At 53.8% G+C, this 70,941-nt stretch overlaps 1 long non-coding RNA gene across 1 annotated transcript; it reads right to left on the bottom strand.

Moving 5' to 3' along the window:
- Positions 1-12,140: 12,140 nt before the first annotated feature.
- On the bottom strand, positions 12,141-44,633 carry LOC135306969 (uncharacterized). Its single transcript, XR_010367740.1, has 3 exons — positions 44,458-44,633; positions 15,110-15,287; positions 12,141-14,008 (listed from the first exon to the last, which is right to left on the bottom strand). It is a non-coding gene; the product is annotated as an uncharacterized LOC135306969 (long non-coding RNA).
- Positions 44,634-70,941: the final 26,308 nt, after the last annotated feature.

Below are 70,941 nucleotides of genomic sequence, written 5' to 3' on the forward strand. Positions count from 1 at the left end.
AGGCCCCTTCCAAAGGCTGCTGCCCCTTCCTGCTCCTTCCAAAGGCTCTTTCCAAAGGCTGCCTGCCACTTCCAAAGTCTTCCTGCTCCTTCCTCCCCTTCCAAAGGCTCCTTCCAAAGGCTCCTTCCTGCTCCTTCCAAGGGCTGCCTGCCCCTTCCAAAGGCTGTCTGGGGAGCACTCCCACACATTTCACTGAGAGTCAGGTGTGAATTGTCATTTCCCAGCAAACCAGGGCGGTCCCGGCTGTTTTGGACGGAGGGCTGTGCTGTCCCCGGCCCCAGCAGCGCCCTGGCAGGAGGGTGCAGCCAGCTGGGGCTGGCTCTGCTCCCGGGGGACAGCAGCACACGGCCTGGAGCTGTGCCACTGAGGTTTCCAGGGGAGACTGGGAGGATTCCTGCGCTGGCACAGCCTGCCCAGGGAGTCCCACCCTGCAGGGATCCAACAGACCTGTGCTGTGGCACCTGGGGACACGGGAACCCTGGGTTCTTTGATTTCAAACACACACCCCTTCCTTCTTTGATCTCTTAAAGCCACTTACCCAGAGCTTCTCATCCCAGATTTCCCTCCGGGGCTGGGGCTTCTCTGCTCACTTCAGCTCGTGGGAATTGAGGGATCCTGGGAGCCCACCACAGCTCCCTGAATGAAACCTCTCTAATATTTCCTTTGTACTTAAGCTCTTTCGATTCAATATTTTTGCAAGTCTAAAATTTGTTTTGGAATAATAAACTGAATACATCTGCAGCTGAGAATGTTTGGCTGCCAACGCTTACCCAGACTATTAAAGGAAGTTTTTTAAAATAACAGCTTTTTCTGACTTCAGCAGCATAATTACACATATGCTCTTAGCAGAGCTCACCTGCAGTGGCACCTGCTCGCAGCAGATTAAAGCTCTCAACCATGTATTTGAGAGAAAAGCCAGCCTAGCAGGGGGAACGAGCCTCCTGCAGGAACCAAGGGCATAAAGCTGCCTTCCAAGGAGCAGGGGGATGTTTGGGGCTGGGGAAGGGAGAGGAGCAGGCACGTGCCTGAGGAAATGCTGGCAGAGGCACCAGCAAGGTGTCTGCAAGAGGAGTGACCCCGAGATTAGAGTGAGATGGGAGATTGGGAATTGGGAATTGCTCCACTGCCAGAGGGCAGCCCTGGCACAGGGTGCCCAGAGCAGCTGTGGCTGCCCCTGGATCCCTGGCAGTGCCCAAGGCCAGGCTGGACACTGGGGCTGGGAGCACCTGGGACAGGGGAAGGTGTCCCTGCCAGGGCAGGGGTGGAATGGGTGGGATTTGGGGTCCCTTCCAACCCAACCCACCCCCTGACTCCAGGGATTCAAGGCTCAGCCTGACACCCCTCCCCGGGGCTCTGCCTGTTTGTGATGATCCTCGAGGTCTTTTCCAAGCTCCCCCATGGCAGGATTCTATTTTTCCCCGCAGAGACACCCAGGAGGAGGAGGCTGTGCCAGAACCCTCTGCCTTCTGCTGTGATTTAGTTGTGCAACAGCCCCGGGAGGAGCGAGAGAAATCCTCCCACCGCATTCCAGAGTTCAGAGCAGAGACATGACAACGAGGATAAACAGGTATTCACGGGGAAAAATAGAACCTCATTTTCCTTATCTCCCTTCAAAGTGGCAGCAGGAGCAGGAGAAGTGAAAGGATGCCCTTTAGAGCGAGCCCGGCCCTCTCCCTGCTCTGCAGCCGAGCCCTGACAACGGGAGAATAATGGGCTGCAAACAGCAACGTGCGGCTCCTTGCCATTTGTTCCTTTGAAGAATGGAAAGAGGTGGATGGAGAATTCTCGTCCCAGTCTGTTTGGAAGCTCTGCTCACCCCCTCAGCATTAACTCCTTTGTGTTCCAGCGCGGCGAGCACGCCTCCTTCCCCAGAGCCCCGGGAACGGCCCTTCCAAGGGAATTGGTGGATAATGTCGTCATTGCTTTCTTTCCCCTGAAAAGTTCAAAGTTTTCAGACAATCCTCGCTGTGTTTTTCTTGGCTGTGACATTTGGGTTTCTGAAGGCAGCCGAGACTGAAGATGTTGACAAACCTCCCCACTCATCACTTTGTACAAACGCTTTAACATAATCCAAGGTGTTTTAAGAGCTCCTCACAGGAAAACCCCCAAATCCCTGTTTGTCCTGAATCTCCAATTGCAGCTTTCCTTCCCCTTCACATGGAAAAGGCCCAAGATCTTGGGATGTCCCAGCCTGGCACCACATTTAACCCCTTCACCTCACTGGCCCTCCTCTTGAAAGCACTGGATGTGGCATATTCTAAGACAGTATTGGAGATTTTTTGCCACTCCATGGGCAGGAGCTCCCCCAGTGCCACCTGGAGCTGCTGCCAGGCTGTGAGGAGCAGTGCCACAGGCTGATGGATTACCCCCCAGGCAAAGCCCAGCTGGCTGCACACTCCAGAGCACTCGGGGGCTGTAACACGGTGCTGAGGGGCTGGAACTACACAGAGCAAGGCTGGAGTGAGGGGATCCCCCCTCAGACCCCTCCAGCCCCAGCCCGGAGCTGCCCCAAAGCCTCTTCCAGCCCCTCCTGGTGCTGTCAGGGAGCTCTGCAGCCCCAGAGCCTGCCCAGGCTCTGCCCGGGGGGCTCAGTGCTGGGCTGGCAGCTCGGGCAGCTCTGGGCTGCAGTCAGGCTCTGCCGCGGTGCCCAGGGTGGAACTGCCCAGGCCAACAAGGCACAGAGGGCCCACATGGCCTCTCCTGCCTCAGCCAGGGGTCAAGGCACCTGTGTCCCCCTGCTAAACCACGTTCTCAGGCGTTGGGATGGAAAAGGGAGAAGGTTCAGGGTGGACACGAGAGGCTCCTGGGCACTGGGCTCTGAGCAGACAGCCCAGAGCTGTGCCCTGTCCGGCCCCTGCCCACCTCCCAGCCCCGTGGTTCATTTCTTGCCTCCAGGTTCCACGGGCACGGCTCAGGTCCCTGACAGGGCAGGGCAGGTTTATCCCCAGCCCTGTGACTCTTTTAGCTCCCATCCTCTCCCCACCTCTGCTGGGTGCAGGGGAGCAGTAAATCCCTGTTAGCTGGGACTTGCTGGAGCGATGGAGTTCATAAATCAGCCAGGCACAGCCCCGTGCTGCATTATTAAAGATCGGTTATTACACTGCATTTCTGGGCTCAGATAAAGCCCACCAGGCAGCTGGGGCCTGTTTGCCCGGCGTTAGACTTTCTGATAAGCAAAGAAAAAGTGATATTAGAACATCTTGCTAAGAAATTTCTTGTAATGAGAAGATGGAGTAGCAGATAACAGAGCCACCATAAAGCATTTTCTGTGTATGGCTTTGGAAGTAACCGATGAAGTCCCTGATAGGTGAATCCCACCCTCCCCTGCACTGTTCCTCCCTTTTAAACCCCAGGAGAAATTCATGGAGGAGGCTGCAGAGTGCAGAGCAATCCCCCCAAGGAATCATTCAGCTCTGCCAAGCATCCTCAGCACAAACCCTGCGAGCTTATTGATGCAGTCTTGCCATCAAATTTCATTTAGCAGAAGTCAGATGGAAAAAATTCTGCATCTCTTCAGGCTGGGCTGCAGAGCAGAAGGAACAGAGCCAGAGGATGGCTTGGGCTGGAAGAGATGCTGTAAGGATCCTTTAAGGTCACCTACTCCCTGCCATGGGCAGGGACACCTTCCTGTCCCTCCATGCCTTGTCCCCAGTCCCTCTGCAGCTCTCCGGGAGCCCCTTCAGGCCCTGGCAGGGCTCTGAGCTCTCCTGGCTGGGAGTGCAGCTGCACAGCCCCAGGACAGGGAATTCACACCTGAGCAAGCCCTTGTTTGTCCTGCAAACAGCAGCTCTTGTTATCCTGGGGAGAGCAGAGGAGAAAAAACCAGCTCTGCTTCCCGGAGTGCTTTGCCATCCCTCCTGCAGCCCGTGGTCCTCCCCTGCTGGCTCCTGACCATTCCCAGCAGCAGGAAAACCCTGGGAGCTGTGAGCACGGGCTGCTGCAGCCCCAAAGGGGTCAGCTCCGAGCTCCACATCCCCATCAGCCCATCTGGGAAGTGTGGAAGGAATGGCAGGCACATGGCCAAGCTGTGCCTGGAAATGGGCTGACCTCGAGAAATCATGGAGCTGCTGCTGGGGCTGCTGGCACCACCCCAGTGCCCCTCCTCAGGATCCCCAGGCCCGGGAATGTCAGAGCAATGACCCCTCCACCTGCAGGAAGCCAGCACTTGCCATTCCCAGGTTTCCAGGGTGAAGGACAGCTGGAGATGGATTTTCAGAGCTGCTGTTCCCTCCATGGCAGTGCTGGATGTGGTGAGAGATGGAGCTTCCCACTCTCACAGCCAGGCTGAGGCTGGATGTGAAATCCATGGGCTGGCACAGGGGTCCTGAGCTCTGTCACTCTCTGTCACCATGGCTGGCACACGGTTCCTGAGCTCTGTCACTCCGTGTCCCCATGGCTGGCACACGGTTCCTGAGCTCCGTCACTCCGTGTCCCCATGGCTGCACACGGTTCCTGAGCTCTGTGTCCCCATGGCTGGCACACGGTTCCTGAGCTCTGTCACTCCGTGTCCCCATGGCTGGCACACAGTTCCTGAGCTCTGTCACTCCGTGTCCCCATGGCTGCACACGGTTCCTGAGCTCTGTGTCCCCATGGCTGGCACACGGTTCCTGAGCTCTGTCACTCCGTGTCCCCATGGCTGGCACACGGTTCCTGAGCTCTGTGTCCCCATGGCTGGCACACGGCTCCTGAGCTCTGTCACTCCGTGTCCCCATGGCTGCACACGGTTCCTGAGCTCTGTCACTCCATGTCCCCATGGCTGCACACGGTTCCTGAGCTCTGTCACTCCGTGTCCCCATGGCTGGCACACGGTTCCTGAGCTCTGTCACTCCGTGTCCCCATGGCTGGCTCCGTCACTCCGTGTCACAGGCCCTGTCCCCGTGCCCGCTGCCCACCCCTCCTGCTGTGGCACAGCCGGGTTGCCCACGCTGCCCCGAGCAGGGCCAGCTCCCAGGGCAGCAGCAGCAGCAGCAGCAGCAGCTCTGTGTGTGCCCGCGTGCCCAAGGACTGGTTGATTTGTTCAGCGCAGGAGTTCTGAGCGGCTGGTGGCTGCTTTCCCCTGACACAGGTGTGTTATTGATCTGGTTCATCCGAGTGCCTGCGCAGAGGAAACACTTCTCTTTTTTGTGCTGCTCATTTATGGCTCTCCCCAGCACGAGTGTGCTGCCTATTACTTTAATTGACTGAGTTTTAAACAAGTTTCAGTCTAGCTAGAACAAACCAACTTCAAAAGCCTTGATCAGCTTCAAGTTTCCTCCTCTCCCCCATTCCTCGCTCATTCTCACCCAAGGGTGACCTTGAGGTCCTCTCTTGTGAATTTGAGGGTCAGGCGATGAAACTGCCAACATTTGCACTGCCCTGCTCCAAGCAAAAGCTTTTTTAGATTTAAGTTGCCAGCCTCATTATCTCAGAGGATATTTTCCTGCTCCTGGAGCAAATAAAGATGCTGCTGCTGAAGGCAGAGCAAAGTCCAAAGGAGATGGTCATAAGTCTTTTAATCTTCATAACTTTTTTCCCTAACTCTGACGTATCAAAATGAACTCAAGCCTTTGGTGTCCCACAAAGGAGAGCTTGGATGCATTCTCCAAAGGAGCTTTTCCCTGTAATGAGGGGCTCAGAACAACCATCCACCAACAGAATCCAGCCCCATTAAAATCTAAAAGAGGAAGAGAAGACTGCGAGTGCTTTCTGAAGAGTAAAACAGCCTCACCTCTGAAGAGCCAGGGCTGGAGCATCAGGCACAGGGATCAGGATGTACCAGGGAGCTGCTCAGACAAACAAACCGAGTCAGAGCCCCTGGCACGGGAGCCACGGGAGCAGCAGAGCCTCGGGAGCACAGGGACCCCGTCTGGCATGGCTTGAGGGGGCTCATGCACAGCCCTGGAGGAACAGCCCCCTCAGGAGCTGCCACGGGAACACCAGACTTGGTCTGCTCCTGATTTACACCAGCATCAAGAGAGGATCCCACCCAGAGCCTAAACACCGTTAGAAGATTACCCCCCCCCCCCCCCCCCCAAAATAAATATACTTTCAGGAAAGTTTTATCCACTCTCAGGGGCGATTAACTTTCCTTTAGACTCCTACGTCTCAAAAATAGCGAATTTAGCATCAACCTTAGCACAGAATGAAGTGAGAACAAGGCCTTACGAAAAGACAAATGGAAGAGCCCTTCTGAGCTGTCCTGCACTTTCCCCTCCCTGACCAAAGGCTGCTCAGCCCCCAGAGCTGCTCCCTGGCAGTCCACCACACACACTCGGTTCAGAATCCGGGGCCAAACCAGCCCCAACAGCTTTTCTCTGCAAAGGCAAATCAGCCACAGGCCACACAAAGCGAGGCTAATTTATTTTTCCTTAATTAATCACCTTCCTATCCTCCCTCCTTAGGCTTAGCCAATGAGGTGTAAATTGCTGGGGCAGATGCACTTTCTGGGCTGAATTCCAAATGAGTGCTGCTCGGAAAGCAGGAGGCACTCAGCACATCACAGGAGCCCACCCATCCTGGGGGCTGTGCTGGGGGCATCCAGCCCGTTCCTTACCTGAGCACGCCAGATTTTGTTCCCGGAGAGCAAAGTCCTGAGCTGAGGGGCCAGAGCACTCAGGAACACAAACTGGGGCTTCCACTGGCCCAGGCTGCTGCGAGCCCTGCCCAGCCTGGCCTCGGGCATTCCAGGGGCAGCCAGGGCTGCTCTGTGCCACGGAGGGATTTTCCTGACACAGCCTCTGAACCCTCCTTCAGCTCAAGGCTGTCCACCTCATCCATCCCCTTGCGTGCTCTCCCAGGCTCCAGGGATAGATCAGTGGGGTTTTACTCCCTTCCCTACAGAACTGAGGGGTTCCCAGCTCACTTCCAGGATTATTTTTACAGCTGGGATCTCTGGGGGTGAGATGGATTCAGGAAATCAGCATTCAATGACCCAGAGGAACTCCAGGAACACACACGGACACAGCACAAGGCCAAAAGGGACCTCTCCTGCTGTGGCACAGCTCCACCACAGGCACTGATTTCCAATGACAGCCCCAGCACCGAGGGAATTCACAGACTGTCATTAATTGCAGAAAAACAGACTCGGAAGGTGTGGAGCTAGGCCAATATTTGCAGGAGAGGCTTTTGGAGAGGCCCACCGTGCTGGAAGCTCCATTATATTCAGCACAACCCAGATCAATGCCATATATTTGAATTAAACATGCATTAATACCCCTAGAAAGGACTGGGGCCATCCAGTCAATTTCTGGATTGTAAACACAGCCTTTGTTAATCTAGTAAAAAACCCCATTTCTCTGTCAGCCCTAACTCTGGCGGTGAAACTGCACCAAGCACAGCTCTTCAGTCGCTGCCATCCTGTAATTATTCATCAAACTGACAGCATAAAGATCCTCTTTATCCATCTTCTATTTCATCCAGAAACATTCCAGTGGTTTGTGAGCGCAGCCTCACGCAGGCTCAGGACGTTGCTGATGATATTGGCAATAAATAAACCCAGGCAATGCTGGCTGCAGGGGAAGGCAGAGCCTGTGCCTGTGCTATACATTACCCCTTCTGCTCATAGGGCAGGGGCTGTCAGTGCTAAATAATTCATCTTTTAAATGGATTCCCCAGCCCTACAAACTACCCAGGTGAGATCCTCACACTCTACAATATTTTACTTTTACCCAGCTCTCTCTAGGTGAGAGTTCTCAGAGTTGGGCAGGGTTTAACCAGTCCCGCCCAAGATTTGCTGAGCCAAAATGCCCTGGGCCAAACCCAGACTGGGCTGGAGCTGCACTAAGGGAAGAGCAGAGCAGGGGGATGAGGGATGGGGTCACCCCACATGGTCTGGGTTGGTTTAACACGGGGCAGGAAGGGACTGAGGTGTTGCTCTGGGACAGGGCAGCAGCCTGGATCCCTTGCCCTGCCAAACCCGGCCAGGTGCTCAGGATGGAGCTGCAATGAACTGCCTGGGAGAGCCTGGGGACAAAGAGAGTCAGGGATCATGGATGTGTTGGGTGGGAGGGACCCCAAACCCCACCCATTCCATTCCCTGCCATGGGCAGGGACACCTTCCCCTGTCCCAGGTGCTCCAGCCCCAGTGTCCAGCCTGGCCTTGGGCACTGCCAGGGATCCAGGGGCAGCCCCAGCTGCTCTGGGCACCCTGTGCCAGGCCAGGGTGGTCGTGGGACCACCACGGAAAACCCCGTGTGGGACACAGAGCAGGCTGGGTGACAGTGACATCCCGTCCTTCAGGGCAGCCCCGCTGAGCTGGCCGGCCAGGAGGAGCTCCGGGCTGATTTCCCCGTGCCCTGGGGCTGCAGGGCAGGAGCCGTGCAGGAGCAAAGAGCCAGCTCAGGCCTCAGATCCAGCACCCCCAGCCCGGATTGCCCAGCCCATCCATCTCGGTAATTGCCGAGGCCATTAGAAGCAGCAGGGGCTGCCACCTGACACAGCGCTGCTTTTATTTACCTGCATTAGAACGCCAAATTCAAATTACCTCCATTTGAATCGGAATGGGACGAGCGCGGATGGGCCGCAGGCAGCAGCAGGGATGTGTGGCTGCCGTGTAATTATCCTAATTGCTGTCTGGGAGAAACGGGATGAACTTTCAGCACTTGGGTGTACGGGGGCTGGACAGACCCCCAGCTAAAGCTTTTCTGACTCATTTGTCTGAGCCAGCTGGTCCAGCCTCAGCCCCAGAGTGCGATTCCCACAGTTCCCACGGGAGCATTATTCCAGCATCATTCCAGCCTCGCCTGTCACTAGAAGTGTTTTCCTGGTCTCCAGAGGTTTTACAAGCAGCTGCAAACCTCCCCTGCACATTTCTTTCTACCATTTCCCAGCCTCTGACCAAGCTTTGCCAGCATTACTCCCCTTACAGACAGCACTGAAATGGGACACACCAGAGCCAGCTTTGTTCCCACAAACAAGGAACATTTTAAGGACTTTTTGATGAGTTTTCCTTGCTGTGATTGTGAACTGGCAGCAAATGGTGCTCACCTAAAATTAGTGCCCCAAACCTCCCAATGGAACCCTGTTACTGCGCTCAGATATCACAGGATTAAATAATAGAAAACTCTTTTCAGAACTGCTACAGTGAGGATTTCATGTTAGAGAGGAAACCCAGAAACAATTGCTCTAGACCAGCTTTAAATGTCAGTACTAAGCCAAACAACATTTCTGCAAGACCTCCCAGAAAAGGTGTTGGCTAACTTGCAGAGCAGCTTTTTGTCAGATCACCTGGGCTGGAAATAACCTAAACCCAGGACCTCCTTCACCTTATTGACTGCCACAGGTCTGGGGATTTACAAAGTGCCATTACTTGACTTTATCTCTTGGCATCGATATTTCCTTTCTGTAATTCAGGGCAAGGAGAAGCAAATTTCCTACTTGAAAAACAAATTCCTCTAAGCAGAGAACACTTCTCTGCTGAAACCTTCTCCCAGTGTAACTGTTCAGTGTGGCACAATTACTTATTTGGCAGAGAAATTCAGTTTTGGGGTGGTTTCCACAGCCTGAGCCACCATTGTTGGGACGGGGAGCAGCGATCCTGCCCAGCCCCGTGTGTGTGAGGATGGAACAGGGAAAACCTACCCGGGGACATTGAAATTCCACCGTGATGGAGCGGGGTTAAACCTGCCCGGGACACTGGCATTGCCCCGGGACGGAGCGGGGAGCCCGCTCTTCCCGAGCAGCTCTCCAAGGTGCTGATCCGGCTCTCCAAGGTGCTGATCCGGCTCTCCAAGGTGCTGATCCGGCTCTCCAAGGTGCTGATCCCGGCTCTCCCAGCCCTGATCCCGGCTCTTCAAGGTCCTGATCCCGGCTCTCCCAGTCCCGATCCCAGCTCTCCCAGGTGCTGATCCCTACTCTCCAAGGTTCCAATCCCGGCTCTCCCAGCCCTGATCCCAGCTCTTCAAGGTTCCAATTCCAGCTCTCCCAGCCCTGATCCCAGCTCTTCAAGGTTCCAATTCTAGCTCTCCCAGCCCCAATCCCAGCTCTTCCAGTCCCTGATCCCGGCTCTTCAAGGTTCCAATTCCAGCTCTCCCAGCCCTGATCCCGGCTCTCCAAGGTTCCAATTCCAGCTCTCCCAGCCCCAATCCCAGCTCTTCCAGCCCTGATCCCGGCTCTCCAAGGTTCCAATTCCAGCTCTCCCAGCCCCAATCCTGGCTCTCCCAGTCCTCGATCCTGGCTCTTCAAGGTTCCAATTTCAGCTCTCCCAGTCCCGATCCCGGCTCTCCCAGTCGCCAATTCCAGCTTTCCCAGTCCCGATCCCAGTTCTCTCAGCCCCGATCCCGGCTCTCCAAGGTCCTGATCCCGGCTCTCCCAGCCCCGATCCCGACTTTCCAAGGTCCTGATCCCGGCTCTCGAAGGTCCCGATCCCAGCTCTCCCAGCCCCAATCTCGGCTCTCCCAGTCCCCAATCCCAGCCCATCCCAGCTGCCCAGGGTTGACCCGAGCAGGAGCCGGGCTCCAGGAGCTGCCATTTCCAGCTCAGGTCACTGCTGAGGCCGCGGATAAGAATAATAATAAAAATAATGATCAATATCAGGCTAAAGGCAATGAACACTCCGGAGAGCCGGGCTTTGGAACATATTGTGTGGCTCGAGGCTCAGTCTAATCCCCACACAAAATTGCAGCGCTGGCTTAGGCTGAGTGTGGAACAAATGCTCTGGCTCCTGGAAAATCTCCCTACGAACAGATATTACCAGTATCGATCAGCACAAATTAAATATCAAATTAAAGCCACCCAGATCACTGAGCTCAGGCTTTAGGAGGCACAGAAGGAAGAAAGGAAGAGTCAGATCTCCATCACATCACTCTTCCCATGGCAGCTCTGGGGCTCCTGGCCCTGCACGGCCCCTGAAACCCCCACAGGGATCCAGAGCAGCCCAGCTGCTCTGGGAATTCCATCCCAGGGAACAATTCCCAATATCCCATCCAGCCTGTCCTCTGGCAGTGGGAGCCATTCCCTGTGCCTGTCCCTCCATGGTATAGGAATAAACTCCTTTATATAGAAGTGGGCAGGTACACCTGAGACAACACCCTCAGTTTGGGAACAGAGCTCCCAGTGCCCCGTTCCCACTCTGGGGAGCCACAGCCGCTCCTCCCTCTCCCTTCCCAGCTCTGGAGGACAGCTGCACCAGCCAGCTGGGGAATTTCAACCCAATTACCTCGGCAGGCACAAAGGGGCAGCTGTCATTAAGGTATTGATTAATTGTGTTTGAAGCATTCCAAGTGACATTGAAAACTCCAACAGCTTTGTCACCAGCACCAACCAAAAGCAAACTCCAGCCCCTCCCAAATCCCCCATGCCTGTCCTAAGTGTGCTCTGCAGACTTCAGATGGAAAAAATGAAAAAAATGGAGGTCTGCCTTTTTTGTTGAAGTGTTGTTTTAGTGTTGGGCTGTAATGCTGAATTTGAGACTGGGCTCAGTGTTCCATGTTCCAAATCTCAGCCCCACAGAGGGATGGGGCTCCTTCATGGCATCCTGAGGCTCTGCCCTCCCTGTGGCACAGGGGACAGGGTGGAACTGCCCCAGCACACCCAGTCCTGTGTTAATGTGAGCACAAACAGCCCAGCCCCTCTCTGCATCCCCAGGGACCAGGACACAAACACAGCTTTGGCCCTGCTGCTTCTCCCACACTTCCTGTCCCACAATGGATTTCAAACCTGGAATTTTTAATCCCAGTCTCATTATTTCTGTCACCAACCCTCTCATTCCGATGAGGGTTTCCCTCCCTGCCTGCTGACACCTGCCATGCCCTGCAGAGGGGTTTGGACAGACACCAGGCTGTCCCTGACTCCTCCTGCAGGTGAGCAGGAGCTGAGGAAGAAGGGGAGGCAGCTCCTCACCCTCCTGGGGGTGCAGCTCTTGAGCCCTGAACTCGGTGCCAGGGGAGAATTCCTGTTCTCCAGGGAGCACCTTTTCCTTGGACCACAGAATCCCAGATGGTTTGGGTGGGAAGGGACCCCAAAGATCACCCATTCCCACCCCAAAGATCACCCATTCCCACCCCAAAGATCACCCATTCCCACCCCAAAGATCACCCATTCCCACCCCAAATCCCACCCATTCCACCCCTGCCATGGCAGGGACACCTTCCCCTGTCCCAGGTGCTCCAGCCCCAGTGTCCAGCCTGGCCTTGGGCACTGCCAGGGATGCAGGGGCAGCCTCCAACACCCTGAAAAAGCATTGTTGTTTGGATAAAAAAAGAACTTTAGGGGCCTGTGACAGAACTGTGCTTTGTGAAGTGTTGCTGTGGCTGTGCTGAGGAGCAGTTCCCCGGGGAAATCTGTATTTCAGGAAAAATCTGCAACTCTTCCAGTGCTTTCTTCCAGGACTTGCTTTATTCCTGAGATCCAAGCTCCTAGTTTGGATAAGTCACTTAAGGCAGGCGAGTTTAAAGCTGCTGGCAGCAGTTTTGTTTAATGGCCCATTGGGCAATGTCAGCTTAGCCCATGCCGTTCATTGTTAATGAGCTGTCAGCTCCTGCTACCTTGCCTTAAACATCCCAGGGCGAGCTCGAGCTCGCTGAAATCCTGCCCTGAAAGGCAGGATGAGGGTTCAGCTGCAGCTTCACGGAGCCTTGGAAGGGTTTCAGGGGGAAGAGCCCTCCCAGGCCGTGGATCCAGGTGCTCCCCAGCCGTGCCAAGGCACTGCTTGTTACACCAGCAGGGTTGGCTCGTTCCAAACGCAGCTCCTGGGGAATTCTGGGCATTTCCAACATCCAAACCAAAGTGAGCGAGTCCTTCAGAGCACGGCTTCCAATCAGCACAATGCCATTCCTAATTAAACTGATCCCTGGCAAGCAAATCCCAGGCCCACAATTCCTTTAAACTTGTCACATATCAGGCTTCTGTGGTTCTCGGTGGGGTTGGAGTGCTCCGGCAGGCAGGAGCAGCCCTTCAGGTGTCATTAAACCCATCTGGAGCTGCTCAACACAAAACAGCCTCGAGCAGCCCGTGCAGCCCCATCACTGCAGCCAGTGTGGGTCACACCTCAGGAGACAGCTGGGAAAAAAATGGGTTTTTGGCCAGGAGGTGAATTCCAGGTCTTTTCCATAAACCTGTTCTCTTTATGAGGAGATGGTGGGTCCGTGGTGTGTTGGGGTCCTCAGGAATATCTCCTGTCAGCAATCACAGCCAGAACTGCAGCCGAGGGGGTCTGTGCTGACCCCAGCTGGGCACTGCCTGCCTCAGGTCAGACCTGGAAAATCCACGTGGTGCCCACTCCTGAGCTGGGAGCTCAGGGACAGAGCAGCAGGAGAGGGAGCAGAGCCAGCCCCTGAGGCTGGACAGCCACTCCAGAGCTGGGAGCTCAGGGACACAGCAGCAGGACAGGGAGCAGAGCCAGCCCCTGAGGCTGGACAGTCCCTCCAGAGCACGGACACAGCAGCCATGGGAACACCAGGGAAGCAGGAAGGGCTCAGCCTGGAGAGCCAGCCCAGCCTGGCAGCAGCTCCAGACAGGCCATGCAGGGGTCAGTCCCAAATCCCTTTTCCCCAGGTGCCCGTTGCCCACCCTGGGTGTGCAGACACTGTCAGAGGCACTCCAGGGCAGTGACAGAGGTCAGGCAGGTCCCTGAGCCAGCAGGAGAGGCTGGCTGCCATCAGGACTGAGAGCAGGGAGCAGCAGAAAATCGTGAGGACATTCTGTTCCCATGGAATTTTCAGCTCAAGAGGGCCAGAGCACGTGGACACGTCCGTGAGCCCAGCATGAGAAGCAGCTCAGGGCTGTGGGAGCAGGAGCTCGAGCACGGTCACAAAGCCACTCCTGATGGAACACCCTGATGCCCGGTTCTGGGGTGCTGAGGCAGGGCTGGGGTGGGCACAGCCCTGAGCAGAGCCACAGAGCCCCCCAGCACAGCTGGGGCATCCTGGGGAGCAGAGCTCAGGGTGCTGCCCACGGGGGCTGTGGAACAGCCTCACTGGAAACACTGCTGCACTTGGGGAATTACAGAGGGAAGGAACGTGAAGGACAGTCAGTACTGGAAGCTGGTGATGGCAGGAGAGCAAGGCTGCGAGGAGCAGGAATCGCAGAACCCCTGGATCAAAAAGGTTGGAGAGGATCTCTGAGGCAGTCCAGCCCCAGCTGTGCCTGATGCCCACCGTGTCCCCAGCCCAGAGCACCCAGTGCCACCTCCAGGGATGGGCACTCCAGCACCACGGAAGGAGAGGGAGTGTCAGAGCTGTCCAAGGACTTCTGCCCCTGATAAAATCCAGCAGGCCAGCCTGGTTTGGGCTGGAAAGGACCTTGGAGACCACCCAGTGCCATGGCAGGGCCCTTGCACTGCCCCAGGGTGCTCCAAGCCCATCCAGCCTGGCCTTGGGCACTGCCAGAGCTGCTTTGAACCCCTCACGGTCCCTCCAGCCCACAGCAGGCTGGGACTGTGCTTCCCCTCTCCCCAGGAATGGGACACAGCCCCAGCTCTGCCAGGAAGAAATCCTGGGGGCTCTGGAGTCCACGGGCTGACTCACAGCAAAGGTGAGTCACTTTCCTCTCAGGTAAGAGTTATTTTTAGGAGAATTACTCACTCCAAGTGTTGATGGTTTGTATAAAACAGTAAGACATCTAAGTTCAGAACAAAATATTGTAGAAGCCTTGCACAAATACCGTGTTTTCCTACTTTTAAGGCAATTGTCTGAAATTAATTCACATGTGCTCAAAATCCGAAAGCAAAGCTTGACAGTTACAAGAATTTAAAGCTAAATTTAAAGGCAGCATTAACAAAATCAGGGAGCATGAAGCATCCATGGGAATTTCCAGGCAACAGAAGTGATTTAATAAACGTGGCTCAAGAGGGCAGCTCCAGGGCCTCCTGTCCTCCCACACCCCCATGGTTCTGGCCACCCAAGGATTACAATCTCCTGTTTTAGCTGCAGCAGCCTCCCTAAGGTTTCATAGCTGGATCTGATTCCCATCATCTGGAGATAGCAAGGGAGTGCCCAGGCCTGGCCTTGAAACACCCTAAAAATGCATTGAAAATATCCTAAAATGCACTGAAATGCACCAAGAAATGCATTATTCACATCTGGCTCTCCAGACAAAAAAAAAAAAACAACAAAAAAAAAAAAAAAACAAAACCAAAAACAGTCTCCCAAAAGGAATCTTTCTCAGGAAATAAAGCAGCAACACAGGGGATTACCTGGATGAAGTTCCCCAGAGCAGCACATCCATTCCCAAGTGCCAGTCCCCACCCAGGGCTTGGCCCCAGCAGCTGCACCTTGCCACTCCAGCCAAGGGCAATGGTGCTGGGTGAGCCTCCTGCAGCTGGAGAACTGGGCTTGTGCTCCTTCCTGGTGCTCCCGTGGGCATCCAACAGCCTGAAACACACAAGGGATTTATCTCAAAGTGGGAAGAGGGGAAAAAGAGGGAACCCAAGTCCTGGAGCAACTTTTGAGCAGATAGGAAACAACAAGCAGCAAAAGTCAGGCGGGAAATCCTGGGACTCGATGCCTCAAAATTAATGACTCAGAACGACTTTAAATTATTTTATCAATAACAAACTAGGGAGGAGTTAATGACATTGCTGGCCTCTTCTCCCAGGTCTAGCCAGATGAGAGCAGGAGATGGCCTCAGGCTGTGCCAGGAGGCTCAGGGTGGGTGTGGGGGAAATTTCTCCCTGCAAAGGGGGCAAGGCCTGGCACAGTGCCCAGGGCACCCCATCCCTGGAAGAGTTCCAGAGGGAGGGGGTTCATTGGGCATGGGGGATTTGGGTGGAGTTTGGGCTGGTGCTTTGGATGTTTTCTCCCCCTGGTGATGCTGTGGCTCCGTGAAGCCCCCAGGGCTCAGGTGTGGTGATGGAGCTGAGGGCAGAGCTGGCTCAGCCCTGGGAACCTGCCAGAACCTGTCCCCGTGCCCAGGGACACCCAGGGCAGGTCCAGAGCTGGCTGAACAGGCTGGGGAACACAGCCCCAGGTGTGGACAGGTCCCCGTGCCAGGGCTGTGTGAGGACAGCAGGCCTGCAACAAAAAAAGAAAAGAAAAGCAATTGTGAAATTGTAGAACTGCCCTTGAAAAGCCTCCACACATCCCACACCTTCATTAGGGCTGCTGTTCATGGGACCTGAGGCCCCACTTCAGCTTTCAACCGCTTCAGACACAAATAATAGAAAATTTCTAACTCAAAAGGATAATCTCCTGTCAGAAAGAGAACAGCAGGCACAGTGAACACTTTAAAAGCTTTGGAGATATAAAGATTTATTGTATTTCCCAACAAGCCAGAAGCTTTGATTAAAGGTTAAAAATAGAAAATAGGGAAAGAATTAAGTTGTAAAAGATCCCCCTCAAAAAATAATTTTTATACTGTTGCTATGGTTTAAAACGTTTTCACGGTAAGTCTCATTTTTCCTTTTAAAATTGATCAGAATTCATTTTTTAATCAACTCATTTAGAATTGTTTTCTAGATTCAGGACAGAATTTGCAAAAACCAGGAGGGTTTTGCAATATGACACAGAATCACAAAATAACAGAATGGCCTGGGTGGGAAGGGACCTTAAAGCTCACCCATGGCAGGGACATCTCTGCTGTCCCAGCTGCTCCAAGCCCCCGTGTCCAGCCTGGAGCTTTAGGAAAGCCATCCCTGGGAGGAGAGTCTGGGACTCTCCTGCTTCAGGACTGACCCACAAGTACAGCACCTCCACCTCCACTACATTTCCCCACAGACTGTCCATCAGGGCTGGCCAGGTGCAGGCAGAGCTGGAAACACCAGAGCTGGGGCTGAGGGCAGCACTGGGGCAGAGCTGGAAACACCAGAGCTGGGGCTGAGGGCAGCACTGGGGCAGAGCTGGAAACACCAGAGCTGGGGCTGAGGGCAGCACTGGGGCAGAGCTGGAAACACCAGAGCTGGGGCTGAGGGCAGCACTGGGGCAGAGCTGGAAACACCAGAGCTGGGGCTGAGGGCAGCACTGGAGCAGGGAGAGCTGGAAACACCAGAGCTGGGGCTGAGGGCAGCACTGGGGCAGGGCTGGAAACACCAGAGCTGGGGCTGAGGGCAGCACTGGGGCAGAGCTGGAAACACCAGAGCTGGGGCTGAGGGCAGCACTGGGGCAGGCAGAGCTGGAAACACCAGAGCTGGGGCTGAGGGCAGCACTGGGGCAGAGCTGGAAACACCAGAGCTGGGGCTGAGGGCAGCACTGGGGCAGGCAGAGCTGGAAACACCAGAGCTGGGGCTGAGGGCAGCACTGGCAGAGCTGGAAACACCAGAGCTGGGGCTGAGGGCAGCACTGGGGCAGAGCTGGAAACACCAGAGCTGGGGCTGAGGGCAGCACTGGGGCAGGGAGAGCTGGAAACACCAGAGCTGGGGCTGAGGGCAGCACTGGGGCAGGCAGGGCTGGAAACACCAGAGCTGGGGCTGAGGGCAGCACTGACAGAGCTGGAAACACCAGAGCTGGGGCTGAGGGCAGCACTGGAGGGAAGGGAACAGCAAAGGAGAGAAGGGAACAAAGGAGGAAATGGCCCCAGGTGGCCCAGGGGAGGTCCAGGCTGGATGTGAGGGACATTTCCCCTCTGCAGGGTGGCCAGGCCTTGGAGGGGCTGCCAGTCCCCGTCCCTGGAGGTGTCCAAAAGAATCAAACTTGGCACGTGATGATACAGGTTGGTGGGCATGGTGGGGTTGCATTGAAGGCTGAATTTGATGATCTTGGAGGACTTTTCCCAGCTTGACACTTGCATGATGCTCTGACTCTGCCCGTCCAGCCTTTCCTGAAGGTTTGGGGCACTGAAGCAGGCGCTCAAACCCTGTTTGTGTGCACAGGCCCTCGCTGTGCCCAGCTCAGCCCTGGGCAGGAGCTCCTTTCCCTGGGATCCTGCAGAACACATGGGAATGGAAGCCCGTGGGAGGCCCCGAGGGCAGCACTGCAGCGAGGGTGTGTGGAGGGCCCTGTGCTGGCAGAGAACATCGCTCACAAAAGCTGCTAACACAGCCTGTTTTCTGCTCAGGCGAGCAAGATATCCTCACAGGAGAGCCCGGGTAGCTCGGAAATAGCAAATTCTTATGCATGATGTAATTCTCTGGAAGCTTCACCGAGCTGGAAGTGCCTGACCTTTTGATCTTTGCCAAATAAATGAACAGCCCCGAGGAAAATGAGGAGTTCTGTGCCCTCAGTGCCGGACGGGGCACCTGAAGGGCTGAGGAGCTAAAGCATTTCTTTTTGTTATTTTCACTTTAACAAACCAAGACTTGGGGGGAAAAACATGTAAGAACATATTTTAAATGGTGGTCAAAAAACCCCTTCAAAATCCATCTGCCCAAAGGTTCAAAGAGGTGTCTTTGCAAGGTGGGAAATTCCACATGAACCGTGCTCAGCTATTAATTGAGATTGGAGAGAGGGTTTTTTAGCCATCACATCTGCTTTCATCAGCCATCTAAAAAAGGTAATTCTGCTCTCAGAGTGATGCTGTGCGAGGATCTCTCTTCTTCCCAGGAGATTTCCTGGAAAAAGGAGTTGTGTAAGTGCTCCTGCCTCCCCTCCAGGCCTATTTCAGGCTTCTAATCTGACATCTAATACTGATTGCTGCCTCTTTCCCTCTCATGCATTTGAATTTGCTCCAGATATAAAAGGAAATGGAAATTAAAAAAAAAAATCTGGTTCTGTCTAGTCAGTCTTAGGAAGTACCTGAAACATAATCCTGGTTGTGCCTGCAGGACTGAGGGCTGTGTTTGGTGTTGGGAGAGCCATTGTCCCAAACCCTCTCCCATGGGATCATCCATCCTGTCCCAGTGACACTGGCAGAATTCCTGAAAGAGGGATTCAGAGGGAAAGCCTGGGAGAGGATTGAATGCTTTCAGAGACTCCCAGGAAGCAGCTCAGGCTCAGATAAATACCAAACCTCAGCTTTTCTGCTCTCCAGGCTGTGTGGATCAGACTGCCCCAGAGCAGGGCTGGCAGGGCCAGCAGGTGAGCTGGGCACCACAGGAAAGCACCAGAGTCACCCTCTCTGCTGGACTGCAGCCCTGCTCACGGGGAAAATCCAAATTACCGGGGCAGCCCAGCCTCCTGGCTTGGGAGGAAAAGCGAGAGGGGAATGTGGGCCCAGCCCTCTGGGGGTGCTGCTGTCCCACCATGGCTCTGGCACACCAAGCCTGGGGAAAACCTCCCCCACAACAGGCAGGGGCCACGGAAAAGGAGGGATGGAGGAAAAATAAACAGGTCTGAGACAGCAGGAGGGGAAACCACAGGAACAGCAAATACCACTGAGGATTTTGCCTCCTTCTGATGAAGGATCTCCTTTTGATTTTTATATATATTTTATATATTTATATATTATAAAATATATATCTATTTATATATATTTTATATATTATTATACATTATATATATATTTGATTTTTATATATTTAAAATCAATCTCCTATTGATTTTAATATATTTTTAATATATTTTATATATTTTATATATTTATTATATATTATATATATATTTATATATATCTTTATATATTTTTATATATATAGTCCAATATTTCTAAACATCCAATTGAAACATACCCTTGATAAACAAATCACTCCATGCTAATCAACTTTAAAATATCCCAGGCTCCCTAAAATCTTCAGGGAGAACAAACAGCCCTGCTGCAACCTGCAAAAAGTTCATTTTTTCACACTGCTGCCTCTTCCATCCTCCCTTCCCCCCACCTTAGGAATACACACACAGAGCTGTTAAACATCAGCCAAGGCACTTTGGTGCTTATTATTGAATTCTTCCTATGGTTATTGAAGTCACAAACAGGGCTACCGATTCTAAACCTGAAGTGCTAAAATTATTGCAAGTAATGCATGTCCAGCTCTGAAATCCTGAAGTTAAAATTAACCATCGCTTTCAGAAATAGGCTGCCTTGTCCTGACAAATCTATGTGGGCCATATTGTGAGGAGAACTATCAATATTTGAATAAATTTTACATGCAAGCAAACTAAAATTATCTTTACATCGATTCAGCACAAGTGCTTCAGCAGGGGCTGGGTGGAATGGCCAATAAATTGACAAATCTACAAAACAGAATGGGAGAAACATTAAAAAAATGGGCAGCTGGCTGCTCCCTGCCATCTCCCATTTCCTATTTAATGCGCTCGGGCTCTGTGTGAGCAGGAGCAGCCGCGGTTATCGCAGTCCCTGGGCTCACCCTGCCCTGCCCTGGCGCCAGGCTCAGCCCAGCCCCACCGAGCTGCTCCTGGCACGGGGCTGTGCTGGCTCCCAGGCACTGCACGGGCTCTGGGCTGGGAGTACTGCGGAACGGAGCTGGGAACGTGGCACACTTTGAGCCAGGAATAATTCCACGTTTTGAGCTGGGAATAAGTCTGCCTTTTGAGCTGGGAATAATTCCACACTTTAAACTGGGAATAATTCCATGCTTTGAGCTGGGAATAATTCTGCCTTTTGAGCCAGGAATAATTCCACACTTTAAACTGGGAATAATTCTGCCTTTTGAGCCGGCAATAATTCCATGCTTTGAGCCCGGAATATCCCACACTTGGAGCCCAGAATATCCCACACTTGGAGCCAGGAATACCCCACATTTTCTCCCCCGGGCAGGCTCTCTCCTGGCAGCAGTGCCAGCTTTGGTGCCATGCTGCTCCGGCACTGGAGGAGATGTCACCCTCACACCCTGCAGGAAAGGATAAAGGAAATCCTCGTGGATGCTCCCAGGTCTGTCTGGAATTGCTCCAGGCTTCAGCCCTGCACAGTTCAGGGAATGCCAGAGCATCCCAGCAAAGCCTGTTCCCTGCCCTGCTCCTGCAGCCCTGCACGCAGAGGTGCTGGCACGGCCCGGCTGCAGGGCTGGCTCAGGGTCTCGGGGTGAGCCTGAACCTCCCATCCCCAGCTGGGGCAAGGATGAGGGGAGCTCCTGCCCGAGCTCACAGCCAGCACTGCTCCTCGCCAGGCGCTCAGGGCCAGCCACAGACACTTCCTCTTACACCAAACTGTTCTGTTTGGCCTTTAAAAACTCTCCAGGTGAGCCCCCAGGTGTGCCAGCCTGGCTCCTGTAGCCATGACATCTTATGAAAAATCCTCTGCTAGGATTTTTCCTGTCCTGAGGAGCTGAGAGCCTCAGGAAAGAGATGTAAACAATAACTGTGCTGCTGTGGAATGCCACAGGTGCATCTTCCATTGGGCCATGGGGATTGTTTTCAATTGATAACCTATCACAGCCCCCTGTGCCAGGGCTGTGAGCAGTCACAGGATTTTGTTGTGCATTCTATTCTATTCTATTCTATTCTATTCTATTCTATTCTATTCTATTCTATTCTATTTCTTTGTAACCTTCTAATCATCTTCTCTCTCTCTGCTCTTTAGTATAGTTTTAATGTAGTATTTTAATATAATATATAACATAATAAATCAGCCTTCTAAGAAAAATGGAGTCAAGCCTCGTGTCCTCACACTTGGAGCATTCACCACAACAGGCTCCCCTAGTTTGGGTTCTCCTGGGGCAGCTCCATGAATTTCTAACCTCCAAAAACAACAGAGAGCCCAAGCTCTGAGCACACCCTGGGCAAACTGAGATGTCCCACCCAGGGCACTTCATTTTTAAAAAAATTATTTACACAGTCCAGTATTTCTAAACATTCAACTGAAACATACCTTTGATGAACAAATCTCTCATGCTAATAATCTCTAAAATATCCCAGGCTCCCTAAAATCTGAGCTTGAGGGAGAACAAACAGCACTGCTGCAACCTGCAAAAAGTTCATTTTTTCACACTGCTGCCTCTTCCATTTTCCAGCCCTGTTTCTATTCCTAATTAAACAAGCTTGAGTGTGATCCAGAAATACAAAGAGGAGTGGTTGAATTTGGAGACATTAAGAGAATTTTAAATGTCGTGCTTTTAGCCTCAAAACTGAATTCAGGTGAGGAAAAAGTAAGTAAAATATATTTTTCTAATCCTCCCTGTACCCCTCTATTAACCACAATTACAACACTTCAAAGCACATTAATTCCCTGCTTTCAAGTTTTCTATAGCAACAGTTTGCTGAAAGAGTTTGATTTCATTATATTATGCCAATACTACCCCGGTAGAAATTTCAATCTTTATAGACAGAAAGAATTGCAAAAAATTACATTAACAACGAGCATAAAGAAATTGAAGCTCTCAATGCCTCTTAATTTGTGCCATTTTCCTGTGGGTTTTTTTAAACCTCTCTTTCCCTACCGCCTCTTTAGCGCGGTTGGCGCTCACAGCGGGAGCAGTGAGCGGAGGGAGGGAAATCCAGGAGGGAGAGGAGCTCGGATCCCATCCTGCTCGGATCCCACCCTGCTCGGATCCCATCCTGCTGCGGCCAGCAAGGGAGCCTGTAGGACACAGCCCAGCGAGGGGCCGGGAAATGGGGGATACAGGGATCCAGGGGGATCTAGGAATCCAGCCACACCTGGAGCTGGGGGATCCAGGGGTCTTGTCTAAGCTGGGACCCCTTGTGTGAGGACACGAGGCTTGACTCCATTTTGCTCAGAAGGCTGATTTATTTTGTTATATATTATATTCAAATACTACATTAAAACTATACTAAAAGAACAGAGAGAGAAGAAGATCAGAAGGCTACAAAGACAAGAATAGAATAGAATAGAATAGAATAGAATAGAATAGAATAGAATAGAATAGAATAGAATAGAATAGAATAGAATAGAATAGAATAGAATGCACAACAAAATCCTGTGCCTGCTCACAGCCCTGGCACAGGGGGCTGTGATAGGTTATCAATTGAAAACAATCCCCATGGCCCAATGGAAGATGCACCTGTGGCCTTCCACAGCAGCACAGTTATTGTTTACATTTCTTTCCTGAGGCTCTCAGCTCCTCAGGACAGGAAAAATCCTAGCAGAGGATTTTCCATAAAATATCATGGCTACACAGGGGGGTCCAGGCCTCAGAGCCATACCTGGGGGGATCCAGGGGAGCAGGAATCCAGCCACACCTGGAGCTGGGGGATCCAGGGGGGATCCAGGCCCCCACCTGCTCAGCTTTAACAAGGCTGTGTCCACCTGGACATCTCTTTGCAGGCTCTGCATCCAGCCCTGCATCCCCAAACTCAAGAAGGACCTGGAGCTGCTAGCAAGAGTCCCTGGAGCTGCTCCAGGGCTGGAGCCCCTCTGGAGGCAGGCTGGCACACCTGGGGGGCTCACCTGGAGAGGAGCAGCTCCAGGAGAGCTCAGAGCCCTGCCAGGGCCTGAAGGGGCTCCAGGAGAGCTGGAGAGGGACTGGGGACAAGGATGGAGGGACAGGACACAGGGAATGGCTCCCACTGCCAGAGGGCAGGGATGGATGGGAGATTGGGAATTGGGAATTGTTCCCTGTGAGGGTGGGCAGGGCTGGCACAGGGTGCCCAGAGCAGCTGGGGCTGCCCCTGGATCCCTGGCAGTGCCCAAGGCCAGGCTGGACACTGGGGCTGGAGCCCCTGGGACAGTGGCAGTGTCCCTGCCAGGGCAGGGGTGGCACTGGGTGGGATTTGGGGTCCCAACCCACCCAGACCCTTCTGGGATTCTCTTGCCTTTCTGCCCCTCTGCAGATGCTGGCTGTGACAGGGGGCAGCAGGGACCAGGGCAGCCCTGAGCACCCGGGGGACCAACAAGGACCTGCAGCACTCAGTGTCACCCTAACTCAGCAGATTAATTGGCAACGAGTTCTGCTTAACCACTTCTCCTACGACAAGCTGGAAAAAAATTCAATAAAACTTGTGTTAAGCTGATTCCACGCTGCCGTACAAACAAAGTGTGGAGCAGCCTAATCCTCTTACACCAGGGAACAGGCTCCTAAAGTCATTATTTAATAAGATTAAATACTGCAGGTCATAAAAATTAATTTATACAGCTGCCATGGTTTAAAAGCTACATGTCTGCAGAGTGGGACAGATTTCCTTCCCGTGGAGAGGCAAAGGTGAGCACGAGCTGGGGCTGCCCCTGCACCCCTGGCAGTGCCCAGGGCCAGGCTGGACAGGGCTTGGAGCACCTGGGACAGTGGGAGGTGTCCCTGCCATGGCACAGCACTGAAACCTCCTCTTTGAATTCACAACATTCACTTAAAATTGTTCCAAAATTATTTTAAAAAAATCCCTTTCAGGCACAGAGGTCGTGAACTCCCTCACAGCCACAGTGATTTCACCAAAAAAATGAGGAAATGAAAGGCTTGGACTTCACGAGGCCTTTTCTCTACCTTACCCAAACCTTGCTAAACCTTTTTATTCCTTGCCCTGATTTACCACATTTTGCTCCTGAGACCTGAAAGAGGGAGGGAAGAGAGGATAAAGGCACCCATCAGCACTCTGCTGCTCACTCATGAAACTTCAGGTGCTGGGTTAGAGTCTTTGAATCCAGAAAGAAAAAAAGTGTTTCTTACATTAATAAGGAAGCAATACAAATCCATATAAATAGATCATTATATCTATATAAATATTTCTTTATATATAAATATATGTATAAATCCCTGGTTAAATAGCCCTGTTTGCATTGGGAGACACAAACCCTAACCCCTAAACCCAGCCTAAGGCTGCCCCAGTGCTGCCAGGTGCTGTGAGCTGGGGGAACATCCCCAGCACAGGCAGTGCCTTGGCTGGGAATCGGGGGATTGGGAGGCTGGAAAAGCCCTCCCACACCATCAAATCTGCCATTGCCAGCCCTGCCAGGCCACCACTGCCCCTGTCCCCAGGTGCCACCTCCACAGGGCTGTAAATCCCCCAGGGATGGGCACTGCAGCCCTGCCTGGGCAGCTGTGCCAGGGCTGGGCAGCCCTTCCATGGAGAAATAATCCCAAATACCCATTCCAGACCTCTCCTGGCCCAGCTTGAGGCCGTGTCCACCCTCTAACCTACCCCAAAGAGAAATCCAGCAACCTCCCCAATGAAAACAATCAATCACTGTTTGGGCACTGTGCAGGAAAGAGCAGAGGCTGCAGACACAGAAAGGATTCTCACCACTGGCATTTTCTGAAGCAATATTTCAACAACAGGAAAGAGCCTTCCATCACCTCCTGCAAACGCCAGCTTGCAGAGAAATAAATATCTCTTTTGTATCAAAGCGATTCCCAATCCCTTTGATAAATCTTACCACTGTGCAGTTGAAACAACCCCATGAAGGGCTGCAAGGATCATCTAAATGCATCTGAACAACTCTGTTTATTTTGTATTCCAGAGCGCATCGCGCCAGCCCGCAGAGCTCCTCCATTAGTCTTTAAAAATAGTATTAAAGGACATTTCCGTCTATTTAAATTATGTCTATTTTCATTTAAATGAGTTGCTAAATAACAAGCTCCACGCCAGAGTTATGCTGGAGTGTGTGACTGTGAGAAATACACTTCAAACAAAACAAATTAGGGAACCTGGAAATTGCTACAGCAGAGCAAAGACATATTTTTGGGCAAAAGTAAACAGAGAACAACAGCAAGTCATCAAAAATATGGTAATAAACCCCCCGTGCTCCATGTGTGAGGAACTGCACACAAGGAGGGGCTCACTGCACTCCTGTGAGGGCTTTATTTATAAAACCATGCACAGGAGTGGCACTTTCCTTCCTGATCTGGACAGGGACTAATTTCCTTCCCTGGCTCCTTGGCCCTGGAAGGTCACTGGGAATTCTGGGCTGTCCCACCTCCATCCATCCATCCATCCATCCATCCATCCATCCATCCATCCATCCATCCCTCCCTCCCTCCATCCCTCCTGGGACAGCCCAGGGCTCCAGCCCAGCCCCAGGGCTCAGGCTGGCTCAGCAGAGCTCCCCTGGCCAGCCCAGGGACAGGAGGGACAGCTCTCCAAGAGCTCTCCACCCTGGAGGTGTGGGATTTACAGGAGCTGAGGGAGTAAAACTGAAACAACAAACCCCAAGGAACCTTGGCATGGAGGCTGGGACTGCCAGAGTTCACCCCCTCTGCTGTCATCACTTTTCTCCAGCTGGTAAAAAATAGTGGGATTGATCTCTATAGGACTCAAACCTCATGGGAATAAAGTGTGGCTTAGGATCAGATTCATGGAACCACAGAGCTATGGAATCAGAATTATGGAATCCCAGACTGGTTTGGGTTGGAAGGGATCCCAAATCCCACCCAGTGCCACCCCTGCCATGGCAGGGACACCTTCCCCTGTCCCAGGTGCTCCAGCCCCAGTGTCCAGCCTGGCCTTGGGCACTGCCAGGGATCCAGGGGCAGCCACAGCTGCTCTGGGCACCCTGTGCCAGCCCTGCCCACCCTGCCAGGGAACAATTCCTTCACTTACCAAAGTTAAAGAAGCATCAAAGTTTGCCTTAAACTAAAACCCCCCTCTATTATCCATCAGGAATTTGTACATCACCAAACACATCAAGAGCAGGTGAGAGGAGGAATGCTTCAGGTGAGGCTCAGCCCGTCAAACAGCAGCTCTGGGAACCTCTCAGGGAAACGTGCCTGGAGTCTGGAGCTTCCAGAGCAGCCTGGGCACAGCCACCCCCAGCAAGGGACTCTGCTGGCTGCCACTGCCACTTGGAGTTTTAATCACTGCCAAACAAACGCAGCTCCTCGCGTTTTGCAGCGAGTTGAGGCCAGGGTCTTATTCAGCCACCTACTACGTGTTGCTTGGATATGGATTATTATTTCCCAAGCAGGATGTGGAATATTTTATTTTTGTACCAGCGGATCTTGCTCACACGCAATCATTTGCATTCTTAAGAAGCCAACCCAGTCTGCTTTGTAACTCCTGTGAGCCCAGAAAAAGCATCCCCCCACACCCTCTGTCTTGGGAACGGAATTTTCACAGCACACTAAGTATCTTCTGATTAGAATTTTGGGGTTTTTATAAAAATACAGCTCTGGCATGCCAAGGCACATTAGGCAAGAAAGGAACAAAGTCACACAGTAACAATGAATGTCATAAATAATTAATAAATATAAATATGTGAACTGAGAACGGGGATCAGAGCATGAGTATTTGGGCTCAGGACAACACAAAAAGTGATCCACGCCTAAAACCACCTTCTGCCATGGCTGTAAAGCTGCCCCTCTCCCCTGGCACTCTGGAAAGGTTTCTAAAAACTGGAAAGGTTTGGGTCTTTTTGTTGATATATTTCCAAAGGAATAAATCCATCTTCTGCAAACGGAAAGTGTAGGAAGTTCTCAATATAGGCAATTTGCATATATATTTACCCTCTAGAATATTGCCAGCTCCAATGCGATGTAAAGGAACAATTCAATGTATACATGTGGTGCTCTAGCCATGCCACAAATCATGTGCTCTTAATTCAACAGGGCCATAAACCCCAGAACTACAGGAGTCATCAAGAACCTACTTAACCTTTCTCCAGCAACACTGCAAAAAGTTAGTGTGAAATATGTGACAATCCCCTAAAATTATAACGAAAGGGCAGCGAGAGAGGTGTGCTGTAAAACACAATCGGCGTGGAGGCAAGGGAAAACTGGGAAAATAGAAGAAAAATTAGTTCTGGAGTCACGCTCAGTAATAGCTGATGTATGCTCACAATAAAATGAGATGCAGAATGCAAAACTCCTCGAAAATAAAAGCATAATTTCAACAGTATTCAGCCAGCAGGTCTAAGAGTTACAGAATTCCCGTGGGTTGGAGGAAAAAAGCAATGGAACTGTAACACAGAATCCCAGAACCTTTAAGGCTGGCAAAGCCCTCCCAGCCCATGGAGTCCCAGCTGTGCCCATCCCTGCTGTTTCCTCAGCCCTGAGTGCCAGCTCCAGGTGACACCTCCAGGGATGGCACTCCAACCCTCCCTGGGCAGTGCCAAGGCCTGAGCCCCCTTTCCATGGGGAAAAAAAATTCCTCCTCGAACCCATAAATGTCTTTTAAACCCAAGGTCATAAAAAAATTAAGGCTCAGGTATATTCCGTTAGATTGGTGGAATTGCAAGACAGAGAGGAGACCCAGGGCCTTGGGAGGAGTTTTCCTGCAGAGCCCACCTTGGTTCAGCCAGACATGGGAGCTCAGATGGACACAGCTCTATTTCAATGCTTATACTTACATTTATATAAAATATCTCTATATCTGGATCCTTGCAGAAAGCTCAGAAGTTTTAATTTCTCCGAGATAACCCGGAGCCAAGTGCAGACTTCCCCCACACAAAGTCCTGAAGGCTTTCACCAGCAGCGTGGTACTGTCCCTGCATGCACTTTTAAAATAAAGAAATAATGTAATATTTAAAACTTCAGCTCCTCAAAGTCAGACCTCGAATCTACACTTGGAAAATTAAATAGTTTGCCTGATCACAGAAGTCCCAAATGGTGAATAATTTCTGTCAGCCCACACGTCTCCTTTGTAGAGAGGAGAATTAAAACATTCATAGGTATTTGTAAGGTGAAATACAGATTTACTTCAAGAAAATCCATGGCACAGCATGGTTGGAGGTGGCACTTTGAGGTAATTACTGTAATTTCTTCTACAGTTTCACAGCCAGGTCAGGGAACCTGTGCATTATTTGTACATTTAACGTGGGAAATGTGTCCTGCTCTCAGGGCTGTGGGGTGTCAGGACAATCCTGCAGCCGAGGCAGAGCCCAGGGCTCAGACCCAGAGCACCCCAGAGCACCCCAGCCCCTCTGCCAGGAGCAGAGTGTGCCATGGGAAGGCTGGGATGGGAAGGGCCACGCTCAGGACAACACCTGCCCTTGGGGTTCTGCTTCCCAAGCACTTAATGATGGAACCACGGCGTGTCCTGAGCTGGCAGGACCCACCAGGACCACCCAGGCCAGCTCCTGTCACTTATTCAGAGCCAATTCACTTTGACACGCCTGAAAGGCTTAACCTGGAATGGGCTGGGCAATGGCAGAAAACTGTTTGAACAATAAATAACCCAGTCTGGTGCTTGTGTCTCATCTTTGAGATACTTCCCTTCTGAAAAGTCTTCTAATTTCCCAGCCTTTCGAATTTTATCTCTACAAATCTCCTCCAAACCTTGAACGGCAACAATTAAAATCTACTTGTTAGGAGAACATTAGCTACAAAGAGAAAGAGGAGAGGTCAGGGACGAGGAACTCGTGCAGCCTCCCCCAGAGCAGGTAAGGAGCTGTTTTGACAGGAGGCTTCATTTGAACTAAATAATACATTCCATTCTGGAGTTGGGTACAAATGGAAGCATGCAGAGCTCAGAGTCTGGAGGTGGGTGGCTTTGGGCTGTAATTTTAATTAAGTGCTCATCCCTGTACGCAGTATTTGGTATTTCTGTGCTGTTAAAGGCAGATTTGGGGTGGTTTGGCTGCCATGCCAACTGGGAAGCACTGAGCAGGGCTGAACAGAAAACTGGCAGGGGTGACCTAGGAGCCAGCACTGACCTCCCGTGTCAGTGATCAGCGTGGTCTGCTGCCCCAGGGCACCATTTTGGGATGGAATTCCCTCGGGGCAGCAGAGCACACAGCCTGTGGCTCTTCAACCCCATCCCATCCCAGGGACCCAGGGGAGCTGGCCTAGGGCCAGGGCAGGTTTGGCCTCCTTTGCTTTCCCCCAGCAGCACCCCATGGTTTGTGGTGCCTCCAAAGCCAGGAGGAGCCCCCGGCCCTGGGCAGGGCCAGCAGTGACCTCAGCCTTCCCAAAGAGCCAGAACCCAACCCAGGCAATGTCTTACCCAGCCATCACCCACTGCCATGCCTCCACCAAAAGGGCTCTGGTGCATCCTGAGTGTGAGCCATTCCCACCCCAAATACCCTCTTTTGCAGAGCCAAACCCTCTCCAGGGCAGAGCAGGGACGGGCAGCCTGGCTGGGCTCCAGGAGCAGCTGTGGCACAGCCAGGCTGGGGATGCTCTGCTCTGCTCCCTGTGGCTGCAGCAACACGGAGAGAGCACACGGGGCAGGGCAGAGCCAGGGTGGGCTGGGGAGGCTGTGGGAGGGCTGACCTGGAACACAGGCTGGGCAGAGCTCCAGAGTAAAGCAGGGATTTACTCAAAGGCTCTCCTCCATGGATCCCCCTCGGGCAGCAGCAGAGCCCAGCCAGGGCTGCCCCCAGGATGAACCCAAATGGCCCCAAAATGCACGAGCGCTGCCGGGGTCTCTCCCTGGGCTCAGCTCTGCTCCATGTGCACATTGCAGTTCAGTGTCCAACCCCACTGCAGCCCCTGCAGTCCCACCCTGCTTGTTTTTCTCTCTGCAGCCCACGGGCTTTGTGCTCCTGGGCTGGGATTGGGATCATTTGTCCTTGGTGCCCAGCTGGAGCAGGAATTGTTTTGTCTCCCTGCTCTGTGCAGAGCTCACCATGCCCTGATGTGAACCCAGCCCCACACACTAAAGCAGCACAGAATGTGGAAATAGAAAAGCCAAACCTGAGGCACCCCTGTCCACGCAGTTACACCTCCAGGAGGGGCAGGAGGTGCCACGTGTCACCCTCCTGGCCCAGCAGCTCTCCATAACTCCAGCAGCAGGAGCGAGAGCCGCGGTCAGGGACGGCAAAGCCAGGCTGGGTGTCCCGGTGATGCAGCACATTGCACTGGCAGCAGAGCAGGAGAAACCATAAATAAATGGATTTTATAGTCTCCTATCAGTCTCTCAGGGACAACATGGGCTATTTCAGGAATACCTTCAGCAGCAAGGATCATTCAGAGGGAAAAGGGATGGGAGCTGCTCACAGAGCAGGAGCTGCCCCGCTGCTCTTCCAATAAAGAATGAATGGATCCAAGAGCTCCCTGAGCTTCAGCGAGGCGCAGCCCAGCCCCAGGCCCATCCCGTGCCCTGAGCAATAACCTGTGACAGCAGAATAACACAGGTTATTTCTATAGTGCACACAGCCTCTCCCCTTCAAAGATAACCAGAACAAAAAACACCTTGTTTCTCTTCTCACAGAACCCGCTCATTTTCCAGCTCCAGAGACATGAATATTCATGGCTATTGTTTGCATGGGGGGGCTCCCCTCCACTCCATCCCAATTTCTGAAGTAAAATCTAAACTTCTGCTAAATTGCAGAACTCCAATGGATACTTTGTTTTTAATTACTTTCCAAGTGCTCGCTGTCTGACACTGAGGGATGCATTCTTCAGCTGGGTGATGCATTTATTTACTCCGCTGTGCTTTTGGAATGTGCAGAATGTTTATAATTAGGCTGTGTAGCCATGCGAGCCTTCAGCTGGTGTTTGCTGGGTTTAAAGCAGGTTTGTTCTGCATTTCCAGAGCAGGAAAAGCCACAACGCTCCGCGAACGTTCTGCACTAATCTTTGTACTTCCAGGGCGGGGAAAAAAACACTTAAAAACTCCAATTGTAGCATTGGAATGCTGCCGAGGTGCAGGGCAGAGCAGTGATCCCTGTTCCAGCCAGGGAGCTGGGGCATGGCAGAGCTGTGACAATGACACCTGAGCACGGCCTCGGAGGGCCCCAGCAGCTCCAGCTCCTGAACTGGGACGGGAGCTGGGGGAAGCTGGGGCAAGCTCTCAGTGGCATCAGGAGCAGGACCTGGGCTGTAGGAGGTTCCTGCCATGGCCTCGGAGGTCCCTTGCCAGGCAAACACCCCGGGATTCCAAAGGGGAGCCTTCCCTGCCCGGGCTGAGCCTGGCTGGTGGCAGTGGTGGCCAGCGGTGACAGCGCTCCAGCCCAGCCCAGGGGTACAGCTCTCTCTGCTGCCCCCTCCAAGGGCCCCCCAGCACAGCCCAGCTCAGGCATTGCACAAAGCTCTGCAGCTTTCTGAGCCCCAAAAAACCCATCTCGGGCACCGAGGTGCCTCCTGGCTGCTGTCCTGCCCAGCAGTGGCACCGACAGCCTTGGGACCAGCCTGACACCACCTGTGCAGCTCCTGGGGTCACAGCACTCCAAACAGGCCAGTTCTTTCCAGTCAGGTAATTTATAACCCAGGATTTAAGAATGGGGTCGTTTTCCTCATTATTTCACACAGCCATTATTTTTAAATTGTTCTTGTTGGTTTCTGCACTAAGAAATCCACATTTGGTGTCAGGTTGAACCATCTGTTAACACACATGTGATTTCAAAATTCTCCCTCATGTCATCCTGCAGCAGAGTCCCCACCCATGTGTGATTATCTGCACCACACAAATGTTCACTTGCATCTTCCCAACTCCCCACACAAGTTTCCTGGTGAGTGCTCAGACACTCTATGATATTCCCTAAGAAAATTGGCAAAAGTTGAACCCAGGCCACGGAGCACACAAATCAAAGCTTTGCCACCTTCCCATGCTGCTGTTACAGCTGGAGCCAAAGAGGGTCATGCAGTATGTGACTGTTCTGCTCAGGAGCTCAAAAATTAATAATGGAATACCATCTTCATCAAGAACCACTTTTTCCTCCTTTTTTTTCCCCCCCAGACAACATCACAAACTCCCATTTTCTTTCCAATGACCTTTCAATCATTACCAAATCAACAGAAAATGCAGATTATGCCTGTCACTGCCTGTGGAAGGGGGATGGGGTCTAGAAGGGCTTCAAGGTCCCTCCCAGCCCAGGCTGTGATTGTGAGCACTCCCAAAAGGAGAGCGGGTCCTTCCCAAAACTCCCCACAATCCAGGGGCAGCCCCAGCTGCTCTGGGCACCCCGTGCCAGGGCTGCCCACCCTGCCAGGGAGCAATTGCTCATTCCCAATATCTGCTCTAAATCAGTATCCCAACATCCCATCCATCCCTCCTTTCCTGCCCCATCCCACTGCAGCTCCAACCAACACCCAAACACAGCTCTGGAAGTGTCCAGGAGCTCCCCCCACGCCAGCTGGCAGCAGATGGAGGAACTGAGAACCCAAAGGCTTTGGGAAGGTGTTTGGCTCCCAGAGCTGCCCGTGGCAGGCACATGGGGAGCTCGGGGCCCTGTGACAGCCCTGGGGGCTCACGGGAACAGCCCCAGCCAGAGCAATTTCTGCAAGTCTGCAAGTTCCAGGTGCAGGGAACGACACTCCATCATTTTCTTTCTCTCCTTCTGAGATTTAAATAGGTCAAGTCACTCGCTCAGTGCAGAGCAGGAAATTGTACATCGCCACAATTGCATTTCAGAATGGATAATGGGCCCATTTAAGTGTTATCATTAGAGAAACGACAGCAAAATACAGCTGGGCAAGTCCTCCCCCTTCCCCACGCACTCCTGTACTGTGATGCCTCTAAGTTATTCCAATCTGCAGCTCTTTGCTTCCCATCACTGCCTCTCAAGCACAGAGAAGAGAAATTGGATTAAATAATGTGCTGGAGAGAACACTCGGCTGGTGCAGCCGTGCTGAGCCTGCCAGCTGAGGGCTGCACGTGCCCAGGTGAGTCACGGAGCCTCGGCTGCTCAGGGACACAATCTGACCCTGCAGCAGCCCCACGGGGAGCCCAAAACCCCACAGAGCAGTGGACACCCTCAGCAAAAACAACAAGGAGAGGAGGAAAGGAGGAGACAGCAAAAGGGGAGCAAAACTGCACCCACACCTCACTTGGTCTGAGGCAGTGACACCCTCTCAAACTGCACATCTGCAGCCCTGTCCAAATCACTGCTCACACACAGCTCTGCCACAGGAGAGGCAGCAGGGAGAGAGATTTCATCAATGAGAGCTGAGAACACTTCACCAGATCGTGTTAAACAGAGAAAATGAAAGGCAGAGCTGTGCCACCACAGGGCCTGGCAGGCAGAGAGCCCTGGGCTGGGGGATGGAAACAGGATCCCAGGATCCCTGCCATGGCTCTGTGATCCACCCAGTGCCACCCTGCCATGGCAGGGACACCTTCCCCTGTCCCAGTGCTCCAGCCCCAGTGCCCAGCCTGGCCTTGGGCACTGCCAGGGATCCAGGGGCAGCCCCAGCTGCTCTGGGAATTCCATCCCCACCCTCACAGGGAACAATTCCCAATCTCCCATCCAGCCCTGCCCCTGGCAGTGGAGCCATTCCCTGTGTCCTGTCCCTCCATCCTTGTCCCCAGTCCCTCTCCAGCTCTCCTGGAGCCCTTCAGGCCCTGGCCGGGCTCTGAGCTCTCCCTGGAGCTGCTCCTCTCCAGGTCAGCAGATGTCCAGCCCCATGGAAAACACAAAATCCACAGGACAGGAGGGCTGGGCTCGGGCTGCTGCTCCTCCCCAGCAGCAGGCTGCACACCTGCCCAGGTGCTCCTTCCACTGGGAACACCCCTGGGCAAGGAGGGGCTGCTGGGGGCTCTGGGGGCTCCCGGCTCCCTCAGGGATGGTGCCAGTGCCTGTGGGTGCTGGGGCAGCTGGCACTGTCCCTGCAGCCCTGCCCCTCCCTGCCCTCGGCAGATGCGCACGGAGCTGCAGCAAACTGTGAAATGAACTGTCAGTCAGCAGAGCTCAGCTTTGAGCCACGTCTGCTGCTAATACCCACTGCCACCGGCTCCCAAAAAACAAAACCCTGCTCAGAATCAATAGGGCTTTTGGAAAATTTAATTGTGGAGCAGGTTTTGAAGGCAGCAGATTGGACTTTGTCACTCCTTGCCAAAGAGAGGTGTCCGTGAGTGCTCAAGTCAAATCCTTTCCACTGATCCTAATGGAAAATGCTAAAAAAGAGAAAAATGAGAGTGTTAAACCCTACTAAAAGGATCCAGATGATTTGCCGTGCAATGGGGTTTATTCTTTAGTGACATTTTCCCTGACTGAATAAAATTAGGATGCTTAAAGGCTGCATGCCAATGATCCTGATTAGCTGTGTGACTTGAGGGATGTCTGAAGGATTCAGATAACCAGCACTTGGGATTACACTGGATCTCCGGGGGAATTTTGGATTCAGCAGAACCGTAGGAGTTTCACTGATCCCCAAAGTGGATAAGGAGGTAGCACATGTTCAAGGCTTGCCTCCATCAAGGAGCTGCCCAGGAGCCAACTCTGCATTTCTGTGTAACGCACCAAGAGCAGAGAGGAGGGTGAGCAGCTAACAGCAGTGCTGGAGAGCAAGCCAAGAGCACCTGTGGGGCAGTGCCTCGTCTGTGATTCACCCACAAGAGCAGCACCCAGCCCTGCTGCTGGGAGTGCTCCCCAGGCCCCCAGCTGGGTCCCCCCAGCTCCCCAGGGCTGCTCTGCACAGCTGGGCCAGCAGGGAGGACGGGGATGCTGGAGCTCCTGCTCCTTCCACAGGGCCCTGGGTGCCCAGAGAGGCTCAGCCTGCCCACTGTGCTGCCCAGGGCAGCCTCCCCTCGGGCTCCCACGGGAAAAGGACCCAAAAGCACTCCAAGAGCTGCTCCTGTGTGGGGAGCACCCCCGAGCAGGGACCCACAGGCTGGAAAAGCCCTCTCAGCCCACGGGGCCATCCCTGCCCCAGCACTGCAGCCACTCTCTGACCTGCAGACCTTGGCACTGCGGTACAAACAACAGAGAGCACGTCCCAGAACTGGAAATCATAAACAGGGAATTGCAGAGCCGTGGGAGCAGGGCCAGAGCAGAGAAGGGCACACACAGGGTGGCAGGGACACCCCAGGTGACACAGCACTGCCACCCCACCGCTGTGACCCGGGCAGGGACACTCAGCAGAGCCCCCAGACCCGGGTGGGGGCCTGGGGAGCAGTTTGAGTAAAACCAGCCCGGTACAGACAAGGAGAACTCATTCCCACCAGCCAAAGCCCCTGGAGCTGCTACTGCTGCTTCTACAGAGAGGAAAACCAACCCCAGGAGAGCAACCCAGAGCAGAACGCAGATCAGTATTGATATAAAAAAACTGGCTCTCAGTACACCTGGGAGATTCCCCCTCACTTCCAGAGTTTCTTTTCCAAGGGGTACCACGAGAATGCACTTGCACTGCTGGGAATCACCCCATTTCAGGGTTAAAATGCCATTCTGCCAGCATTTACTCACTCCAAGTGGTGCCAGCTTTTGGTATTTTTATCAACTTATAATTTACATGTTTTCACCTCTCACTATCAAACAAATGCTTCATCTTCAACACCAGCACTTCTGACTCCACCACAAGACCCAAGACCCTGCAGGCCACATGGAAACCTGGTAAATCCCCTCAGGAAGGGAAGAGAGCAAAGGAGAAGGCGGTTTTAAATGGGATGAAATTATTTTCTCATTAAGCAAATAGCTGGGCTGTGTCACACCAGGAGTAATCGTGGTTCCATGGGATGGAGGTTGAGCTTGAGTGGCTGAAAAATTGGCCTTGAGGAGGAGCTGAAGCCCCAGCCCTGTTTGTTCTGCAGTCAAGGAGAGCACTGAAGTCACACAGCAGTGAGTGCAGGTGGGAGGGCAGCAGGAGGTGTGTGCACAGCCCAGCCTCTGGCCCCAGCCCCCGGTGGGACAGGGCCAGCCAGCCCCAAACAGCTCCTGGCTCTAAGGAACAGAGTGCCAGAACACCCCATAGTGAGCCCCAAACACAGCTCCTGGCCCTAAGGAACAGCCAGAGTGCCAGAACACCCCATAGTGAGCCCCAAACACAGCTCCTGGCCCTAAGGAACAGCCAGAGTGCCAGAACACCCCATGGGAGCCCCAAACACAGCTCCTGGCCCTAAGGAACAGCCAGAGTGCCAGAACACCCCATGGGAGCCCCAAACACAGCTCCTGGCCCTAAGGAACAGCCAGAGTGCCAGAACACCCCATGGGAGCCCCAAACACAGCTCCTGGCCCTAAAGAACAGCCAGAGTGCCAGAACACCCCATGGGAGCCCCAAACACAGCTCCTGGCCCTAAAGGACAGCCAGAGTGCCAGAACACCCCATGGGAGCCCCAAGCACAGCTCCTGGCCCTAAAGGACAGCCAGAGTGCCAGAACACCCCATGGGAGCCCCAAGCACAGCTCCTGGCCCTAAAGGACAGCCAGAGTGCCAGAACACCCCATGGGAGCCCCAAACACAGCTCCTGGCCCTAAAGGACAGCCAGAGTGCCAGAACACCCCATGGGAGCCCCAAGCACAGCTCCTGGCCCTAAAGAACAGCCAGAGTGCCAGAACACCCCATGGGAGCCCCAAACACAGCTCCTGGCCCTAAGGAACAGCCAGAGTGCCAGAACACCCCATGGGAGCCCCAAACACAGCTCCTGGCCCTAAGGAACAGCCAGAGTGCCAGAACACCCCATGGGAGCCCCAAACACAGCTCCTGGCCCTAAGGAACAGCCAGAGTGCCAGACATCCCACAGAGAGCACCCAGCCCAGCTCCTGACCCTAGATAACAGCCAGAGTGCCAGAACATCCCACAGGGAGACCAGGGAGGGCACAGAGCTGATGCCAGCCCTGCCCTGGGCTCAGGGAGCCACAGCACAGGGGCACCTGAGCTGGGACATCACTTAGGGAGCTGGACAAACACAGGGCACCACCAGACAAACACAGGGCACCCCTGGATGGACACAGGACATTGGGGAGAGGCTCGAGCAGTGCAGGGAGCTCTGTGCTCAGCTCAGGAGATTTTCCAGAGTCCTGTGGCACACAGCACAGGGAAGCTGCCAGGGTTTGAGGAGCCAGGGCAATACTGAACACAGACTTCCAGCACATGGCCAACAGCAATTAACCTAAGCAAGTCAAGGGGCAGAGTCCTGGAGGATCCCAGAACTGCCTGGGAAGCCTCTCAGTCACTGAGCCCAGCCCTGCCCCGTGTCCCCTGGTGCCACCTGCACAGGGCTGTGGGATCCCCCGGGATGGGCACCAGCCCTGCCCTGGCACAAGGGGCACAGCCACGCTCCCCCTGCACGCCTCACCCCAGGAAAGGCTCTGCACATGAAGGTAATTTGGGTCAGTCAGATGAATTCGTGTTACAGCAGAGATCGGTTTCCACAGGCTGCATCCAAAAGCCAAAGTATAAATGAAATGCTTGAGGAAATATTATTTACACGTTGTGTTTTCAGAGAGCAGCAAAGCATTGTTTTAAAATGATGTTTCTAACCCCTTTTGATAAACTGTGTATACAAAGAATAAATTCAAAGTCAGGTCCGTGACGGCTGTCAAAGCCACAGCATTTATTTACAGGAAAGAGGAACAGTGTTTTGACTTCTCCCGAGCAGCCTTTCAGGAAGGGCAGCTTTTGTGACTTAAATGCACAAAGAAATGCCACATTAGTCAAAGGTCTATTTCCCCACTACAGCAGGAGCATTATTTGGCAGTGACCTCCACACAGCCTCCATCTTTCACGGGGGTTGCACCAAGGGCAGAGTTAAAGGCACCAGCAGCCCAAACAGCATTTCAGAGGGGCTTTTTCCCTGCTGGAAGATGGAGGAGCCACCTCTGGGCTCCTGCAATTACAGATTTCCCTGCCCTGGGGTGGCACAGAGCCCCTCGTGTGGATGGGGAGGTTTTCTCCCTGGAAAACCAGCAAGGGAGAGGACTCAGAACCCAAGGGAGCGAGGCAAGGGGCGCCTGCTGCAGCCAGGACAAAACTGCACCAACAGCTCACAGCACACAGCCTCCAGGGGCCAGCAAGGCCATTCCCATCCAACTGCACCAACCCACACTTGAGAGCAAGCAGAGCTCTCCAGAATTCATAGAGGCACTTGTGCTGCCTCGGTGTGCCAGTGCTTCTGCAGCAGAACCCAGCTCTGCTGAGAAACTGCCCAGAAACCACCAAGACATGGAGCAGAGAGCACCTGCCTGCAGGGAGCTCCTGGAGAGGAGAAATGCAGAGCAGAGAGCACCTGGAATTGTAGAAATGCAGAGCAGAGAGCACCTGCCTGCAGGGAGCTCCTGGAGAGGAGAAATGCAGAGCAGAGAGCACCTGGAATTGCAGAAATGCAGAGCAGAGAGCACCTGGAATTGCAGAAATGCAGAGCAGAGAGCACCTGCCTGCAGGGAGCTCCTGGAGAGGAGAAATGCAGAGCAGAGAGCACCTGGAATTGCAGAAATGCAGAGCAGAGAGCACCTGGAATTGCAGAAATGCAGAGCAGAGAGCACCTGCCTGCAGGGAGCTCCTGGAGAGGAGAAATGCAGAGCAGAGAGCACCTGCCTGCAGGGAGCTCCTGGAGAGGAGAAATGCAGAGCAGAGAACACCTGGAATTGCAGAAATGCAGAGCAGAGAGCACCTGGAATTGCAGAAATGCAGAGCAGAGAGCACCTGCCTGCAGGGAGCTCCTGGAGAGGCAGAAATGGAGAGCAGAGAGCACCTGGAATTACAGAAATGCAGAGCAGAGAGCACCTGCCTGCAGGGAGCTCCTGGAGAGGCAGAAATGGAGAGCAGAGAGCACCTGGAATTACAGAAATGCAGAGCAGAGAGCACCTGCCTGCAGGGAGCTCCTGGAGAGGCAGAAATGGAGAGCAGAGAGCACCTGGAATTGCAGAAATGCAGAGCAGAGAGCACCTGCCTGCAGGGAGCTGCCCCTTGGTGCCAGGGCAGGCCTCACTCACAGCTCCTGAGGGGCTCATCTGGGGCACCTTGGCCTCTCCTTGAGGGCAGCCCTGAGACACCTGGGCTGTGCTTTGTGTCCCCTCTGTGAGAGGACAAAACCACACAGGCACAGCCTGATCCCAGGACCGAGCCCTGTGGGATCATCCACAGAAATGTTACCCCAGAGCCCCTGGGGCTGGAGAAGCCCTCCCAGCCCAAGCTGTGCCCATCCCCAGCCCAGAGCTCTGAGTGCCACCTCCAGGTGACACCCGCAGGGATGGGCACTCCAAACCTCCCTGGGCAGTGCCAAGGTCTGATCCCCTTTCCATGGGGAAATTCCTGCTGTGCCCACCCTGAGCTGCCCTGGCCCAGCCTGAGGCCGTTCCCTCTGCTCCTGTCCCTGTTCCCTGGCAACTGCAGAGTGGCACCTGCACATCTGTGGCTTTGCCCTGCAGCAATCCCACATCAGCCCCAGAGAACACAGAGAGGTGCCAGGGGATGCCAGGGGGGCAATGCCAGGGGGGCAATGCCAGGGGCCAGCCTGGCACTGGCTCAGCAGGAGGAGGACTCTGGGTCTGGGACTCACCCACACGTGAGTTTTGGCTACCAAAGCCCTGAATAATTGATAGGGAATGAAACATGTATTTTTTTTTTTTAACACGGCATGACCTCACCGGGTGATTGTACAGAATAATTCAGGCTCCATTCCCTCGTCCCCTGACACTGGGTTTTGTGCTGCACAGCATGTTCTGCTCCTCACACAACCCTCTCCACTGGCTGAGGCAGAAAATACAGCAGTATAAATTAATCATTATCAGATGCCCAGAATAAGAATATTTGCCACCTTTTCATGTCACAAATTATAAGTTTCATTGCCATAGCCACTCTTATTATTCCATCTGCTCATGCTTAAAAGCCACTAAGAGGGCTCTGAGCTCTCCAGCGCAAGGACAGTAAGAAATGAACCTGAAATTACCAACAGCCTCACAACATCTGAGCCCAGGGGGCCTCTACGAGCTGCTAAACGTTTGCTCCACTTCAGCAAAGACTTATTTCATGTCCTTTAGTGCAAAGCTCACGAGCAGGGAAGCAGCTCAGTTCCCAGGGCAGTAAAACATCCAGGAGAGCCCAGCTGCAGCCCCGGGGCAGCCCGGAGCTCTGCAGAGCATCCTGCCCTGCTGGGGACAGCTTTGGGCGCAGGGCAGGGCACAGAGCAGCCAGAGGGACCTTTAGCATCCCTGTGCTGGATCCCCAGGGAACGGGGGCTCTCCTGGGCCCCTCACAGCCAGGTTCATCCCAGAGGGCCCAGGGAGGGGATGGGGAAGGGCAGAGGAACCGCCTGGGGCCAGGGGCCCTGAGTGCGTGCAGGGGCCACAAATGGAATTCTCACCCACCTGTGCACACCCCCAAAAGCAGTGCAGCAGCCAGCACCCTGCTTCCAGGGCTGTAGATGTATTTTGTATGGACCAAAGCCCTGCTCCCCACTTCAGTCACATCTCTCCTCTGTCCCCCTGAGCCAGGGGCTCTGGCAGCTTTCCCCCAGCTGGGGAGAGGGGTCCCTTGGCCAGCACCCAGGAACTCAGGCAGGCCCAAGGGAGGGAGATGTGTTCAGCTGGAACTCCTGGGGCAGAAGAGATTTAAACCCTGCCCTTCCACATTTCATCCCAGCAATTTGCCACCCAAGTGTTTTGCAATGAAGGGAAGGAGCTGAAGGAGAACAAGCAGCACACCCTCTGTCAGGGTCACGTTTTCTGGGTCACATCTCGCAGGTTTGAGGAAATGTGCTTTGAGAATAGTTCATGCCCAAGCCTGGTGGGAAAGGGGCTCATTGCTGGGTCAGAACGTTCAAAGTGCAGCTCAGGAGCTGGGAGGAGAAAGCCAAAGCAGCAGAGACCTCTCTGCAGTTTAATGGGCTGGCTCCAGGCAGAGGTTTCGGAATATAAATATATAAATACATAAGAAGTGTGCTCTGCAGCCCAGCCTGGCTCCCCCAGCCCCTGCAGGGGAGCCCAGCCCCTGGAGAGGAGCTGGCCCAGCCCACGGGGGCTGCTGCTCACCCCAATCCAGCCCAGCCTTGCTGAGCACATCCCAGCAGTGCCACTGCTCTCAGCTGGCACTGAGCCCTCCTGGGCTGCCATGCCAGCCAGGAAAAGGCACCTCCACCTCCCAGGGCTGTGGCAGCACTCTCAGCTCCCTGGGGAGACTCTCCCGCAGGCTGTGTGTGAACACGGAGCCCCTCCACACGTTTCTACTGAAAGAGTAAAACCAGAGCAGAGCAGCAGGGAGAATGGGGGGTTGTCCCTCACAAGCACATGGACACTCCCAGCTGATGGGAGCACAGCACCCTCATCCCACAGACCCCCAGACCTGCAGCAGGGCAGAGCAAACGCAGGCTGTGAGCCCCCAGCCCCTGCAGGAAACAAACACAGGCTGTGAGCCCCCAGCCCCTGCAGGAAACAAACACAGGCTGTGAGCCCCCAGCCCCTCCAGGAAACAAACACAGGCTGTGAGCCCCCAGCCCCTGCAGAAACACAGAAACACAGGCTGTGAGCCCCCAGCCCCTGCAGGAAACAAACACAGGGTCTGAGCCCCCAGCCCCTGCAGAAACACACTCTGAGCCCCCAGCCCCTACAGGAAACAAATACAGGCTGTGAGCCCCCAGCCCCTGCAGAAACACAGAAACACAGGCTGTGAGCCCCCAGCCCCTGCAGGAAACAAACACAGGGTCTGAGCCCCCAGCCCCTGCAGAAACACACTCTGAGCCCCCAGCCCCTACAGGAAACAAATACAGGCTGTGAGCCCCCAGCCCCTGCAGGAACACAGAAACACAGGCTGTGTGCCCCCAGCCCCTGCAGGAAACAAACACAAGCCCTGAGCCCCCAGCCCCTGCAGAAACACAGAAACACAGGCTGTGAGCCCCCAGCCCCTGCAGGAAACAAACACAAGCCCTGAGCCCCCAGCCCCTGCAGAAACACCAGCTCAGGCCGTGCTGGATGTGACACCTGTCTGGAACTTTCCAGCCTTTTCTTTTCCTTTGCTGCTCCATCCCTGCCAGTTCGTGCTTTCAGTTTCAGGAATTGGAAGAAAATTGGGATATCAAAGGAGCACAACCCAGAGACCCCATCCTTGCCTTGGCTACAGAGGGGAGAGCAGAAAATTCAGAGGTGCCACTTCTTCTCTACTTCCACCACAGCAAAAAAAAGGTTCCTGTCTCTGGAAGTCTTGCAATTTGTGCCTGACACAGATGAGAAGTGATGAGCAGATAGACTGGAAGCACTTCCAGCACTGGCCAAATGTTATTCAGTGATCAGCTGAATACGAACAGCCTGGCCAGGCCACAGGGAAAAAAGGCAAGAGGCACGAGGAACAGATTGAGCTCACCAAGGATGACAAGAACCAGGGATGCAGCTCAGTAACAAAAAGCACAAGCCCTGCTCGGAGGGCATCACTGTGATCCTGGGCAGGGCTGCACGACCCTCAGCAGCACAGAGCCCTGCAAACGTTAATTTCTGATAATAACAAAAGCACCTGCTGGGGCTTTCTGCAGCATGCACACCGAGTGTTCTTGCAATGCTAAGTAAGACCTCAGAAAAATCAAGCTCCATCTCCACAAGGCTGTTACACGGGTTTTTCTGTGTGCCTGGGAGACCCAGGCGCTTCGTCAGGAGGGGAAAATTGAGTTGACTTCCCTCTGAACAGGAACGGATTGCTGAGCCTGGCCGTCATTTCCAATTTACAGAAAAGTGAGCAGGGAGAGCAGGGGCCCAAAGCTCACCTGGGAGCGAGCTGATGGCAAGGGCAGGAAGGGGAACGGGGAAGGAACGGGAGGAATTCACCCAGCAGGAGCGCCCAGGGTCTGCTCCAGCACTCGGGGAGTGGGAGCACAGAGCTCACCCCAAAACAGCAGAGCTGCCAACAGGAACACTCGACACCAAACACACTCACAGGCAGCATGTAAACCCAGACCCACAAACGCACCCAAGGGCTAAAATAAACTGTAAAAACCAACTGGAGGGGGAAGGGGAACCCCAACACCTCCCCCAGCACAGCCTTGCCAGAGCCCTGCTTGGCTCCTGAGAAGCTCATTAATGCAAATAACAGAAACTGGTTTGATTTTAAATCAGAAAAGAACCACAGAACATTCTCAGTCGCGATTCTTTCATTATGCAGCTTCGCAGTGTAATTTTGGAGTAGCTGGTCAAGTGGCAATTAACAGCAAAATAAAGAGATGTTAATTCAGCCGGTGGCTCATTTTAGCTTAGGCAGACAATCCACATGGAAATTCAACCCCTCGGGGTACAAGGGGCCTGAGAGCAAAGCGGAGGGGAGGGAAAGGCTGCAGGGAAAACAAACACACCCTGAGGAGAGGGCTGGGGGTGACGGGGGGAGCTCTGCAGCCATGCAGAGCCAGCCCCAAATCCAGGGGCAGGGGCTGCCCGGGCACACAGCAGCCCCCTGGCAGAGGCACCGTGAGAAAAACGTGCATGTCAGGATTGGCTTTTCACGAGTATTAAAATGAATGTTGTATGTGTTATGTTAGAAAGTTATGCTGTATTAGTTTTCTTAAGTAGTGTGTTAAATACAGTTTTAGGTTATAATGCTAAAATAGAAACTATGTATGTGGGATATTTTTTAAAGAAAGGACTGGCACCAGATAGAAGCCACAGGACACCTAAATCTGTCAGAGAAAGAGAATTTATTGCTCCCTTATCAGCAGAAAATTGCTCACACATGAAGACGGCATGAGGATTAAGAGGAGAAGTTGACAGTGACCAGACAGAATCCTGTGTTTGAATGGAATTTATGCATCATGTGTGAGGTGTATGAATATGCAACAGGCAATTGTTTTTAAGGGTTAATCCTCTGTTAACGGGGGTCCTTTTTCGGGCTTGTGTTGCCCAGAAAAAGGCACCCGGACGTCCGTATCTCTTTGTTTTTATTGTCTCACATTGTCCTAATCTCAATTGTTCGAGTTTTATTACTCTAATTATATTGCTATTTTTATAACCATTTCATTATTATTAAACTTGTAAAATTTTAAAAACAAGTGATTGGTGTTTTTCACACACTGCCTGGGGAAACACTGGGCTGCCAGGGGCACCTGCCCCAATGCACGCCTGGCCAGGGACCAAAAACCCAAATCTAATTTAAAAAAAACAAACAAACAAAAAAAAAAAAAAAAAAAAAAAAAAAAAAAAAGCCTTAAAAAAAACCCACCAAAAAATCGCCCCCCCAAAAATCCCCAAAATTAAAACCAAGCAAAAAACAAAACAAAACAAAACAAAACCAAAAACAAACCACCAAAAAAAATCTCCATTTTGAGAGTGGAGCTCTCCACTCCTCCAACAGTTTGCTTTTCAGTACTCAGACGTTTTAATGAAGAGAATGTACCTGTTGGAGTGATGCTGAGCTGCTCCTCAGGCCAGCCAGGGGCTCCATCCTGCCCAGCACAGCAGGGAAGGAGCCAAACCCTCTAAACCCCCACATAGAAAATATTCCCTTCCCCTCCCTCCTTTAATTACTGCCTTAATTCTGATTTACTGCCCCTGGTTCCCACTGGCCCCTCTCCTCCTCTGAAACCCCTCAGGACAATCCTCCCTTCAGCCTCCCTGCCTGAATTCTGATTTTCTGCAGCTGGCTGTCCCAGCCCAGCCCCTCTCCCGGGGCGTTTTCCCCAGCAGAGCCCAGGGAGGGATTTCCCCTTGAACAAAAGCACAGGGAAACTCTGCAAGGATTTGGCCTCCTGAATTAAATATGCACGTGGAAGTGATGCTGCTCCAGGCCCTGGACTGTGCCTCCTGGAGCACGAAGAGGAAATGGAGAATTAAATAAAGTCAGCAGGGTGCACTGTGGAAAGCCTTGCCCTGGCAGTGCCCTCGGCAGGAGGAGGTTTCTGGAGAAAGCCTGGTTTGGGATGGAATCTCCATTTACCTGCAGTACAGGTGCATTTGAGTGTTGGTTCCAATAAAACCAAAATGAGATTCTGGAGTCAAAATCTGTTGAAACAAATCCTCATAAATTCCATTTAGCACTTCTATTTACAACGCTGACATGTAATGATGCCCTCCAGAAAAAATGGTTTAATAGAAGAAAATTACAAATGAAGATAGATTAGAAATAATTTTCCCTCAGTTTCCTCCAACTTCTGACTTGTACCTATAAACTTCAGAGTCTCTGTGGCCCCAGGAACCTTGGACCACTAAAACGACAGAAAACTCAACCTGCAGTATTTGTAGCTTCAAAAAGTAAAGGAAAAAGATCAAATCTTACCATTTGGAAGAAAATGTAACTTTTTTTTTCTATATGTTTTTAGACATTTCTAAAGGAATCAAGATATTTTTTTCTTGGGAAATTGATAAATTACTTCACAGAACTTTGTAAGGTTGCCTCAGGTACAGAAAAGATCAGGATGAGAAATGGTTCCTGCTTGCTGTGCCTACACCTGTGCTGAAAGGCTTTCCCCTGTAAATCCACAGAACCTGGAATTTCCTGTGGCTCTGAGAGAACAGGGCTCCCGAGGCAGGAGAAGGAGACTGGGGACGATTCTGTGGCTCCCAGCACTGGAACTCCACTGCTGGGGCTTGGGGGTGAAAGGAGACCCTCGGTGGGGATGGGAGGCCCCAGGAGCTGGGATCTCAGGGGGATGCCAGGGAACCCTTCCCTGGGCTGGGATCTCGGGGGGATGCCAGGACCCCTCCCCTGGGGCTGGGATCTCAGGGGGATCCCAGGGAACCCTTCCCTGGGCTGGGATCTCAGGGGGATGCCAGGGACCCCTCCCCTGGGCTGGGATCTCAGGGGGATCCCAGGGAACCCTCCCCTGGGCTGGGATCTCGGGGGGATCTCAGAAACCCCTCCTCTGGGGCTGGGATCCCAGGGAACCCTTCCCTGGGCTGGGATCTCACGGGGACTCCAGGACCCCTCCCCTGGGGCTGGGATCTCAGGGATACTCTCTCCTGGAGTTGGGATCTCAGGGATACTCTCTCCTGGAGTTGGGATCTCAGGAATCCTTCCCCTGGGGCTGGGATCTCAGAGGAATCCCAGGGAACCCTTCCCTGGGCTGGGATCTCAGGGGGATCCCAGGGAACCCTTCCCTGGGCTGGGATCTCAGGGGGATGCCAGGGAACCCTTCCCTGGGCCTGGGATCTCAGGGATACTCTCTCCTGGAGTTGGGATCTCAGGAACCCTCCTCTGGGGCTGGGATCTCAGGGGTACCATCTCCTGGGGCTGGGATCTCGGGGGGATGCCAGGGAACCCTTCCCTGGGCTGGGATCTCGGGGGGATCCCAGGGAACCCTTCCCTGGGCTGGGATCTCGGGGGGATCCCAGGGAACCCTTCCCTGGGCTGGGATCTCGGGGGGATGCCAGGACCCCTCCCCCGGGGCTGGGGAGGACAGCCCCCCCGGCTCAGCCCGCAGAGGTGGCACTGGGAACCCTGCAGTGCCCCGGACCTCAGACCTGCCCCAGTGCTGGGCAGGCCCCTCCCGGGCAGGGAGTGCCACTTTCTGTGCCCGTCCCTCCCAGCTGCACCCTGTGCCCTGCCCGCCCTGCTGGCAGCAGCAATCCACCCTGGGTGCAGACTGTGTCTGCACCTCGGGCTTCTGAGGGTGCCACAGGGAGCAAACCCAGCCCATCCTCCTGACTGGTGTTCATGTGAAGCAAACCTTTTATTTGGCCTGCCAACAGCTCCCCTCTATCAGTTCGAATTTACTTTTTAATTATGTATATTGCTTTTTTCCATGTGAAACTCCAGACTAGAAATATGTATCTCATTATATGTTACGTTATTCAATTGACCTAAACACAAAGGCATTTTTCTTGAATACTGAGTGCTGATGTACCTTTTTAATTAAAGCTTAAAAAGCTTTTAATTAAAACAATAAATCACAGACAGCAGGCTCTGTCCCCATTGTCTTCTGGCCCGGGTATATTTTTCCTTTTGTGATCCGATTGACCCAAAAGGTAAAACACAGGTGAAAGGGCTTTCACATTTAATGGCTGCAGTATAAAATACTCTGCTCTGAGCAGGCTGAGCCCGGGAGCACTGCTGGGACCTGCCTGTGGAGCTCCCTTTTCCCGTGCTCTGCCCTAAACCTGCAGCAGTGAACCCCAGGTGCATCTTCCCAGCCATGCCTGCCCACAGCTCCCCTGCACCAGTGGAGACACAAACCGGACTGTTTGGTGCTGTTTGCTGTCTCCCATGTAGAGCTGAGGATGGCCAGCCCAGCACAGAGCTGCTGCTGCCCTGAGCATCCCAAACCAGAGGGGTGCAGCTGGGACAGGGATGTGCCAGCTCTGGGAGCTGCTGGCCTGAGCTCAGGCACAACTCCTGTGCACCTGGGCCAGTCTGGGGAGCTGCATTCCTTGTGAGACCTGGTTTAGTTCAGGAGCTGACTAGAAAGGTCTCCTCTCCTCTCCTCTCCTCTCCTCTCCTCTCCTCTCCTCTCCTCTCCTCTCCTCTCCTCTCCTCTCCTCTCCTCTCCTCTCCTCTCCTCTCCTCTCCGTTCCCTTTCCCCTTAGGTCCCTCAGAGTAACACTGGGCCATGCACTAATAAGATATTTTTGGCCACAAGACTACAATTACTACTCAAAATCAGTAAATTCCATGTGTTCTGAACATCCAGAACTCCTACCAGTCAAGGTTTGTGCTCACACAACAAAGGCCTTTTCAATTATCAATTATTTTTAAAGTAACAAGGGGATCCAGTGCATCATTCCCTCAACTGAAAATAAGAGTTCAGTTGCCCCCACTTTTCTCATGACAATTTGCTAAAGGAACCTCAGGTGCTCCTCAGGCTGGAAATGGGAATATTTGTATTGCCCCCAAAGTGGGGCAGACAGAAAAGCAATGGCTTCAGAAATCAGAGAGGGGCACAAGTTGGTGGGAGGTGGAGTTCCCTTTGTTCTCCCCCCCAGCCTCAGCAGCAACATTTAACTGCACCAGGCCCATATAGAGCCCTGCAGCGCCCTGGTTCTGGAAATCTCATTCTATCCAAGGATAAATGAAAAGCAAAATTGCAGGGGGAAAAAAAAAAGAGAGAGAAAAAAAAAAGAAAAGAATGCTGGGTGACTTCAAGGAGAAACAAAATCTCCCAATAAAGTCAGCAGTAAACTCCAAGTGCTCGCCTGAAACTGCCAAGCAGTAAAAGCACAGAGCACTTGGCTCGAGCTGCTGAGGTTCCCCTCCTGGAGGTCAGGAGCAAGGAGGCACCAGGGCCAGGAGCCCTCCCTGCCTCCCCAAATGTCCCTGCTGGCCCACGAAGGGTTCCCGAGGAGCGTCCCTGCCCACGCCGGGGGATGCTCCCTGCTCCACCTTCTGCACAGCAAAGCTGGAGAGGTTTTACCTCCCAAAACCTCACAATTCCCTCGCTGCTGTCTTTCCTTGAGCCTTTCCCCTCTGTTTCAGCCCTCAGTCCTTAGCCCAGGTCCTCTGGTTTCTTTATCCACCCCTGCCCCTTCTCCCATCCCCAGCCTGCAGCCTCGTGCTGTCCTTCCCGTGCTGGGAGGGAGTGACAGGGACCCCAGGGGCCAGGGGAGGGCTGCCCTGGGGCAGACACCAGCCCCGGCTCATCCCAGTCCCAATCCCAGCCCTGTTCCCAATTCCCAGCTCATCCCAGTCCCAATCCCAGCCCTGTTCCCAATTCCCAGCTCATCCCAGTCCCAATCCCAGCCCTGTTCCCAATTCCCAGCTCATCCCAGTCCCAATCCCAGCCCTGTTCCCAATTCCCAGCTCATCCCAGTCCCAATCCCAGCCCTGTTCCCAATTCCCAGCTCATCCCAGTCCCAATGCCAGCCCTGTTCCCAATTCCCAGCTCATCCCAGTCCCAATCCCAGCCCTGTTCCCAATTCCCAGCTCATCCCAGTCCCAATCCCAGCCCTGTTCCCAATTCCCAGCTCATCCCAGTCCCAATGCCAGCCCTGTTCCCAATTCCCAGCTCATCCCAGTCCCAATGCCAGCCCTGTTCCCAATTCCCAGCTCATCCCAGTCTCTGCCCAGTGCCATTCCCAGTTGTTCCCAGTCCCTGCCTGTCTCTGTTTCCAATTCCCAGTTCATCCCAGTCCCTGCCCAGTCCTATTCCCAGTCCCCACCTCATCCCCAGTTCCCAGTTCCCAGCCCAGCCCAGCCCAGTCCCTGCCCAGCCCCATTCTCATCCCAGTTCCCAGCCCCATTCCCGTACCCAGCCCAATCCCAGCCCCATTCCCAGTTCCCAGCAGCCCCTGGCAGGATGCTGTGGGCAGTGAGCCATTCCCAGTTCCCAGCCCCGTTCCCACTTCCCAGCCCCATTCCCAGCCCCATTCCCAGCCCCATTCCCAGTTCCCAGCAGGCCCTGGCAGTGTGCTGTGGGCAGTGAGCCGTTCCCAGTTCCCAGCCCCATTCCCAGTCCCCTTTCCCAGTTCCCATCCCATCCCCATCAGGCCCTGGCAGGGTGCTGGGGGCAGTGAGCCATTCCCAGTTCCCAGCCCCGTTCCCAGTTCCCAGCCCTGTTCCCAGTTCCCATTCCCAGTTCCCTGGCAGGGTGCTGTGGGCAGTGAGCCGTTCCCAGTTCCCAGTCCCCATTCCCAGTTCCCAGTCCCGTTCCCAGTCCCCATTCCCAGTTCCCAGCCCCATTCCCAGTTCCCAGCCCCGTTCCCAGTTCCCAGCCCTGTTCCCAGTCCCCATTCCCAGTTCCCTGGCAGGGTGCTGGGGGCAGTGAGCTGTTCCCAGTCCCCATTCGCAGTTCCCAGCCCCGTTCCCAGTTCCCAGCCCCATTCCCAGTGCCCATTCCCAGTTCCCTGGCAGGGTGCTTGGGCAGTGAGCCGTTCCCAGTTCCCAGCCCCATTCCCAGTCCCCATTCCCAGTTCCCTGGCAGGGTGCTTGGGCAGTGAGCCGTTCCCAGTCCCCGTTCCCAGTCCCCATTCCCAGTTCCCAGCCCCATTCCCAGTTCCCAGCCCCGTTCCCAGTGCCCATTCCCAGTTCCCAGCCCCGTTCCCAGTCCCCATTCCCAGTTCCCAGCCCCGTTCCCAGCCCCATTCCCAGTTCCCTGGCAGGGTGCTTGGGCAGTGAGCCGTTCCCAGTTCCCAGCCCCATTCCCAGTTCCCAGCCCCATTCCCAGTCCCCATTCCCAGTTCCCTGGCAGGGTGCTTGGGCAGTGAGCCGTTCCCAGTCCCCATTCCCAGTTCCCAGCCCCATTCCCAGTTCCCAGCCCCGTTCCCAGTGCCCATTCCCAGTTCCCAGCCCTGTTCCCAGTTCCCAGCCCCGTTCCCAGTTCCCTGGCAGGGTGCTTGGGCAGTGAGCCGTTCCCAGTTCCCAGTTCCCATTCCCAGTTCCCTGGCAGGGTGCTTGGGCAGTGAGCTGTTCCCAGTCCCCAGCCCCGTTCCCAGCCCCATTCCCAGTTCCCTGGCAGGGTGCTTGGGCAGTGAGCCGTTCCCAGTCCCCATTCCCAGTCCCCAGCCCCATTCCCAGTCCCCAGCCCCCTTCCCAGTGCCCATTCCCAGTTCCCTGGCAGGGTGCTTGGGCAGTGAGCCGTTCCCAGTTCCCAGTGCCCATTCCCAGTTCCCTGGCAGGGTGCTGGGGGCAGTGAGCCGTTCCCAGTTCCCAGTGCCCATTCCCAGTTCCCTGGCAGGGTGCTTGGGCAGTGAGCCGTTCCCAGGGAGCTGGGCCAGCCTGGAGAGCAGGCAGGAGCTGTGAGGAGCACGAGGCAGCGCTGTGGGGAAGGGCAACAGTGCAAACACAATTTCACCTCCTGCAGCCAGGGCCCTGGGGCCTCTCTCGTCTCTCTGAACAAAGACAGTGCTTGCAAGGCCTTTGGGTTTGGGGAGAATTGCTTCATCTGAGACCCGAGGGATGGAGAGGCATTGTCAGACCAGGGGCTTTAATTAACTCTGCAGCACTCAGCTCCCGAGCTCTCAAACCTTCCCGGGAAGAGAGGGAACAGCAGATGGAGAGCAGGTGTCAGCAGCAGCCTGGAAGCTTCTGCAGCTGTGAGGGACGAGGGGTGCAAAGGTGGAACATGGAATCTGTCCCTGCCCATGTGTGGCCCCCATCCTCATCCTCACGGGGAGCTGTGGGCACCCCCAGGGCTGGGCACTGTTACTGCTCGGGTGACTCCCGAGGAAGGGAAGAGAATGATGCATCTGATCCATCACCAGAAGGCTAAATGATCACTTTATTATTCTACACTATATACATTGCATCTACAGTGAACCTGCCTTGCACTCACCCCTGCTCACAACTGCACAGAGCTGCACTCAACTCTGATTCCCCAGTGACTGTCTTGTGACAGCCCTGACATACACACATCTTGGCCCTGATAGGCCAAGGGAACAAAACATCCTCACTCTGGGTAAACAATCTCCATTCTGCATTCCACCTTAGCACAGCAAGGGAGATAACAATTATGTTTTCCTTCTTCTCTGCTTGTCTCACAGCTTCTCTCTGCTCAGAGGGCATGGGAATGCCACTGGCAGGGCAGGGCCTGAAACACCAGAGCTGGGGCTGAGGGCAGCACTGGGGCAGGGCCTGAAACACCAGAGCTGGGGCTGAGGGCAGCACTGGCAGAGCTGGAAACACCAGAGCTGGGGCTGAGGGCAGCACTGGGGCAGGGCTGGAAACACCAGAGCTGGGGCTGAGGGCAGCACTGGGGCAGGCAGAGCTGGAAACACCAGAGCTGGGGCTGAGGGCAGCACTGACAGAGCTGGAAACACCAGAGCTGGGGCTGAGGGCAGCACTGGGGCAGGGCTGGAAACACCAGAGCTGGGGCTGAGGGCAGCACTGGCAGAGCTGGAAACACCAGAGCTGGGGCTGAGGGCAGCACTGGGGCAGGCAGAGCTGGAAACACCAGAGCTGGGGCTGAGGGCAGCACTGGGGCAGGCAGAGCTGGAAACACCAGAGCTGGGGCTGAGGGCAGCACTGGGGCAGGCAGGGCTGGAAACACCAGAGCTGGGGCTGAGGGCAGCCCTGGGGCAGAGCTGGAAACACCAGAGCTGGGGCTGAGGGCAGCACTGGGGCAGGCAGAGCTGGAAACACCAGAGCTGGGGCTGAGGGCAGCACTGGGGCAGAGCTGGAAACACCAGAGCTGGGGCTGAGGGCAGCACTGGGGCAGGGCTGGAAACACCAGAGCTGGGGCTGAGGGCAGCACTGGGGCAGAGCTGGAAACACCAGAGCTGGGGCTGAGGGCAGCACTGGCAGAGCTGGAAACACCAGAGCTGGGGCTGAGGGCAGCACTGGGGCAGGCAGAGCTGGAAACACCAGAGCTGGGGCTGAGGGCAGCACTGGGGCAGGCAGAGCTGGAAACACCAGAGCTGGGGCTGAGGGCAGCCCTGGGGCAGAGCTGGAAACACCAGAGCTGGGGCTGAGGGCAGCACTGGGGCAGGCAGGGCTGGAAACACCAGAGCTGGGGCTGAGGGCAGCACTGGCAGGGCTGGAAACACCAGAGCTGGGGCTGAGGGCAGCACTGGCAGAGCTGGAAACACCAGAGCTGGGGCTGAGGGCAGCACTGGCAGAGCTGGAAACACCAGAGCTGGGGCTGAGGGCAGCACTGGCAGAGCTGGAAACACCAGAGCTGGGGCTGAGGGCAGCACTGGGGCAGAGCTGGAAACACCAGAGCTGGGGCTGAGGGCAGCACTGGGGCAGGCAGAGCTGGAAACACCAGAGCTGGGGCTGAGGGCAGCACTGGGGCACAGCTGGAAACACCAGAGCTGGGGCTGAGGGCAGCACTGGGGCAGGCAGAGCTGGAAACACCAGAGCTGGGGCTGAGGGCAGCACTGGCAGAGCTGGAAACACCAGAGCTGGGGCTGAGGGCAGCACTGGCAGGGCTGTGCAGGACCCCCAGGGCTCCTGAGGTTCCCCACAGCTGCTGTCAGTGTTTGGTCACAGGGCAGGTGGAACCTCGGGTGGCCTGGGTTTGAGCCCCCTCTGTCCCTGTCCCCTCCTCATTAAAGTTCCTGTGACAGCCCAGAAGTGCCTCTGGCTCTCACCTGGATGGATGATGTGCAGGACAATTACGGATCTTGAAAACAAGTTGATTTTTCTGGCTGAACACAGCCTGATACAAAACTCACACATTAACTGGATTATTTCCCCCAACTTCAGCGCTCTCTGAGACGAAGCCTCGCCTGTGGGGAGCAGTGATCCCTGCAGGGGCCCTTTGCAGGGAATCTCTGGTGACCTTACAGTGCTTCCCAAGCAGGAGCCAGCCCCCCAGAGCAACCCCTCCATTCCAATTCAAGATTGATTCTGTGTTACTTTAGCAAGAAGCTGCTTTACCTTTTAAGAAGAATAACACCACGTTACTATAACTGCACACGTGGTTAAAAAATCCAGGCACAGCCACTGGACAGAGCAGCAGAAAACCCCTGAAACAACAAAACACCCGTGTGTCCACTGCTGAGGAAACGGGCAGCGTTTCCATGTCTGCAGAGGAAAAACCTCTCATCCCTGTGTCCTGGAGGAGAGGGCAGCCCTGGCCAGAGCAGAGCAGAACATCCCAGGCAGGTGTTAGAGGGAGAGCTGCCAGGCTCTGCTGGCTGGGGAGCAGCTGGAGGGCTCCGGGTGGCAGGGATGGCTCAGGGATGGAGCAGGGATGGAGCAGGGATGGAGCAGGGATGGAGCAGGGATGGAGCAGGGATGGAGCAGGGATGGAGCAGCAGGAGAGCAGCATCACTCTGCTGCCTGGGAGCAGTTCTGTGCGTGGAGCAGGTTTGCTTTCCCAGCCTTTCCCAGCCTTTCCCAGCCTTTCCCAGCCTTTCCCAGCCTTTTCCACCCCAGAGGGGCTGGGCAGAGCCTCCCCAGAACCAGGATGTCCCCCCAGGGAGGGCAGGGCACGGGGACAAAACATCAAGACAATGTATTTCACAACAATCCTTTACTCTGTGAACACTTCTTACGCTTCCAATGCTCCACAGAACCCAGAGCTGAGCCCAAAGGCTGCAGATTCCCTCAGAAGTGGGGTCCTTTGTCAGTCACTGGCATTCTCTGTGTTCCCACCCCCTCTTCTGCCCACAAAGATCTCTCAGGATTCTTTCTCTCCAGCTCTTTATTTCTGCTCATTTTGGTGGTCACAGATGGCTTTTTCCCTTTTACACACACGGGCTGCAAAGCAGCATTTCTCCCTCAGAATAATTTGTGAGGAATAAAAAGCCCCAATGTTTGGTTGTTTGGTAAAGGATTAGGCAGCCAATCAGGCAATTTTTTTCCACCAACAGTTATTTCATCTATAGCACAACAGTCACAAAGAGAGAAAATAACCTGATCATATCTAAGCCCCTAAATAGCAACGAAAGGGGGTTTGTACTGAAAATCAAAAAAAAAAATCTTGGTGGAGAGCTAATTTTTATTCAGTCCCTTGAATTGAGAAGATGTAAAGGCTTTTAAGGAATTCAGGGCCAATTTTTCCATTGGATCTGTGGTAAATAAGCAGCCCAGGCAGCTCCTGTGGGGACACAAAGCTGAATTCCCCAGCTGCAGGCATTCTGCTCCCGTGACCCTCCCCAAGCTCAGTTGGGGCTTCCAACATCCACACAGCTCCCAGTGCACCAGGAAATGGAAGAGCCATCCTTCCAGAGGATGAGAGAGCAGAACTGTGCAGTAAACCCGTGCCACTGGTGTGCTGCAGAGTCCTTGGCTGGGGCTGGAGGAGGCAGCTCCCACACCCAACACACACACTGCTCCTGCAGAGGGACAAGGCAGAGACCTGCAGAGTGCCAGCAGCCCCAGACACGGCCTTTGGACAGGCAGCTGTCTGCTACAGGGAGGGAAGGCCACTGCCACCGTACTGAGCAGCTAGTGCTCTCCTCTGGGGGAAACCAAAGTGCTGGGAATTGTTTATCCCAAAGCTGCTGTGGTGGGGACTCCTTGGATCCCACTGTGTGACACCCCAGACCCCACTGTGTGTGACAGGGACAGCCCAGACCCCATTACTGACAGGGACACCCCACATCCCACTGTGTGTGACAGGGACAGCCCAGACCCCACTGTGTGTGACAGGGACAGCCCAGGTCCCACTGTGTGTGACAGGGACAGCCCAGACCCCATTACTGACAGGGACAGCCCAGACCCCATTGTGTGTGACAGGGACACCCCACATCCCACTGTGTGTGACAGGGACAGCCCAGACCCCACTGTGTGTGACAGGGACAGCCCAGGTCCCACTGTGTGTGACAGGGACAGCCCAGACCCCACTGTGTGTGACAGGGACAGCCCAGACCCCACTGTGTGACAGGGACAGCCCAGACCCCACTGTGTGTGACAGGGACAGCCCAGGCCCCACTGTGTGTGACAGGGACAGCCCAGACCCCACTGTGTGTGACAGGGACAGCCCAGGCCCCACTGTGTGTGACAGGGACAGCCCAGACCCCACTGTGTGTGACAGGGACAGCCCAGACCCCATTACTGACAGGGACAGCCCAGACCCCACTGTGTGAGACAGGGACAGCCCAGGTCCCACTGTGTGTGACAGGGACAGCCCAAACCCCAGTGTGTGTGACAGGGACAGCCCAGACCCCACTGTGTGAGACAGGGACAGCCCAGACCCCATTACTGACAGGGACAGCCCAGACCCCACTGTGTGTGACAGGGACAGCCCAGACCCCATTACTGACAGGGACAGCCCAGACCCCACTGTGTGTGACAGGGACAGCCCAGACCCCATTACTGACAGGGACAGCCCAGACCCCACTGTGTGACAGGGACAGCCCAGGTCCCACTGTGTGTGACAGGGACAGCCCAGACCCCATTGTGTGTGACAGGGACACCCCAAACCCCACTGTGTGTGACAGGGACACCCCACATCCCACTGTGTGTGACAGGGACACCCCACATCCCACTGTGTGTGACAGGGACAGCCCAGACCCCACTGTGTGTGACAGGGACAGCCCAGGCCCCACTGTGTGTGACAGGGACAGCCCAGACCCCACTGTGTGTGACAGGGACAGCCCAGACCCCATTACTGACAGGGACAGCCCAGACCCCACTGTGTGTGACAGGGACAGCCCAGACCCCATTACTGACAGGGACAGCCCAGACCCCACTGTGTGTGACAGGGACAGCCCAGACCCCATTACTGACAGGGACAGCCCAGACCCCACTGTGTGTGACAGGGACAGCCCAGACCCCATTACTGACAGGGACAGCCCAGACCCCACTGTGTGTGACAGGGACAGCCCAGACCCCATTACTGACAGGGACAGCCCAGACCCCACTGTGTGACAGGGACAGCCCAGGTCCCACTGTGTGTGACAGGGACAGCCCAGACCCCATTGTGTGTGACAGGGACACCCCAAACCCCACTGTGTGTGACAGGGACACCCCACATCCCACTGTGTGTGACAGGGACACCCCACATCCCACTGTGTGTGACAGGGACAGCCCAGACCCCATTACTGACAGGGACAGCCCAGACCCCACTGTGTGTGACAGGGACAGCCCAGACCCCATTACTGACAGGGACAGCCCAGACCCCATTGTGTGTGACAGGGACACCCCAAACCCCAGTGTGTGACAGGGACACCCTGCATTCCCATTGGGGTGCAGGCTCATTCAGGCACCCCCAGCAGCCCCAGTGCAGCCTCCTGGGGCTGAGCTGCAGGGCCAGCCCGGCAGTGCCACGAGGAGCAGTGGCTAACGGACCTTTAAAGGATGCTGCATCACTCTCGGGGCTCCCAGACCTGGCTCAGCAGCACCCCTAAATGCCTTCCCCTCCCAGCCTTCCCCTGCTCCCTTGTATTTATCATCCGCAGAATAATGAGGTGTGATCAAGCTGAATTTATGGAAGAGAGCACGTAGCTCTATCTATGCCGTGGATAAACAAGTATTTTAAACTATCATTTTCCTGCTAACTCAGAAAAGGAGGTTATCTGCCTGCTGTGTGCCTGATTCCCAGCTGGCTGAGCCCCTCCCTGTGCTCCTGGAAACAGCCTGGGCAGGAGCCGTGGGTCCCCAGCCTGGGGTCTGCAGGGGCAGGCAGGACAGCACAGCTCCCGTGCCAGCCCTGCCTTCCAGGGCACCCCTGCTGTGGGCACAGACCCCAGAGCAGCCCTGGCACCCCCAGCCCTGCAGGGCACAGCCTGCTCCCTGTGCCCAGGGGTGATGGAAAGCTTCTCTCGGGCCACCCAGAAATGCAAGGTGCTGATTTCACCCTCCCTTCACACCCCAATTCCACCTCGCTGGCCTTGGAACATCCCTGAGCAGGAAGGGCTTGAAAATCCCAGCAGAAGCTGGGGCTGCCCTGGATCCCTGGAACGCCCAGGCCAGGCTGATGGGGCTGGCAGCGCCTGGCACAGGGGGAGCTGTCCCTGCCATGGCAGGGCTGGCCTGGGACAGTCCCCAGGGGCCCTTCCAGCCCAAACCACGCTGGGATTCCGATTCCACAGCTGCTTCAGCTGTTTCTGTAACCCGAGCTGACACCGACAGCACTTAAACTGATATTCACACGCAGCATTTCATCTTTGCCAGGGAAGCAAAACTCCTCTTGTGATGCCACGTTTGTTGAAATGCCATCAACGCAATGAAAATGCAGTTGTAGGTAATGGCAAAATATTCCTAACCTATGGAAGACGGGGTATAACTTTCTATTGCCTTAATGACAGGCACTAAAACTCTGCCATAAAACCTTCCACGAGCTCCACACCACCTCTTTTACAGCGCTGAGATGCATTACAGCAGAGCTGTTAGCATCCTGTGTGCCTGCTCAGGCTGCCAGCCCTGCTCTGCTCGCAGGCTGTGCCCAGCACACGGACAGGGCTGCCCTTCTGCCCAAAGCCAAGGTGGGCAGGGCCCCAGGGCTCCATCCCCACCTCTGCCACTTCCTCTGAAAATGCTTCACTCAATTGAAACATCAGAGTGAAAATAGTTGGAATTGTTTTACTCTTTGCATCCGTCTGTATCCTTGGTTTAGTTGTGACATTTGTCTGTTAGGCAGAGGTAATGCTTTAGGTATTTCAATTTATTCTGGCTGGCAACAAAGCTGCAACCCCCACTGTGTGTCAGGAGAAAAAGTCATGGAAAGGGTTGTAAAGCATCAGAACAAAGTGAGGTGGGGTCCCCATCGCTGGCAGTGCTCAGGAAAGGTGGGATGTGGCACCTGGGGCAGTGCTGGTGCTGAGGGGATCCCTGCACTGGGTGAACCCAAAGCCCTTTTCAGCTTTAATTATTCTGTCAAATCGCAGATCAGCAGCAAAGGTGACATGTGGATATTCCAGAATTTGTGCTTCCTGTGCCCCCTCAGAGGCCCTGCAGTGCCCCGAGCCCCCCCCACATCCCAGCCCCAAAACCCCACCAGGGGAACCCTCCCAGCCAGGCTGCAGGTGCCTCACAGCTCCACAGCACAAGATACACATTTATAAAGGCAGAGGAGTTGAAACAGCACTCATGTCTTTCCATCAGCACAAAGAGGCAGCAAACATTGCACTATTAATCTGCTTTTCCCTCTCCTGAACAGATCAAGCACAGCACTCTGCCTCACTTAGTCTGCAAAATCTCCTGCTTCCCCTCCTGACAGGACCAGCAGAGCATTTCATTGTCTCAGATAAATCAGGCACAGCTCTGGAGAGCAGCTGGGGCTCTCCCTGCCAGGGAACCAATGCCCTCACTGGGGATTTCAGTTCTGGGCACAAACTCCCTCAGCCTGGCAGTGCCCCGTGGCACACAGAGTTTGTGGAGCCATGGCATGGTTTGGTTGGAGGGACCCCAAATCCCACCCATGCCACCCCTGCCATGGCAGGGACACCTTCCCCTGTCCCAGTGCTCCAGCCCCAGTGTCCAGCCTGGCCTTGGGCACTGCCAGGGATCCAGGGGCAGCCCCAGCTGCTCTGGGCACCCTGTGCCAGGGCTGCCCACCCTGCCAGGGAACAATTCCCAATTCCCAATCTCCCATCCAGCCCTGCCCTCTGGCACTGGGAGCCATCCCCCTTGTCCCCTCCATTCTCTGTCAGCTCCTCACCACCCTCAGTCCTGCCCACACCAATGAATTTGGTGACTGCAAAGGCAGAGAGTTAAAAAGCTGGGACGGGAGTAAAGCTCGTGGCATAACAACAACAGCAAGTCTGGTGATTGTGAATAAAAATTACCCCACAAAGGACATGAAAAAAGGAAGATATTTATGTATCAGCTAGGATTTATCTCCCTGAAAGAAAAATAGTGTCATAATCATTAGTGGGAATGGTGCTGGAATGTAAAATAAATTTGCATCAAGCCTCCATTTCCCTCAGTGCAGATTTTCCTTCTTGCCTTCACTTCAGAGAACTTTAAAGGGAGCTCTGCGGGTGGATGAGCCGTTATTAGAGACAATTCTGCAGCAGCTCTGCTCCAGGATGCAAAAACCCCAACTCACAAATTCCACCCAGCACAGCTGTGAGAGGAAGGAGTTTCTGAGTGGTGCTTGGAATGAACACAAAGCCAAAGAGGTGAAATTGCATTCTGAGCTTCAATATTAGAATTAATCATTTCAAATAACTAAAGGGTTTGGTGTTTTCCCTACCTGGGTGCCCAGAGTTTACGGCACCCAGGGCAGGGGGCGATCCTGACTGGCCTGATGTCCCCTCCTGATGCCAGCCCCTGCTCAGGCTCAGGGAGCTGTGTCCTGTGCCACAGCCCTGCAGCTGAGCTGCCACCCTTGGGGACATTGCCCTAAGCAACAAAGAAATGAACTTCATTGTTTATATGTCCACGTGCATGCAAATGGACATACTGTAAATATTCTCGTTTAACCTGCCAAAAGGTTTGCTGTATCTCAATAAAGACATTTTCATTTGCAACCCAAAGGCAAAGCTGTTCATACAGATTTTTCATTATGTCCCTTCCCTCTGCTGAGGAATAGTCAAAGCTTTATATTTTAATATTTTCCTTCACAAGCAGCCAAGTGCCAGCAATTATTGCAGATGTAGCAGGTATTTAAAAACACACACTGCAGAAATTAGCAGAACCACTACACTTACGTTAGAAATTAGCAGAACCACTACAATTTCATTAGAAACTAGCAGAACCACTACACTTTCATTAGTGAGTATCCTGGGGTGCTCTGTACTCCAGTTTTTCCACTGACATTCAATTTCTCACGCTGATTCTCTGGGAGCACTGAGTCCAACCATGGCAGCCCTGCCCCTGTCCCCAGTGCCACATCCCCAGGGCAGTGAAATCCCCCCAGGGATGGGCACTCCAGCCCTGGGCAGCTGTGCCAGGGCTAGCAGCCCTTTGCAGGGAGGAATTTTTCCTTCAGCCCCTCCATTCCCCCCCCCAGCTCCGTTCCCTTCCCTGGCCATGTTCCAGCCCACACTGTAAATGCAGATTTTCTGCCTCCTGGGTGGATGGAGGAGATCCCTGCTGCATTTTGCCCATGGATCTCCCCACGTGGGCTCGGCAGGTGTGGGAATTCTGCCAGTGCTGGAACCCTGGAGCAGAGCTGCTTGTGCCCCTCTGGGCTGACCCTCATGGATGCAGGGGCAGGGCGCAGTGTGCTGCTCAGCTGCAGGGCTCTCCAGTGACTCCTAAACCTCTGCCTTCTTCTTCGACTTTAATGAATCCTAAAATTTCCAGTTACATCCCCTGCTTGCCGTGCCCAGAGCAGACACAGCCAGGAGAGATGGACATGGACACTGGGTGACAACGTGGTGGCCTCACCTGCTGTCCCAGCACACTCTGCACAGCCAGCACTGCTGATGGTGGCAGTCATTCCATCCCAGGGACACCTTCCACCCAGGCTGGTGTTTATAAACTCAGCCTGCCCTCAAACACGCCAGGGCAGCTCAGCACAGCCACGGATGGCCAGGCTTACTGCTTGCCTTCCTTTATTGGGGGAGACTTCTGCTGCTCACTACAGCCAGTGCCTGCACATCTGTCCCTCCAGAGGGAAGTGGGGAGGAGAACATTCCCCCAGCCTTCCTGCAGAGGAAGGAACATTCCCCCTCCCCCCTGTGCCCCCCTTGGCCGGGACCCCTGAGCCCCCCCAGCACATGAACAGGCAGAGGGAGGCTGGGGGTCAAAGCCACACTCCTCCAGGTCATCTCGCATGGAAAAACGCCAGCTGAGGATGTAAATTGCTGGGGAAAGCAGGGCCCAGTCACCAGTTCCTTCCCAAAGGGTCCCTCCTGCAGCTCCTGTCCTGGCTGGGCTGCTCAGGGACTGTCCCTGCACAAAACCAGGAGTTCTTGCTCTGGTGTGCTCGGGGGGAAGCACATCAGCCCTGTATGAAAACTTCTGGGGCTTTTCCCACCAGAAAGCCCTTACACGCGGATTTCCCAGTTTTTGTGAGGGTGGAGAGCTGTGGGGCTGAGGAATCACAGGAGGGCAGTGCTGCAGGGTGGGAGAGGGCTCACTGGGGGCTGCTGTGGATCTTTGGTGTTTGCTGAGCCCACCATCTCTGGGGACAGCCCTGGGGCAGTGCCAGGGGTGATCCCCACCCCACACAGGGGATTACACACCCAGCCAGGAGCTAGGCTCTGGGAATTCCAGCCCAGCCCCTCCCAGACCCCCCATTGCTGGGGGATGCAGAGAGATGATGTAGAAATGCATTCACACACCTCAGGCAGAGGAAATGTTTAAACCCAGATGTAAAAACATCTTGGTTAAGGGTCAACAATTGATTAAAAAATGAATTACTGGGAAATAAGCATGGGAAGGCTGCAGGGGGTTTGTTGGGGTTTTTTTTAACAGTTCTTAAGCTCAGAATTTCCCTGTCATTGATTTGTGTGTTTCCTCGAAATGCTGCAAAAGAGGAAAAAAGAAGGTATGATATTTGTTTTGTTTCTGCAAGAGAACTCAGCCCATTTCCTCTTAGGCCAGCCTAAGCCATGATCTAATTTCACTGGTTTGATATTTGCAGAGTGAACCAGGAACAACCCAAGTTCCTCCTGGCCTCAGGCAGGGCTGGAGCTGTTCCTGCATGCACCAGGATGCTCCCAGGGCTTGTGGGTCCTGGTGCTGATCTCCATTTCCAGCAGTGCAGAAGGACCCACCCAAAGGGAATGAATGGCCATCAGACAAGAAACCCTGAGTCTCTTTGCCATTTACTTTTTTCTGACTTCCTCTACCAGATACAATTTTAGGGATTGAGAGCTGAGTGCAGCTCTTGTATTGTCCCTGTTCTAGAAAGCAGCAGAGAAAAAAATTATAGCTCCAATTACGAGCTTCCTCCATCTTTTTCACATGTAAATCTGTGAATTTTAAATCAAGTTTTATTTCTGTCCATTATAGACACCCAATAAATCTTTGATTTATATAACCAAATACGTTGTGGTATAAAAACATCCATTTAATTAACATTCCACAGTTTTAGGGGCCTGCACTCTCCTCCTGTTTAGGTGAATCATTAGGGGCTCATCTGTCATCGAAACTAAAATATTCTTTAAATTGAGATCCAATATTTAAGGCTGTTCACTGTAAATCCAACCCTGAAATATGTCTGTGCTCAGAAGCCTTTTGTTCACAAAGCCCTGACAATTAAAATGTGCTAATGACATGCAGATTATTACAGGCTAATCATGCAGAATTTGTGCTGATGAGAGTCTGAGCAGACACTGAGCCATCACAGAGACAGGGTGGGGATGCTCTGTGAGATTCCCGATCCCGGGGGTGCCAAAGCCCCGCGGAGCCCCACAGGGCAAAATGTTTTAGGAAAGAAGAGGGCAAAGCCAAAGCCAGGAGGTGCAGGAGCTGGCTGAGGCTGCACAGCATCCCTGGTCCCCAGCCCCTCTGCAGCTCTCCTGCAGCCCCTTCAGGCCCTGGCAGGGCTCTGAGCTGCTCCTGTCCCACCCCCAGGTGTGCCAGGCTGTCAGCACCCCCAGAGCACCCCAAGCTCCATCCAGCCCTGCCTGCCCTGCACAGCTGGAGCTGCTGGAGCAGTGCCTGGCTTGTGGGGAGCCCTGCAGCCCTGGGCTCCAGTGCAGCAGCAGCAGCACACATCCCTGGGCAGCGCTGCCAGACCCTCTGCTGTGCCTTCATCTCTGCCCTCATCCTTCCTCTGGGAGGAAATGAGAGCAGCCCCACCACAAATGCCAGTTTTCCTCCCCATTTTTACTGCCCCAGAAATTGGTTCTGTTCTCCTGTGGCTGAGAGCGGCTCAGCAGCAGGGACAGCCGGTTCCAAACACTTCCAGGAGCTTCCTGGCACGGAACCAGCAGCTCTGGCTGAGGCTGCCCCAGATCCTCTCCTGGGCCCTGCTCCTTCCATCCCTGTGGAGAACAGAGCAGCCCCTGGGAGCAGCCTGGGATGGAAGCTCCTGGGCAGCTCCGCAGGTCTGGGCACCTCGGCCTCACTCAGGCACAGCCCTCGCCTGTGGGAACACCCAGAACCTTCTCCTGGGCAGGACCCTGGGGCTCTGCACAGCCCCTGCCAGGAGGGGACAGCCGGGGGGCCGGGCTGGGAACGGGGACAGGGATGGGGACAGGGACAGGGACGGGGATGGGGACAGGGACAGGGACAGGGACAGGGACAGGGACAGGAGAGGGACTGGGACAGGGACAGGGACAGGGACAGGGACAGGGACAGGGACAGGGACAGGGACAGGAGCAGGGACAGGGATGGGGACAGGGATGGGGACAGGGACAGGGATGGGGACAGGGACAGGGACAGGGACAGGGACAGGGACAGGGACAGGGACAGGGACAGGAGAGGGACAGGGACAGGGACAGGGACAGGGACAGGGACAGGGACAGGGACAGGGACAGGAGAGGGACAGGGACAGGGACAGGGACAGGGAGAGGGACAGGGACAGGGATGGGGACAGGGACAGGGACAGGGACAGGGACAGGAGCAGAGGGAACGGCCTCAGGCTGGGCCAGGGCAGCTCAGGGAGGGCACAGCAGGAATTTCCCCATGGAAAGGGGGCTCAGGAACTGGCACTGCCCAGGGAGGGTTGGAGTGCCATCCCTGGGGGGATTTCACAGCCCTGGGGATGTGGCAGCGGGGGACATGGGCAGTGGTGGGTGGTTGCACTGGATGTTCCCAGAGGGCTCTTCCAGCCTAAACTGTTCTGTGTCCCATTACCCTGGTGCCCCTCTGCTCCCCCAGGCTCCCATTCCCCTGCCAGCACGCAGGCAGGACATTTGGGGGAAATCTGCAGGGCCAAGGTCCACCCCAGCCTCCTCTCCCAGCCCAAGGCAGGACTTCCCTGCTGATTGGCTTCTTGCTCTGAAGCATTAAATCCCTGATTTCACTCTCTTTTCTCTCTGCAATCCTAGCTCTTGAGGCTGAGAATTTCTCAGTGTTTCTCCCGCAATTTCTCTGTGTTAATCTTCCCTGCAAAACAGACCCCCATCCCTCCCAAAGCTGTGACCCAGCCAGAGGAACCCCCAGGGAAGGGCCAGAGCACAGCAGCTGAACCAGGCACGGCCTGGGGCTCTGTCTGCAGCTCACAGAGCCTGACTCCTTCCCAGGCAGTACCCAGGAAATGGAAACTCTCACACAGCGTGGGAGAGGGGAAAAGTGAAAAATGTGCACGCTTCAGGCTCTGGTGGCACAAAAAATTACTGTGAAAAGTATTTGCAGTTGAGCTGATTAAGGAGCAATTTGTTTCCCTAATTATTTGTTAGTAATAAATGGTTAAATACCTCATTTTATAATAAAGCAGCTAATTTTCAGGGTTCTTTGCTCGATTTGTAGAGTAACGGATTTGTTTGAAGCAGTACATCAATGTGTTACTCTCAATAAATAACGCTACACGTTCTGTGTCCTCCAGAGGCTGGGCTGCATTTCCAGGTGTTTGTGGGGCTGAACATCTGCACCCGACCCTGTGAGAGAGCCCAGCACCACCAGGGCAAGGGGAAACCAGTAAAACACAGGAGGCAGGGCCAGAGCAGGGCAGAGATTGATAAATTATAAAGAATGGATTTGCCCGGGCCAGGAGCTGAGCCAGCAGAGGCACTGGTGTGTCTCTCTTCTCTCCAGTTTCCCTCAGATTCCCGAGGAGCTGCTGGGGCCGGGGGGGGAGCAGGGCTGGACCCCAGGAGGGAGGGACAGCAGCAGAGCATTCCCTGTGTCCAGGAGCCCCAGGCCTGCAGGGCTCAGCACTGCCCTCCACCCTGGCCCTGCACTTTCCAGGCTCCAAGCTGCCACCAAGGCTGCTTGGCAGGAGGGCTCAGCTGTGGGGTTTGGAGGGGCAAAGCAAAGCCAAGCCCCAGGCCCTGGCCTTGCCCCTGCCCGGCTGGGATGGACAGAGTGGGGAGGGCTCTGCAGGCTCTGAGGCACTGGGAATTAGACATTTTACTCACCCTTACTGCCAGTGGTATTTCTCACTGAGTCTGTACTAAAAGGAGACCAAATGAAGAACAGCATTTGGGGTTTTTTTGGGAAGCACAGACCAGAGCACATCGCAGGGATCAGGTCTTGCTCTGTGGCAGCTCAGGATGGGATCGCAGGGAGCAGAGGTCTGAAAACACAGCAGATGGAATTAAAATTGAGAAAGAACATCCAAACGTGGCCCAGAGAGAGCAAACACGGAGTTTTCTCTCTCAGACACTTTATTTCAGCAATATTGCCTAGCAAAGAGTCTGCACTGGGAGAAATCTACCTGAGAGACTTCTAGATTTACTGGAAGGCAGTCTTTGAGAACCCTGGATTTTGGTAGATTTGTTCCTTGTTTGCTGCTAATCATCCCCTGCTGGAGAGTTGTGAGGCTGCAGCAGGGTCACCAGAACCTGCCTGAATCCCAAAACAAGAGGCTGAGTCACACCAGCAGCCTGCAAAGCAGCAACGCCCCCACAGAGATGCCAGGACGACTAACGTGGGTTTGTGTTCTCAAAAGAAACTGCTCCCAGTTTGCCTCTAAATTGGCAGCGTGACAGTGATGTTTGAAAACTTGAAATCTTGATATTTAAGGTGTATTTTGCTGCCATGTCTCCGTGCCAGGAGCACAATGTGTGTTGGGCTGGAGCTGGATTTGAAAGGTCGAGTCCAACCCAAGCCCAAGGTTTAACTGTGGATGGGGACCCTCAGTGAGTCATTCATCCTGAATTACACATTTGGCCAACGTTTTATTGCATTAATCTAATGGCCACCCACTCACCATACCACCACAGGACCTGCCTCTCACAGCAATCTTTCTCATGGGTCTTCCACACTAATGTGCAAGTGCGTCTGTATTTTAACACTTGGGGAGGGAAAAGCCAAGCCAGACCTGTGTGGAATTCCAATTCCCTGCCAAAACCTGGCTCAGTTGGCAGCGTGCAGCTTTAATGAAGGTTTTGTGATAGTTGGGAGCCTGGCACTCTAAGCAAGGCTGAATTTTAATTTTGAGTTGTTCAACAACAGAGCCAGGCACACATTAACAAAAAAGCAATTACTCCTGACATCCCAGCACTTCCCCCATGTCACTCCAGAGCAGAAATGGGAGATGAATGGGGACTTCAAGGTACAGAATGGGAACTGAGGAGAGTCAAAGTGCTGCTTTTCATTCCAAAAGGGTGGGCCCAAGGTTTCAAAGCACAGGAGACACAAGGACAGTTAATGTTAAGCAAAGTTTGGGCTCCCACTTGTCCCATCAGTGAATTTTTCAAAGGCAGAATTAATGACAAACTGTCTGGGACAGGCGCTGACAGAGACCTTGGATATGTGGAACACTGAAAAAAATAATGTGCCTGTGGCTCTGGGCACAGAGCAGGGAAAAGGCTTGGGCAGGGACCGGGAGGTGGGGTGGGATGGGATGAGGGGATGGGATAAGGGAATGGGATAAGGGGATGGGATAGGGGGATGGGATAAGGGGATGGGATAAGGGGAGGGGATAAGGGAGTGGGATAGGGGGATGGGATAAGGGAATGGGATAAGGGGATGGGATAAGGGGATGGGATAATGGGATGGGATAATGGGATGGGATAGGGGGATGGGATAATGGGATGGGGTAAGGGAATGGGATAAGGGAATGGGATAAAGGGGTGGGATGGGTTGGATGGGGATGGGGATGGGGATGGGGATGGGATAGGGGGATGGGATAATGGGATAATGGGATGGGATAATGGGATGGAGCAAGGCTGTGGTGCCAGGGAAGTGCTCATCCCCCAGTCTGTTCCCCTGCCCAGACACTCCAAAGTGTCCACACGACAGTAGAGACAAATAAAATTTATAATTCCCAGTGCGTGCAATCCCATTAATTCATCCCATTGAGTGCCATCAGTGGGATGAATTAACGGGCTCTCCCTCTGATCTGCCGCCTGGAGGAGCTGAACTCCTGCAAGCACCTCCCAATTACAGGTGTATTCCTGGGAGCTTCAAAGGGCCTGCTTGGAGAAGGGAAGATCTGAGGGTTTCCAGGGCGCATCCTGAGCTGAGGAGGAGCTGGGTGCTGGCACCTCCCCACGCAGCCCTCCGGAGCACGCTGCTATATTTAGATCTGCTATCTGCATGTATGCATAATCAAGTGGCTGGCTACATTATTCACAGAAATATGCAAACGAGATTTACGTGCCGTGCATTTCCTTGGCTCTAATTTGAGAAATACGTTTGGGCAAATTCCGAGCGGGTTCTGGGAGGAAAACGAGCCAACCTGTAAACTGGAACAAAGTACACAAGTAATTCTTCAGGAATTATTACAGCCTCAGACTAACACAAACTGGAGCTGAGAGGCCGCTGAGGGAATAACCAGCGCCACACTCACAGTCTTAATATTACTTAAAAGTTTATTCTCCTCACACTGGCCTGGCTTAGCACAGGAATCACCTAATTGTCTGATAAGTACATGCAAAATTACTTCTAGTGGGTGCCGTGTCATATGCAAATCGAGCCTGTTAGTGGCTTTTCAGTGATAGCAGTCAAAATAATTATATTTGCTGCTCACAGGAACAGCCACTGAACACCACTGGGCAAAATGAGGTTTTATGAACAAGATAAAAAAAAGGCAAAAAAAAAAAAATCCGTGTTTTCTTTGCTGTTCAATATGCATAAAAGTACCTGCAGGAATATTGTGCTAAAAATCTGCCGAGCAGCCCCACAGAGCACACTTTTAATAACAATTGTATCATCACCCGCTAATCCAAAACTGACACTGTTTGTCCTCAGGTATTTGCAGCATTCTGCTTTATCGCTCCTGATTGGAAAAATGCAAATTATGCTTTTTCCCTTCTATTTTCTGTTCACATAGCAAGTGAGAAAGCCTTTCTAACTCATTAAAAAGCTCATTTGTCACATTCCTTTTCAATTAACTTTGCCCCTTTGTTTCCCATGTTTAATCCATTTCTGAAAGGCATTGCTCCCCACCAGCTCCAAACCCGTGCCTGCTGCAGAGGGGACTGATCCTGATCCTCTGGTGTCACAGGGAGCAAACCCTTCCTCCTCCCTCCTCCTCCATCCTGGACCACGGAGACCCTCTGCAGAGAGCCAAGGGGGCTCCAGGAGGAGCAGGGATGGAGCAGCTGTGCTGGAGAGGGGCTGGGACAGCTGGGATTGTTCACCTGCAGAGGAGAAGGTCTGGGGTGAGCTCACTGTGACTGGGGACAAGGGACGGAGGTGATGCCTCGGGTTTGGCTTTTCTATTTTCACATTCTGTGCTGCTTTAGTGTGTGGGGCTGGGTTCACATCAGGGCATGGTGAGCTCTGCACAGAGCAGGGACACAAAACAATTCCTGCTCCAGCTGGGCACCAAGGACAAATGATCCCAATCCCAGCCCAGGAGCACAAAGCCCGTGGGCTGCAGAGAGAAAAACAAGGATGGGACTGCAGGGGCTGCAGTGGGGTTGGACACTGAACTGCAATGTGCACATGGAGCAGAGCTGAGCCCAGGGAGAGACCCCGGCAGCGCTCGTGCATTTTGGGGCCATTTGGGTTCATCCTGGGGGCAGCCCTGGCTGGGCTCTGCTGCTGCCCAAGGGGCATCCATGGAGGAGATCCTTTGAATAAATCCCTGCTTTATTCTTTAGCTCTGTCCAGCCTCTGCTCTGGGTCAGCCCTCTCAAGGCCTGGAGGGACAGGACACAGGGAATGGCTCCCAGTGCCAGGGGCAGGGCTGGATGGGAGATTGGGAATTGTTCCCTGGCAGGGTGGGCAGGGCTGGCACAGGGTGCCCAGAGCAGCTGGGGCTGCCCCTGGATCCCTGATCTGGCCAAGGTCTCCTCCTTCCCCTCGTTGAGGATTTTTGGCAGCAGAGACCTGTCCCACATGGACACTGCAGACAGCTCAGGAAGAAATTTCTGATTTAACACTGCTGGAAATTGGCTTTGTGCATTCCTTCCCTATTGGGCTTGTGCAGAAAAGGTCAAAGTTTCTTGTGAGCATTCATGAAATATTTGGTAGCCTTGGATGGAGAATACGTTTCACACAGAAAGCATCTGAATTAACCCCAAATCATTGAGCATACCTAGAATCTGCTAAAATGGAAATAACATCCACAGGAAGCTGTAAATGTTTGAACTTCTGGTGTCTCCAAGCTGCTGGAGATACCAAAGGCATTGAAACCCAGGCTCAGGTTTATGGGTAGCTCTGGTGCTAAATGAAGAAGTCTCAGTGCACCCACGCTTCACTGTTACTGCTTTTAGACAACTCCTCTTTCTCCTCTCTGTTTCTTTGTCTCTCCCTGAGTGTTTGTGTGAAATTGCCTGCGAGATCAGCAGCATGAGGGACAGTTGTGTGTCCCCTGTCAATGCACACAAAGCTCTTCACTGAAGCCACAACTGGAAGCAGGATATTATTATCATTATTATTATTATTATTATTATTATTATTATTATTATTATTATTATTATTATTATTATTATTATTATTATTATTATTGTTATGGGACCACTCAGAAATGTTGGCTGAAACCTGAATCAGAAAATATTTTGTTCCTGTTCCTCCAGGATTTTTTTCCCCAAAAAGCTCAGTACAAAGCTGTTTATGGAAATTAATTCTAATGGCTTCATAGAATCTTCTGTTCCCACTGTAACACTTCACATTACACAAGTCTTGCCACAAAGGAGATAATAGGCATGGGATATATTGAATTAGTAGATAAAGTTCTTATCTGTTCCTCTACATTACTTCCCTGGGTCTGAAATGACAAGTCATAGTTATTAAAACCATGGCAAATTGCCTGTGATTAACAAGGAAATAAATATATTATCCTAATAGAATTATCTCCTCCATCTGAAGCCCATGACAATTTCTGACAATGTCCCTGAAAAACGCTTTGCATCCCAGTTACCCAGAGGTCTGAGGAGAGCATCCTGAGCCGTTAATGAACCGACCTTGCAATTAAATACATCCTTGAGCTGCATCCCTGCTGCTGTGGGGCATGGTGGGGCAGAGGGGGAACTTCCTGAGGGGAAACGGGAGTTCAGCAGGGAGGCACGGGGTGTGAACAGCGGCAATTTACAGTAAAGGGTGCTGTAAATGAAATATGAGCTGAACGAGGGGAGAATTGGATGGGAGATTGGGAATTGGGAATTGTTCCCTGGCAGGGTGGGCAGGCCTGGCACAGGGTGCCCAGAGCAGCTGGGGCTGCCCCTGGATCCCTGGCAGTGCCCAAGGCCAGGCTGGACACTGGGGCTGGAGCACCTGGGACAGGGGAAGGTGTCCCTGCCATGGCAGGGGGGGAATGGGTGGGATTTGGGTCCCTTCAAACTCAAACCATGCCAGGATTGTGTGAAACACTGAGAACTCCTGGATTGTATAAAACAACCATAAATATTCCAAATTGAAAATTGTGTTTTCCTAAGTAGGGCATTTCTTAACCATGGGGGGTTTATAAAGTGCTCTCCCCGACCCAAATGGTCTCTGAATCTCTTGGGCTGAGCCTCCTCCCAGCACAGCCCCGGGGGCTCCAGCTCCTGCACAGCCCAGGCCAGGCTGGGGCTCCAGCCAAGAGCACAGCCATGTCACAGCCATGTCACAGCCATGTCACAGCCATGTCACAGCCATGTCACAGCCATGTCACAGCCATGTCACAGCACATGTCACAGCCATGTCACAGCACATGTCACAGCACATGTCACAGCCATGTCACAG

This window comes from Passer domesticus, chromosome 8 (assembly GCF_036417665.1).
Source record: "Passer domesticus isolate bPasDom1 chromosome 8, bPasDom1.hap1, whole genome shotgun sequence".
NCBI classification, from domain to species: Eukaryota; Metazoa; Chordata; class Aves; order Passeriformes; family Passeridae; genus Passer; species Passer domesticus.